The sequence below is a fragment of the Electrona antarctica genome, assembly GCF_951216825.1.
Source record: "Electrona antarctica genome assembly, chromosome: 24".
In the NCBI taxonomy this organism is placed as follows: Eukaryota; Metazoa; Chordata; class Actinopteri; order Myctophiformes; family Myctophidae; genus Electrona; species Electrona antarctica.
The window spans coordinates 28,126,388-28,198,476 of NC_136803.1; the positions used below are offsets into that span (position 1 = coordinate 28,126,388).

Sequence of the window (72,089 nt, forward strand, 5' to 3'; positions counted from 1 at the left end):
GACAGCCACAGTTGAAGTGGCATGCATAGTGTACGGTGTGAGGTCCTGTTTTGTACCAGGCATTCAAGGATGAACTTATGTACGTTCATGTTCTTCACCAAAACTTGAAAATACAGTACTGTATTGAAGATCCCTGAAAGATACCTGCAAATGTAGGATGCTGGCACTATACTGTAACCTGCATGTTCTGAAAATGAGCTCTGCAGAAAAAGAATACAGTACAGAGTACAGAACAGAAAAACAGCAGCGCTGTGAAAATGAAGTGTTGACTTCCAACCATGAGATCTATCTCTGTCTGAGCTACTGTACAGTAATCTGCCTTATATAAGCAGTCGGTAACGCAACACTCCAGCTGCATTTTTTATGATTCAAAGTGCTGTTGCAGCATACTGTGCTCTGTAGTTCTATTACTAGAACAAGGTGTTATCACCATAACCTGAAAATATAACTTTTTTTTGTTCCCTAGTACTCCATGCAGTCTTCTCTTCCTAAAATTCATAAAACATTTACAGATAAGCCCTCAGGCAGACCTATTATCACAGCTATATTGGACCATTATTAACAGAAATAATCTGGGCTAATTTGCTTTCTTCCTGAATAGAGATGCTAGGGTTTAAGCATCCCTTCCAGCCCATAGTGCACTGCACTTTTGCACTGCCAGTTTATCGCATTGGGAAATATTAATAATGTGATTATGTAACACTTTGCTTAATGTTCACTCATGCCATTTTTTTTAACTTCCTTTTGTGGTGCCACACGCTGCAGAAGGGCAGTTAGAGAGGTTCTTTGCAGAACCTACGGAACATAATGGGGAGATAAGAGTCACATAATTACTGTGGAATTACTAGAGTGTGCAGATGTTTCTCCTTTCTTAAGGTGCATTCAGACTTCAAGTCTGAATGCACCGCCACCTTTATGTTCTTCTGCCCAGCACTTTAGTACCATGTATCATTTATCATCGGAAATGCTTGCTTTCACAATTTATTTCCTATACAATGTGGGATGTTCACAGTGCTGCAACGAAGCACTGAAGAATATATGAAACGAGTTCAATCAGTTGTGCAATAGGCTACAGTATGTGAAACCTGCAGGTTCAATGTTCATCCATGACCTTTCTTTGTGAGTTGGCAGTTCTTATTGTACCATACAGTACAGTCGGAAGAATGTAAAGGACCACAATGACATCAATACATGTACATTTGTATTCATGTTGGCCACATATCATACATAAATGTAGAAAATGTTTCTATAAATTGTTTTAATTTTGTTTACATCCTCTCCAAGAGCTGTAAAATGTTAGTGAATGAATGAACTAGTGGCTAAACCTCAAATGCAGCTCAGCTGTGATGCAAGTTTTACTGTATGTCTTATGGAGTGTTTTTCTTAATATTTTCAATGGCAGTTAATGGGGATCCTTACAGTAAGTAAATATAAAAAACAAATCTTATAAGGGATCTTATAAGGGAGACAGATGTTTAGACCACCTAAGGGGCCCTATTATGCGTTAAGACCTGGAGGCGTGGTCAATGCTGTTTGGCCACTCAGAATAGCCAAATGGCATTGATCACGCCTCCAGGTCTTAAGTTAAGTAATAAGACCTGGTACTTAAGACATGCATAATACTGCCCCTTATCTCATGTGATTGACTTATTAAAACATGTCTCTTTAACATGTAAAAGGCAGAGAGCTCACTAGTGTTTAGAGGTGTAACATGAAAGGCTTTTGGTACTGTTTTAGAATGCCTGCAAAGAAGATCTGAGCCTTTCTGATAAGTAGACAGTGTGTCTATTAATAGTTTTAAAAATCAATGACAGAATCTAAAAGATCAATGCTATCCACTTAAGCACACTGACTGGAGTCCCCCAGGCCTCTAGGCTGCTGTTGTTGCCCGAGACTACATTTATTTTCCAAAAATAGCCAATTTACAAGCTCACATGTCACAAGCTCACAATTGCTATTTTCAGTGAATGTTTGCCGCCCCCCTGGAATAGAAACACTAGGGTGCAAACGTGTCTAAAAGACACAGGGAGCCTGCAGTGTAATGCACGCAGGACTGCATGGAGCTATATTCCCCTTTCGTAGTTCCACAATTAGTTTCTACAATGTTTTCAAAGCTCAAGTGGGTCCTCAAATAGCCGGTGGTGTAGAATACAGCCACATTTAGCCCTCTGGGAAGAAGAAGCAGCGCTGTTTTTAAGAGTGTGGAGGGTTGAGGTCAGACAGAGGTTAGGAAAATGAGTCTCTGGAGCGATTATATCATCATGGGTGACTTGACGGGCCAATTCTACTGCACCCCTTTGGCAGAGCAGCGCAGGACAATGCAGGAGGAAGCCACAGTGTGTGGTCTTGGTCTGAAGATTGCAGTTCCCATTATGTTGCAGTAGCTTTAAGTGTATCTGTGTGTAGCGGTGGGAACTTCGACCTGCGCTGTGTGTTGTGTGATAGTCTGACAGTATACTCGCCCAAGTCTCGCCCAAACAGGATCAGCAGCAGCCATTTATTCACACACACACACAGGCGCTGGCGATAAATGGATTAATGACACAATGTCAGGACCAGCATTAGAATCACAACGTGTTCAGATACTAAAAATGTCTTCTACATCCTGACAGTTTTCTGAAAAAGCTATGTTTCTATGTCGGTCTTTTTTCAAAAATAGCAGACCTACAAGCTCGTAGCGCGCCACTCGGTGGCGCGCTATGAGCTTGTAGATCTGCTATTTTTCAATAGCTAAAGCATAACATAATGCTAACACCAAAAGGGGTTCCCGCCCAAAATGGGTTAATCAAGAGGTAGACTGGGAAGTATTCTATAAATAACACAATGAACAAAATGTACCTCATGGCGATAATTGAATGAATGACACAATGTCAGGACCAGCGCAGCTTCACATTAATTAGAATCACAACTAAAACATATACCCAAGGTTGAGAATACCGTAACACAAAACTACGGAACTAGTTACATGTGCATACTGTACATTAAATGTCAGCACAGGCAAGACTGAAAAAAAGTACATGGTTTTCGTGTTTCATGTTACATACATACCTGATAGTGATGCACTGCACTGGATTGTTGTATTATCCTTTTAGTGCAGTGGTTCCAAAAGTGGGGTCCGGGGACCCCCAGGGGTACTTGAGGGAGTTCCAGGGGGGACCCAGCTAGATGATAATTTGGAACCAAATGGACCCTTATGGGTCTGTAACTCAGAGAGTGTACAAATGGAACCAAATGGACCCGTTAGGGTCCATTTGGTTCCATTTGTACACTCTCTGAGTGTATGCTAAATTAGCATTGATTTTATAATATAAATTGGGGGTCCCAGAGATAGAAATGCTATTAAATGGGAGTCCGTAGACTAATGCATGTCAAACTGGGGGTCCTTGAAATTAAACGGGTTGAAAATCACTGCTAGAGACATAAAAATATTCTCTTATGGAGGGGTCCCTGGCATATCTTTTCAAATGGGGGTCCGTGGGCTAATTAGTGTCAATTTGGGGGTCCTTCACATGAAAAAGTTTGGGAACCACTGTTTTAGTGTGTTGTACACTCAGGGCTCCATTTTCGTTACCACTAAACCCCTTATACCTAAACTTCTTTGCCTTTTTTACTATTTTGAAAAACATTTTTGAATAGTTCAACTAGCCAATCTACATTGACACGTTGTGAGCTTGTAGACTGGCCATTTTAACTATTCAAAAATGTTTTGCAAAATAGTAAAAAAAGGCAAAGAAGTTTAGGGATAAGGGGTTTAGCGGTGACGAAAATGGAGCCCCATGTGTACATTAAGGGGTTCCTCCGTGAATGGGTGAATGTAAAGGCTTTGGATAAACGCAACATAAATGCACCATTTACCATTTGGATACAATATACAGTAGATGGATAGATGTACACTGTACACTCAAGACTATATATGGCCACCTGCTTTTCATTGTGCATTTGTTGGTCAAAGTTGATCCCATGCCAAAGTGACAAAGCATGCACTCGCCCAGCAGTCTACCGGCGCCCAGGCGGATGTGTGCACGCGCCGATCTGCCCCAGCAGCGCGACCTTGACATCATCAGGGATCTCCACATATGTGCATACTGTATTATGTAGACGGCAGGGGCCCTTCCCCATATTTGGGAATGTCAATATATGGCCATATCACGCCTCCATATAATGGTCACACCTCGTAACTTCATGCATCCATATATGGTCACGTCTCGTGACATCATGTGACATCATGGAGACCCTTCTTCTTAAATTTTTATCCCTCGATTTTGTAACCCATTTTTTCACCCCTGTGCCAATTATCTAATGTGATCCTGGGCTCTCTGCACACCCTCCGCCAACCTAGTCCCCATATATGGGGGACATGGGGAGAGCAACGGACTTGAACTCATGCTTCCTTCCTGCCTGAGTGTCCAAGTTGCTCCTTTACACCTGACAGGGGGAGTTTCCCTGGTTGGACGTAGCGCCTCCATCAGGCGCCCCGGCTGGCCAGGGGGAGGCAGTTTGTTTAGAGACCAGGATTACTGCATGTTTTTGTGAGGGTACCTACCCTAGGGGACACGGGGAGAACATGCAAACTCCGCACAGAAAGGCCCTTTCGCCAACCCCGCCTCGGGTATGGGCGCAGATGACGCGGAGGAGGAAACACGCCACCAGCACCCACAGCGCCCCGAGCGGGAATCGAACCCAGGACCTTCTAGCTGTGAGGCGACAGCACTACCAACTGTGCCACCGTGCCCCATGGAGACCCTTCTTGTGCATTTTTTTGGTCAAAGACACTGACCTCATCGAACCCTGGATAACCATGCATGGAGAAGACTGGACCATCACCTAGATCTGCCGACCACCAACTCTACATCTGACCTCAAACCCTTATATCTCCATATATGGAGCTGAACTGCTCTGACATTCCATATGTTGATCCGACCTCATCAAACCCTGTACACTCAAGACACGCTCCATATATGGCCAGTACTCAATTCATTCCATATGTTGATCTGACCCCCCCCCCCCCCATGCCAAACCCAGGTGGATGCGTGCACGCGACCTTGCCCTTTTAGGGCGTCTTACTGGTAATAGAGGGTATGCGTGTGACATCATCATCAAACCAGGAAGTTATGCAGGAACGCCTACTGAGTGGCAAAAACTACTTTCTGGCCTTGACAGCCCATACATCCACACAGAAAAGTCTTATCTGATTGCATTAAACAATGTTAAACTCACTTTGCCTGTTGCTTTGCCACTCGATTTGCCACTCGATGTGCCATTCACTTTAAGCATGCGCATACTCTCTATAGAGTAGACTGTTACGCAGTGAACTCTGAGTGTAAAGGTCCCCACATACCGAACGCGTTTTTCGGATTTTTAGTGGCGTTTTTCCATCGGTTTTCCGAAAAATGCGCCCAGTGTGCAACCACCTTTTAATGTATTATTTCTCACAGCTAAATTAACCCATTTGGGCGGGAACCCCTTTTGGTGTTTCAAGCATTATGTTACACTTTAGCTATTGAAAAATAGCAGATCTACGAGCTTGTAGATCTGCTATTTTTGAAAAATCGTGAAAATGTGGCCCAAATGTTTGAATATATTCTTTCAGAGCGAACGTTTTCTTTCTTTGCTTCTGGAGGGGGGTCCCTGGAACAACATATTTTCAGATGGGGGTCCCTGGAACAACATATTTTCAGATGGGGCTCGGCGGCCAATTGCATATAATTCTGGGGGTCCTTGACATGAAATAGTTTGAGAACCACTGACATAGAAACATAGGTTTTTCAGAAAACTGTCATGATTTAGAAGACATTTTTTGAATCTGGTCCCAGATCTAAATGGGTTAAAGCCGTGTAGCAGTAGTCTGGGGTCCCTTTAAGACCAGAGCTGGAAAATCACTGCCCGGTTGCATCATTATTGAGGACTACACTTTCGGACACACCTCCTCGCCATAAAATTCCCTTGCATCGTCCAAGACACCTAATAAGATGCCCTCGTGGTTCAGAACAAATGTTGTGACTGTGAATCAGTAAAATGTGGCCATGAATAGCAGCATTTTATAGACCTTTCAGCGTGCTCGCTTGGTGGTGTGGCACGTCACAGGGCCTGAGCACAGGGAAACCGCCGCCAGATGTTTACGACCGTCTCGGCACTCGCATCGATTGCTGTTCATCAGTATAGCATCGCCAGGGGCATAGTAGCAATTATCTCCACTGCCAGACGATGAATATGTTACATACATGACTAAGTGATTTCTCTTTGGCCTTGTCTGTATGTAGACTGATTGTCCAAACAGAAAGAGAGTTGTCCACACACTGGACCATGCTAGAGTGGTTGGGCCTAAGCCAGACAATCATAAATCCTCTTATCACTTTTCGTATTCTTAAATTTCCTAAATATCTATCGCGTAAACTGTCTCTCTTCTTTTTGAGTGGTGTAAACCACTCCTACAACTGGCTTTGTTAGTCTGTCTGTGCTCAAAAAATGAGCACGGTTGCTACGGTCACCCAGTTCACCCGGGTGTGATTTAATTACATCAGACATTACGTCAGACCACAGCTGATCAGGCTATATAAGACCTTACACCACTCAGTTCACACGGGTGTGATTTTTTTCTCTTGCTTTTGGCTTGTACAGTAGATGTGCCATTTTCATGTAGAATGAAAACATGAGAGGGCCGATGATAGACCCTTGGGGGAGAAGGTATATTGTTTAAGTGGTTAACCACTTAAACCCTAGGCCAGATGCTTGCCTCATGTCGATTTGTCTATGTAGGATTTGATGTATTGCCATGTGTTGTTCTTGCTTACTGTAAATGGATTAAGAGTACATTGTAAATTGTAATATATAATATTCATGACCGCATAATCCAGTGTGGACGGACTCTATTTTCTGTTTTTATAAATGTTCTTCTGTTCTTCTGTCCAGCACGCTAGTTTTTTATTCCTAGGATAGCTCAGGTTTAGGAGCGCTCGTTTTACCAATCTTTTACTACCGCGGATTATTTTATATTTTTTGTATTAAGGTTGGTGAGGGGTACGTTAATAGTTTTTGGATTAAGGTTGGTGAGGGGTGCGTTGCTCCCCTGCTTGCGGTTATGTTTAGGTTAGAGTTAGAGATATGGTTAGTACTAGTCATAGAGTACTAGTAGGCATAAACACTTGTGTGCGGTCCAAAACACAGCCCAGTGCTTCCTACTCCACTGACAACCAATCACAGCGCTCCAAATTCCCTCCCATCATAGGAATAAAAAACTCGCGTCCAGCACACCTAGGGTGCACTCACACGTATGAGGGGGAGGGGTGCAGTCGAATGTGCCCCTCCCCCTCACACAACACAATGTTGTGTCAAACCATGTGACCTCCATTGGAAATGCATTGGGCGGCCATGATACTACACAGCATTGATCCAACGAGCACGAGAATTGCATTAAAGGTGTGAGCTCAGCCCTAGACTTGCCCTGATGAAGACTCTGTTTGAGTCGAAACACGTTGGCTCATTTTAACTTCTCTAAATAAAGCACATTTATTTTTATCCACCCTCTCCTCATTTTCGGATCGCCGCCTTTTCTTTAGTACACCTATTTTTAGCATCGAGATGTGTACAGTTATAACCCGTTATAAACTGATTGTCTCCTCTCTGCTATAATCTCCAACAACACTGTTCACCTTTACATTTCCATTCCTATGGGTTTTGGTTTTACCTTTTGACACTTGTCAAAATCAGTCAGGCGTAATTAACCCATTTTGGGCGGGAACGCCTTTTGGTGTTAGCATTATGTTATGCTTTAGCTATTGAAAAATAGCAGATCTACAAGCTCATAGCGCGCCACCGAGTGGCGCGCTACGAGCTTGTAGGTCTGCTATTTTTGAAAAATCGAAGAACGACTGACATAGAAACATAGCTTTTTGAGAAAACTGTCATTTTCAAACAGACATTTTTAGAATCTGATCTCAGGTCAAAATGGTTTTAAAGTATGTATGTGGCCTGTCTCTGGCTGCCACCAACAACTCCGTAGCGCTGCTACGACTGACAAAATCTTTCTGTTTGACATCGCAACCTTGCAGGTCACACACGTGAGGAGATCTAAGTGGCTGACATTCTGCTGATGCTTGGATCAGCAGAATGGTACTTTTACTTAAGTACTGTACTTAAGTACAATACAGGTATTTGTACTTTACTTGAGTATTTCCAATTTCCAGTACTTTTACTTCTACTCCACTACATCTTAGAGCCAAAATGTGTACTCCACTACAATTATTTGAAAACTTTAGTTACTAGTTACTTTGGCGATTTTATTTTTGATTAGAAAACATACATTAACCACTTCAACCCTATACATTTTGGCCATTTGAAAATAGCCGATCTACAAGCTCACAATGCGTCGCAACGCGACGCATTGTGAGCTTGTAGATCTGCTATTTTCAATAGATTTTGTACACATTTTGAACTTGTGAAATGGCACATGCTGCACAATGAGTACTTTTACTTTTAGTACTTTAGGTACATTTTGATGCCGATACTTTTGTACTTTTACTCAAGTACATTTTCAATTCCGTACTTTTACTTGTAACAAAGTAGTTTTAAATTGCAGTATTGGTACTTTTACTTAAGTAAAACAATTGAGTACTTTTTCCACCACTGATGCCGCGTGGAAAGATCACCGTCCTTGTCTGTTGAGCTGGCTGCTATGTTGACACAGAAAACAATTGAGTATTAAGACGGTACACAGTGTCCTGGTTAATATGGTTACTGTATAGCCACTCTCCGCCTCCCCGGCCTGTTCTGTTTTCAGTGACAGCTTGATGGGAAGAAGAGCATGGATGGCAAGGGTTATAGGTGAGGTCAACTTTATTCATGAAGCGCCTTTTGAAACTACCTAAGGCCTCACTCAGACCTTTACCCGCATTGCTGTATGCTTGTTGGATGAATGTTGTGTAGTGTCATGGCCGCCCCAATGCATTTCCAATGGGAGTCACATGGTTTGACACAACATATGTGTTGTATGAGGGGGAGGGGCGCAGTCGAAACACAGCCGAAAGCCATACAACAGCTTGTAGTCCAAAATGTGGACTACAAACCATGTGACTTCCATTGGAAATGCATTGGGGCGGCCATGACACTACACAACATTCATCCAACAAGCATACAGCAATGCAGTAAAGGTCTGAGTGAGGCCTTGGGCTGAAAATAGACAAGATAGACTGTACTACCGTTTCACGTCGGACCATGGTTTCCATTAGGCCGGCATGCACATGGCCATTTGACAGCAGAGTGACAGCTCCATTCTGCAGTTGGAGCTCAGGCTGTCATTACAGTGATTATGTTTCAATAAGCCCCTTGTTGGACGTATAGCGGACTCCCCGATGGCCCGACGACGCGTCCCAACAATGGAGGCACATTTCACACACACACACACACACACACACACACAGCGGACTCCCCGATGGCCTGACGACGCGTCCCAACAATGGAGGCACATTTCCAAGCAACAAAAGCACAAGGTATACATGACTTGCAGATATGTTGCAGATATCAGACCAGGGAGAGCGGAACTGTGTGTGTGTCTTGGTCTTCTCAAGAATGAACGTAAAAAAGGCAATCATAAAAACACTGTCCAAAAATGTCTGTACAGTATGTGTGTGCGTGTCTGTGTGCGTACGTGTATGTGTGTGTGCGTACGTGTATGTGTGTGTGTGTGTGTGTGGGCGAGAATGATATAGGAGACACTGCAGACTTACCGTTTCCTATATTGTGGTATCTTTTCTCTTGGTTTGTGCTGCGTCTGCACATAGGCCTATATGTGAAACTCCTGATATCAGATATTGTGCTTTTGTACAAAATAAATAACACGCACACAAGATTTCCTCACTGTCAGCATTAACCACAGTGTGTCCTGTTGCAGAGACATCCAACCATAAAATGTGGAGTGTTAACATTTCCAGGACTTCAATGTACAGTATGTGATATATTAGATATATATTTAAATATATATCTACATATATATATATATGTAACTGTCTGTTACAGTGCACATGATATGCATGGATTGGTTATACACAAGGGTGTGCTGCACACACACACACACACACACACACACACACACACACACACACACACACACACACACACACACACACACACACACACACACACACACACACACACACACACACACACACACACACACACACACACACACACACACACAGGCGGAGGGTGTGCCAGTAAATCCAAAGTCACCTTCAGAGCCATCACAGGCAGCCAATCTCTTCCTCGGCCGCGGTCCAACATGTAATTGAGTCACCTCGGCAGGAACCGGAGCAGGGAGACGGCCGTGGGTGGCAGGGACAGGAAATGGGACAAGGCCCATATTTTTTTAACCCTTTAACCACTTTGTGTTCCTATTTTGGGCATAGGCTAAAACAGTCAAAAATTATTAATGGAAAAGAATCTGTCAAATAAAAATGTATAAATAAATACTGGTAGTTAGAATTAGCCTGGGTAAACCCCTCCCCCCTCGCCAGATTCGCAGAATGAAATGTTGTCCAGCAGGGGGAGTGGATTTACCCAGGCTAAGTTAGAATAGCCTTAAAGGGCCACTTCACCCCTTTTGCAACCAGTTCTTATTTTAATGATGTTTAGGACACAAGAAACACTTTCCTGGGGTTTGTGTGTGTGTAATATGTGTTTTTCGATATTTGTGTATTTCAAAGTGCCAGTGATGTCATAGACACTGGTCTCACTACTTCCTTCCTGGGCTACATAAAACAGCCCTCCCCCTCTCCACAAGGACGAGCAGTGCAGAAGCAAAGCATTATGGTCATTGTAGGAATTCAGTAATCCAGTCAACCCCTATAGTCAAACACACACATACTACATAATGTTTCTGGACATATAGGGGTGCAAACTTCAAATTGTGCTACCGTTATCTACTACAAATACTATTAACATTGCCTGACTGCAGTTTCTTTAAAGGGTAAGACCACTTTTTTTTAGGTTTGAGTTGTGCAAGTTACCTTGCCATGATGTAACTCCACATGTGGACAAGAAATTAAAAAATATGTTCCAGTGATCAGAATTGATAATTCAAAATATGCTCCTCATTGATTTACATTGTATGCTAAAACACTCTCAAAGTCACTCTTTTAGTACGTAAACAAACACAAACAAAGTTGATTCAGACAATATGGAGCTTCACCAAAATTCATGTGGTTTTATTTTTTCATAAAAATGTTAACGTCCTGTTGATTTTACTATTTGAAGATCTGGATCCCGATCCACGGATCCAGTCCGGGTTTTCTTCCCAATAAAATGGACAAATCAACAGGAAGTTAACATTTTTATGAAAAAATAAAACCACATGAATTTTGGTGAAGCTCCATATTGTCTGAATCAACTTTGTTTACGTACTAAAAGAGTGACTTTGAGAGTGTTTTAGCGTACAATGTAAATCAATGAGGAGCATATTTTGAATTATCAATTTCTAATCACTGGAGCAGTTATTTTGTATTTCTTGTCCACATTTGGAGTTACATCATGGCAAAGTAACTACACAACCCAAACCTCAGCAAAAGTGGTCTTACCCTTTAAAGGTATATTCAGTGATTTCACTTAATTCAAATATCACTTATTTTTTCTTATTTTTTGGATAATCCTCCTTACTATAAAGTGTGCTGACCATATAAGGAGTTCCTCCCTGTCCCCAGTGAGCCCCTGGGGTCAAAAAACCCTAGTTTCGGTTTGGGCTTTGGGTGGCAAAGCCTTCATCCAATCAGGATGAGAGGGGCCTTCCTCCAATCATGATCGAGTGGGGCGGGCCTTGGTGCACGTGCTGTTGGTCTGTTGTACTTCCCTCACTGTAGAGCGTGTGCATGTGCACATCTTGTTACCGGGTGGACCAGGTATTTTTCCAAATCACCCAAATCACTGAATGCTCCTTTAAGTCTGATTTATACTTCACACCCAAATAGCAAGCTCACAACACAATACGAGTGTGGAGTGATGTGTTGTGACTGTGAGCTTGTGGACTGCAGGCTATTTTCATTGCACGTCGTCAGTAAATTACCTCTCCACGTTAGGCTTTTTAGATCTTTATGATACAGACCGCAGACTAGTTCACACCTACAGTATACACTGCAAAATGCTCAGTGTTCATTTAAATTACCTCTCCATGTTAGGCTTTTTCGATCTTTATGATACAGGATTGAGAAAAAGTACAGTATGGACTGGAGCATTACACCAATGAGAATAATAAAGACTGCTCCGTGTCGGGTGTAAAGGAGCAACTTGGACACTCAGGCATGAAGGAAGCATGAGTTCAAGTCCGTTGCTCTCCCCATGTCCCCCATATATGGGGACTAGGTTGGTGGAGGGTGTGTAGAGCCCAGGATCACATTAGATAATTGAGATAATTAGATAATTTCACAGGGGTGAAAAATGGGTTACAAAATCGTGGGATAAAGATTATTAAAAAAAAAAGTAGACTGCTCCGTGAATAATTATGATTATAATTATACTCTGATGACAGACATTGAAGGTGATGCAGGAACACACAGTGAGGCGGAATATATAGTGGAGTGCGTATGTATATTATGTCCTGATCGATCTAATTGATCGATTATGTCCTGATGAAGATCTTATTGATCTGTTCCCTATAAACTCTAACTCTGGAGCCTTAATCAGCACTTAATCTCAATCTTAATCTCAATCTTAACCCTGACCTTAACCTAACTCAAACCTTAACCCTAAAACAGCAGATCACTTTCCGTTATTCCCTTTTCCTCTTTCTATCAGTGAGTGAGCAAATTCTCTTCTTCGAAGTCACAATGGTGACAGTACATACATGCACACGCAAAAATGTGCATGCAATGTCGCACTCCACATAGATTTAGACGCACTCATGCACATCTGACACACACACACACACACACACACACACACACACACGTATGGATGTGTTGGCACCCAGCAGGTGGTAACGGCAATGAGCACATAAGGTCAGTGGGAGACCATGCTCTGCTCCTCTCACACTCTCTCTCTCTCTCACACTCACACTCACACTCACACACACACACACACACACACACACACACACACACACACACACACACACACACACACACACACACACACACACACACACACACACACACACACACACACACACTTTATCACCGCAGGTGATTAATGGGCGACTGTGAGAAAAGCTCCAGAATAAGCAGCAGGGTAGCTATCTGGTCCAAGACAGACCGCAGACTAGTTCACACCTACAGGATACACTGCAAAATGCTCAGTGTTCATTTAACCCATTCTGACCTGAGATCAGATTCTAAAAATGTCTTCTACATCCTGACAGTTTTCTGAAAAAGCTATGTTTCTATGTCAGTGGTTCTTCGATTTTTCAAAAATAGCAGACCTACAAGCTCGTAGCGCGTCACTCGGTGGCGCGCTATGAGCTTGTAGATCTGCTATTTTTCAATAGCTAAAGCATAACATATAAATGCTAACACCAAAAGGGGATCTCGCCCAAAATGGGTTAACTCAGAGAGTCTACGTGTGTGTGGTAAATGGTGCATTTATATAGCACCTTTATCCAAGGCGCTTTACAGAGATTGTACATTACATTCACCCATTCACACACACATTCACACACTGGTGGCGACGGAAACCATGCAAGGCACCAACCAGCACATCAGGAGCATTGCTAATAGGGGTTCAGTGTCTTGCTCAAGGACACTTCGACACAGACTCTGGGGGAGCCCGGGTTCGAGCTGGCAACCTTGCGGTTACCATCCGGCCACTCTGCCCCTGAGCCACTGCCACCGCCACACACACCGCTGTATGTGTGTGTGTGTGCGTCTAAATCTATGTTGAGTGCGACAATCATTTACGCAAATCCTTTGTGTAAATGATTGTCGCACTCAACATTATTTATTATATTATTACAGTAGTATAGCAGACAGTAGTTTGCAGCAGTATACACATTTGCGGCAAATGTGTATACTGCTGCAAAACTGAAAGTGTGTCTCATATCAAGGTGAATATGGTGACTGTGAAGGTATTACATAATACAGCTGTGCGTGCGTGTTCGTGACATGTGTGAGCAGGGGGGGTTTTTGTGTGAAAGATAAGAATACCTCTGCGACTGACTGTACTGTGCTCTGTTGCCTTGGAAACCAGAACATGGTGGTGTTCGCCCCCCCCCCCCCCCCCCCCCCCCCGCCCCGCCGCCACCAATACCATCATTCACTGATGCAGGAGAACTCAAGATTTGGTGCGTCATGATGATGTCATGTTGATTTCACTTCCTTGTCTCACTGCAGCACAAAACTTTATGGGATCACTCCCGATGACAAGAGAAGACTCCGTCACTGTCTCTCTCTCTCTCTGACAAGAGAAGACTCCGTGACTGTCTCTCTCTCTCTCTGACAAGAGAAGACTCCGTCTCTCTCTCTCTCTCTGACAAGAGAAGACTCCGTCTCTCCCTCTCTCTCTCTCCCCCCATCACTCAGCTGCACCTGCTGTGATTCCCAACCATTTGAATCTCAAGGATGTACAGAAAAGCACAGACCCACACAGACCCCCCATTTGATAGGATTTTAATATTTGGTGGTAGTGGGAACTACCAGTAGTCTACGCTGTAAAATCCTCGACGTTAATTTAACTCGGTGCACCCAACCAAAAGGACGTGAGGGCATTTCCTTTTTTTCCCTCTCACATATGTGCCGAAGCATTTTTAAATCGAGGCTTTGTCTGAGCAGCTGTCATTAATGTTTCAAAGGGTGGGTGTCTATTTATTCCAAATGAGCCGATGATGTGGTTGTTTATTGATTGAGAGCTGGCTCTACTCCAGGCTTTAGAAAAGGCACAGCAAATGGCATTTCATGTGACGGCTAAGGAAAGAATTAGACTCTAGCACCTCCCATGGCACAAAATAATAGGTACAAGCATTGGCTTGGTTGTGAAAGGAAATGGTGCTTCAGCACCACCCGGTGGTAAAAGGTAGGAACAAGCACCATTGGTTTGGTTGTGTTGTTACCCCCAGACACAAAATGTAATCATGTAACATTCACATCATATTAATTACACAAATATATCATTATTATATTGTATTATATAACATTTAAAATATAACTAGAATTTGTGGGTAGATTCCACTAAAAAGAGTGAAGTTCAAGTTGAAGATAATATAAGCTCCTAAATTGCTCACCTGCACAAATAACAACTATCCACTGTTTGTATGGGAAGCTGCCGGCACCACTATCACACCTGGAGCAGTTTAGTTTATGTCAGGGGTGGGCAATTATTTTTCCCAAGGGGCCAAATGAGAAACAGAAAATATTGTGGAGGGCCCTGACCAAAAGGCTGAACTAAATTCTGAGTAATATTTATTTTATTTCTATAAAAAAAAAAGCAGTAAACGTGGCATTGTTTTGACAAGCTGGTAAGAGTATATGTTATTAGGCAGTGAAAAATTGAGGTTGCCTTTCGAAAATCTAATTTATTCGATCAAATTTTCCAAAACGATGGAAAAGAGTTTGTCAATCACACGCAATTCACGGCAGGAAAGTTGTGTGTGCGTGAATAAACATGATTCAAAATAAAAGCAAAGCTGTTTTAGTCCACGCATATTGGACGGGTAAAATTAGAAAGTACGTTTTATTTTCTAATTTCCAAGTAACGGGCCGGGTCCTTTCACTGGCCGGTCCTTTCACGGGTCGCATTTGGCCCCCAGGCCGTATAATGCCCAGGTCTGGCTTATGTCATGGGAGATGATATAGTTTAATTGTACATGTAAGATGACACAAATGTACTGTAGTGTACACTACAGTAGTAAGTTAGTAACATGTGCCATTCATTTATCATCTAATTCATGCTTTTATGTTCAATCTTCATTTTCCCTTTATAAATAAACTTGTTCTGAAATTCACAGAAAAGTATAAATCGATGATAACCGCCTTAATCATCCCTTTAAACCTGAACATTAGAAGACAATTATTATGTCTGTTTGTTGGAATAAATAGACAAAAGAATATCCAAATATTTATTTGAAAATCAACGGCAGCCTACCCCCTGACTGCGTCTAATACAACAACACAAGGGAAGAAATGTGTGTATCTTACATCTGTTAAAACCGGCAACACACACAAAACAATACTGTACTACTTTGTATCCTTGAACCCTACAGTTATTATTATAAAGCTATAGTATGATATCCCCAAAAAAGTGAATTGATCCTTTACCATGACCCTTTACCATTTTATATGGTCATACAAATATTGTATTCAATTGTATTTTCACGACTGATACAGTACGTAACTACATACTGTATGTGGCTGCATCGTTTGCCAACAATAGCCAATACAATATGTGGGAAGGGTCACAGTGGCGTGATTATGAATCCCACCACTAGCTCTAGGATCTGATTGGCTCCTGTGCAGGCATAGTTTTACTGAGGTTAGGTTTAGGCATAGTTTTACTAAGGTTAGGGTTAAGGTTAGGTTTAGGTATAGCTTTACTTAAAGGAGAATTCTATGCTAGAAGGCTTTCTTACCTTTATTTGTAGTTGTTACGTCCCCAACAAAGAGGTCCAGGTGTTATTTTGTGCAAAAGTGCATTATTGGCTATTTCCCCTAATATAAGCCCTCAATGGGGGTTGGGGTTTTGTGCTAATTCGCTTATTTCCATCAAAATAAATAGTAAAGTGTGCCGCTCGGGATACTATTTACATTATGAAGAGAGGATATATACAACAAATATAGATTTTTGAGCGATGGAAATAAGCTAATTAGCATAACACCCCATAGCCACATTCAATTCAATGCAATTCATTGAGGGCTTATGGTAGGGGAAATAGCCAATAATGCGCTTTTGCACAAAATAAACCCTGGACCTCTTTGGTGGGGACGTAACAACTACAAATAAAGGTAAGAAAGCCTTTTAGTATGGAATTCTCTTTTAAGGTTATGTTTAGGTATAGTTTTACTTAAGTTATGTTCAGCGTTAGGCATGCATAGGTTAGGTTTAGGCATAGTTGCAAAAACGAGAACTGTCAATCACAGTGACTACTGGCCAATCACAGCAGGGTTTGCCTAGAGCTGCGGTGGGATCGATAATAAACGGTCATAGGACAGGTATAAATTGGTCTTTTGTATGTATGCATATACGCAAATATGCACTATACAGTTATACCTGCATGCACATACAGACAGCCCATGCTCAGAGTGTGTGACTGGGGTCCTGTGCAGTGTGCACTGCGTCATGCTGTACAGAAGTGCTGGTGGATATCAGCCATGCTCACATGGTGATGACAGCGTCTTCAGTCCGTCTCGACACTGGCCTCGTTCTTTAATCCATATTGGTACCTACAGATAGAAAGGGATCACGTTTAGCCCCTGTTGTTAGTCATGCACGCAGTTTATGACGGTTAACCCCTTCAGGCCTGACGTCGAAATTTAAAAAAAAAGTTTTCTAAATCATGACAATTTTCGGAAAGATTTGAGGCACATTTTAACGATTTTTCAAAAATAGCAGACCTACAAGTTCATAGCGCGCCACTCGGTGGCGCGCTATGAGCTTGTAGATCTGCTATTTTTCAATAGCTAAATTATAACATAATGTTTAAAACACCAAAAGGGGTTCCCGCCCAAAATGGGTTAATGGTTAATGTGGTTAAACGCTAACGTGACATGGATGCGTTCCAGGTCTCAATGGATTAATACAAGTTCAACCAATCGAGCCCCAGCATCCCTATTCTGGGGGGTGGGGGGGGGGGACGTTCGACGAAAATAGCAGATCTACAAGTTCACAACGTTGTTTGTAGAACAGCTGTGTTTGGCAAAGATGTTCGGTGTAGACTAGAGTGAAAAATGGGTACTGTTTTTTATTTTAAGTAGGGTTTAAAGGAGAATTCCATGCTAGAAGGCTTTCTGACCTTTATTTGTAGTTGTTACGTCCCCACCAAAGAGGTCCAGGTGTTATTTTGTGCAAAAACGCATTATTGGCTATTTCCCCTACCATAAGCCCTCGATGAATTGCATTGAATTGCATTGAATTGAATTGGGCATTGGGGTGTTGTGCTAATTCGCTTATTTCCATCACTTAAAAATCATTTTTTTTGTATATATCCTCTCTTCGTAATGTAAATAGTATCCCAAGCAGCACACTTTACTACTTATTTTGATAGAAATAAGCGAATTAGCACAAAAACCCAACCCCCATTGAGGGCTTATATTAGGGGAAATAGCCAATAATGCACTTTTGCACAAAATAACACCTGGACCTCTTTGGTGGGGACGTAACAAACTACAAATAAAGGTAAGAAAGCCTTCTAGCATGGAATTCTCCTTTAAGTGGTTAAATAAATTAGTTGGGGTTCAAGAATGCCGTGGATAAGGTTTTACATAGATTATACAAAAAAAGAATGTACGAGTCCCAAGAACAGAAGATACAGATTTGAGTTTCCCTGCAGCTGATGAAAAGGGTGACTTTTAGAATGTCTTCTACAAACCATATAAAATATATCTGATCATTTCAGCAAAATGTTCATATTCATTCCAAGCTGAAGTTAGTAAAGAGCTCGAATGCAAATCTCAGTCTACATCAGTTCTGCTCAATCGAGACATTGTCCAACCAGGAACAACTCTGCAGGGGTCTCTGGGCTCCATTTTCGTCACCGCTAAACCCCTTATCTCTAAATGTCTTTGCCTTTTTTTTTACTATATTGAAAAACATTTTTGAATAGTTCAACTAGCCAATCTACATTGACACATTGTGAGCTTGTAGACTGGCCATTTTAACATAGATTCCTGAATCCTGAGTCACGTCAGACACAGTCTGAGGTTAATTTAAAACAATGAAAACAATGTGGTTATGCTTAGAGAAAATATAAATGAATAAAATTGGTTATAGAGTGACTAGTCCTAGCTTTAAAATAGTGCATCTTTACATACGGTGAACATAAAAAACAGCCCAGGTTATAAAGTAGCCAGACTCTCATTTGTATTCCGACAGCACTGAGGCGACCTTGACCTCACACTTTCCATAGTGTCACAACGTCAAGGGATCATGGGAAACCCTTGACCTTTTATCAGTAACAGAACCAGGGAATCTCGTATGCCAAGAGAATCGACATTGCTCAATTTGCACAAGAGGAGATGTGGCGTGATCGTGATGTAGTGTGGTGTCTTTGTTCATTGTGCTCCTCTCATAAATATGTTTTACTGTTAACTTTCACTTTATATTGCGGCTTGATGAAGCTCTCTAGAGGCCAAATTGCTCATGCAGGCGACTAAAGGTTGTAATTGAATTGAGAGTGCCGGGGAGGATCAAAAACTGGGGTAACACATTACTGCACGTATACACATGGTGAAATATTGCTTTAGTAATAACAATTGTTTTTTTCACGTCGCACATTAGTTAAGACAAAAACTGAATTAAGCTTAAAGGACAACTTTAGTTTTTTTCAACCAAAGTTCATGTTTTAGGTTGTTATTAGAGAAAGTAAAAGATGAGTTTTGATTTTTTTCATTTGCTGCTTTCTTTCGTTTTAGGGATTTTAGCTGTTTTGGACAGGGGGGCGGGGGCATTCGAGCATGGGGCTAAATATGTATTTCTTTACAAAATATTATGGCGATTTATTTTTGTATTATTTACTATAGCCCTACTAGACCCCAAGAAATTACATCTGGCCACAAAAGATCACGAGATCTACTGAATGTGTCAAACTGACATTGAGCCTATGACACACAGTGTGGCTTCCCCCCAGTAGGCCTCCTTCACATTCAGTAGATCCTGTGATCTTCTGTGGCCAGATGTAATTTCCTGGGGTCTAGTAGGACTATAGTAAATAATAAAAAAATAAATCGCCATAATATTTTGTAAAAAAATACATATTTAGCCCCATGCTCGAATGCCCCCGCCCCCGTCAAAAACAGCTAAAATCCCTAAAACGAAAGAAAGCAGCAAATGAAAAACAATTAACACTCATCTTTTACTTTCTCTAATAACAACCTAAAACATGAACCTTGGTTGAAAAAAAATAAAGTTGTCCTTTAACATGTCAAAAAAACCCACACAAGATCTGCACTGCAGAACACTTGACTTCTCACCTCATTTAAGATGGAACACGTGAGAGAATGACAAGCCTTGTGCCAACGATAAACCAAAACAAACACGACATGACGACAGATAAAGAGCTGTCATTGACCTCTTTTAAACCATAACTGCCATGTACTTATGGTCAAGTGTTTCCCAAGACTTTTGTTAGAGACAATAGTATTAACTGACATATGGAGTTAACATGATGGTGATTTTAGTTTTTTGAGTGAGACTTCCACACCGTTAGTGTATTAATGTATTATTAATATTAATAGTTTTAATTAGTTGTTTTTTTGTATGTAATACTTACTCTCTCTAATGCAGATGTGTCGTTGTTTGTTTTTGTTATAGATCTTTTTTATGTATAACAATTATGTAGAAGATATTATAGGGTTATTATAGGGTTAATAACAATGATAAGTAATAATATTAATAAGTATTATAGGGAAATTATAGCGTTATTTCACCAGAAAACATAGGTATATTCTCACCCCCAATATTACAAACCACATTCCGCAAATGTATTTTTCAATTCAAATCAACAATCAGATTCTATATTCACCTCCAGATTCTAATGAGCTGTGTGGCACCTGCGATACCAAGGAACATGTTAACTGCAAACAAATTCCATACTCTGGGAGTGATGACCAGACAATATCGAGACCAAATGGCACCTATACGAAATGACAGGTTAAAAAGGGTAGGAAAAAGAGGAAAAAGGAGAAAATGGAATTATGAAATAAAAATACAATAAAGTTATCTGTCACAAAATGTTACACATGCACATCGATATGACTCAGAGCAGGCGCGTAGCGTGGATTAAATGATTGACTGGGCAAATTACCCCCCCACCCCCGCGGGCGGATCACCGGCCGATAGGTGTGAATGGTTTTGCAAATGTGCTAATGGGGGGCCATTTAAAACAAAGGCGGCTTGCTACTAACAGATATTTTTTTGCATGCATAAGGGATGCCAAAGTAGGCTATCTTTTGTTGTTTTTCTTGTTTTTTCGCCCACTCTCTTCGAAGTTAGACTGGGCAAGCTCTAAACTGACTAGGCCCGCGTGGCCCAATGGACCCATGCCGGTGACTCAGAGGAAACAAAATAGTGCTAGATTTCAGAATATGAACAAGCTTCCATATTGAGACACTTATGACACCCATGGGATTTGTACATTACTCGATACAAATTAAACCAAAGGTTATTCTTTTCCAAATGGACATTCATCATGTCACTGAGTCGCTTAATGCTGTGTCTGTAAACAAGCCAAGGTGATGGATGCTGGTAGGAGAGATGGAGGCAGAGCATGCACATACAAACACAAGACATTCCTATGTGTGGAGCAGAGTAGCTCTGCCTCAAGTCCAGAAGCCTAATAATAATAATAATAACGCTCTCCTTTGGCCAAGGGTAGAAGCTGAGCGGTAGACGTTTGGTGGAAGACCGGGTCATCCGGGTTAGAATTTAAGTGGTTACACGAACAGTACATATGTGCGCTCAAACATGCATAGTTGCATACTGTATTATATGCATACTCTCATACATGCTGTACACATCCAAATCCATCTCCTGTCTTCACCAAATAAAAGACTTGCCTCAGTATACGGTAGGTAATATGGGACATGGCACAATCATAAGACAAAACAATAATTCTGATTGCTCTAAAACACTGGTGCCATTGCTTCTTTTTTTTTGATCCCACGATTTTGTAACCCATTTTTCACTCCTGTGTCAATTATCTAATGTGATCCTGGGCTCTACACACCCTCCGCCAACCTAGTCCCCATATATGGGGGACATGGGGAGAGCAACGGACTTGAACTCATGCAGCCTTCCTTCATGCCTGAGTGTCCAAGTTGCTCCTTTACACCTGACAGGGAGGAGTTTCCCTGGTTGGACGTAGCGCGTGGAAGGAACACGTTATTCCCACCAGTTCCTTTCCCCTCCATCAGGCGCCCCGGCTGGCCAGGGGGATTCAGTTTAGAGACCAGGATTACTTTTGACCCCAGGGGCTCACTGGGGACAGGGAGGAACTCCTTATATGGTCAGCACACTTTATAGTAGGGAGGATTATCCAAAAAATAAGAAAAAATAAGTGATATTTGAATTAAGTGAAATCACTGAATATACCTTTAACCAGATGAAACCTAGCATCCCTATTCTGGGCTTATCATAATAGGCACAACATTTGGCACAAATAGGTGAACATTAGGTGAAAATAGCAGATTGGCTATTATTTGCTATTTGACATGCAATGAAGTATACTAAACGGTACGTTCTATAGGGCTGTAACTGCGCTGAAGCACATGCTTCTGCTACATTTGAAAACAAGCCGTTTGATATTGTATGTTGGTGCACCAGTTGACAACAAAACATTATATTCATGGTTTAGGGATTCTCAAACTTTATTTTTTTCCCCCTTTGCACGCACGGCACATGCACGGCACGCGCACACACACACACACACACACACACACAAACACACGCACGCACGCACGCACTTAATTAAAACAATGTTTTAAGTACCTGTTGTCATGAGAACAGCAGACTGAGACGCGCTAAGTTTCTCAGCGGGCCGGGTGAAGTCAGCAGCACCTGCTACAACCAAACCCTAGGGAGAGACAGAGAGATACGCGGTGTGTTTGTTTGTACAATTTACATTGCAGTCATTCAATACACTCACGAATCCTTGTCAACAAATAACAGGTTAGAATGGCCACATAGATATGCAAGTGCAAGAGGAGAGCAACTGGCATCATTGAGGATGCCACCCACCCCTCTCACAGCCTGATCTCCCTTATGCCATCTGGGAAACGGTACAGGAGCATCAGTGCCAGGACGGAAAGGATGCAGAGCAGTTTCTTTCCCCAGGCGATCAGACTCTTGAACTCTAGTATCCCTGGCAGATAGGCCATGAACTGATGACATGAACTCTATGTTCAGTTCTTAATCCATTGAGACCTGGAACGCATCCATGTCACGTTAGCGTTTAACCACATTAACCATTAACCCATTTTGGGGCGGGAACCCCTTTTGGTGTTTTAAACATTGTTATAATTTAGCTATTGAAAAATAGCAGATCTACAAGCTCATAGCGCGCTATGAACTTGTAGATCTGCTATTTTTGAAAAATCGTTAAAATGTGCCTCAAATCTTTCCGAAAATTGTCATGATTTAGAAAACTTTTTTTTTTTTAATTTCGACGTCAGGCCTGAATGGGTTAAATGTTTTTCTTATTCTATTTATCTTTTTATGGACTCCTGTAGTTTTTTAGGATTTATTTATATTCAGAGTATTGTCTCGCACTTGATATATTTATTATTGTATGAGCCTGTGCTGTCTTTTAACTAGGAGAAACGTAATTTCGTTTTTTTCTACTGCTGCAGTTGGAAAGAATGACAAATAAAGCAATCTTGAATCTTGAAGACAAACAATTATAGGTGCTGTAATGATACGTTTGGATTTTTAAAAGTTTGTGTTAAAAAAAAACTAAAGCTCTATTATTGGATACAATTTGTATGCCGACCTAAAATGTATTTTCTGTCTACTAAAGAGCTGGGGAGACAGCTATAGGCCCCTGTTACTGAACAAACACATAGCAGTGAGTGTTATTTACTATGGGAGCTATCCAGCTGAGCAATTATTGTTATCAAACCACGTTTACCGGTAAGTCCTTCAAATTAATTGGATAGCAGGTAAACTAACATCCGTCTAAAACAAAATATACTGTACAACAGAAGATGTACCGGTATGTCCGGTATACAAATAACATAACAAGAAACCAACATACATTTGCATTGCATAACTAGCATCTAACAAAACAAATTGGTGATAAAGAGGTGGTGAGGTAGAGTCTGAAGAGGTGGTTTTTCTGACAAGGTGTAGAAAAGAGAAAACAATTGTCCCTTACCCATTTGACTATAGGAGCCCAGAAGAACACTGTCTTTGGACCTATAGGAACAAAGTAAAAGATCATCATCATAATTTTTTCGACCGCGGTCGGCCGGTCGCGATCATGGATTTCACAATGCCACGCCAGACTTTCCGGTCCATCATTGCCGTCCCCAGTTCCCGCTTACTGATGCATGTGTCCCTAGCGATGACATCAGGGAACGACAGTTTTCTACCTCTGGTCTGCTTTGAGGCAGGACTCCAGGCCTATAAAAGGTATAATAGGTTGAAGGCTGAAAGCGCATTCTTCAAAAGGCATGACTGACACACACATGTAACAGTAATTACACCCCCCGTAAATGTTTACCCTACACAACCCTGAACTACACAGTTAAATCCTTGGCATTAAATTATCCATTTGTAACGCTGAGAATGCAGAAATGGTTACATTTGAACACTCTCAGTGCAGCACGCATGGATTTAACAGTGTACTACAGTCTACAGTATCCTTGTAGCGGTCATCAGAATTAAAAGCTGCCTTCAGAATTAAAAGTATTTCTTTTTATAAATAAGTACATAAGTTAAGAAGTTCATAATGTTTTTTTGTTTTGGTCAATTTCATGTTTCTGCTTTGTTGTCTCCACCAGGCCGAGGGCATGGGGAGAGAGTATGTTTTGCACTCCGTCCGTGTGTGTTTGTCCGTCTGTGTGTGTGTCCGTCCGTCCGTCTGTGAACAGCTAATCTCCGGCACCGTTAACCCGGTCGATGCCAAATTTTGCACACACACACACTCCCTAGATGCCAACGATGAACATCTGCCCCAAATTTTCCAAAACGGCCTGTTATAGCCCCACCAGGAGGCCGACTTTTGTAAAACACATTTGTTGATATTACTCCTCCAGATTCTGTCCAAAAATCCCGCAAATCGTTACACGCTATCTCTATAGTCACGTGCGCAAGACGGATCTGTCCGATATTTCATATTCCATTCTAATTGGCAAACATTGGCTTTCAAAGTTTGCAGGATTGGCCCGTTTTGAACAAAAGGCCTCAATTCATGAACGCAGCGTGCAATTTACGTGAAATCCTTCACGGACTATCCTACTAGGCTGAGGAATATATCCCACCCTTTTCACAATGGCCTGTTATAGCGCCACCAACAGGTGGATTTTTGCAAAACACATTTTTGGAACAAAATGCCTCAAATCATCCAATTGCCATCCAAGGCGTGCGAAGAAATGGCACCCTTTTCGCATTGGCCTATTATAGCGCCACCAGGGGGCCACAACCTGACCTGCCCTGGTGGAGACCTGTGCCCCTAGCAGTGGCGTGCACAGATAGACACTAGGGGCTCTAGAGCACCCCCTGCCCTTTTCCCTCTGGACAAATTTGGAAAAAAAAGCAAAAAAAGCTTCTAATTATTTTCCTTTTTTTACAGTGTACAGTATGTGGACCATGGTGACATTGATCAATTCTTGATAAAAAGCTTCCAATATATTATTTAGGCCCCAAAATCTATAAATCTCACACTATTTAGGCAACCGGCCGGTTCCACGCGCTGCACAAGGTGCCCTTTTTTCACTTGAGCACCTGCCCCTCTAAATGTCTGTGCACGCCACTGGCCCCTAGGGGGACTTTATCTAGTTTTACTGTGTATTGAGGTGATTTACCGGTATGTTGCTAACTTCTGAATGAGCAAGGGTGGTTTTGGTTCACTGTTAATTAGCAGAGCTGGGCAGAGGCAGTTCATTCTGAACAGAGAGCTCCAGCGTGCAAAGTGCATTGCTGCTGCCTTATCTAAAGTCTGTCAAGATATGCTGTTTAAGAGTCAAGATATCAGTTGAGAGTCAAGAGATACTGATATTCCTCCCAAAGTGGATGCGGCCAATGAGGTATACAATGTTAAGTTTGTTTTGTTTGTTGTAACTTGTTTGTTCATGATTATTGTTCTCTATGAGAATGTTTGTACTAAATGTATATCTGTATGTTTATTCAGTTCTCACATCATTAAATGTCTGTACTACAAAAAGAACACCTTGTGATCGTATCTATTACCGGAAGGGACTACGTTCAATCCTAATAACCTTGAGCAAGGTGCTGACCACACAACTGTTCCATTTGAGCTGCCAACAGTTGTGTTATAGCAATGAGCAGCTCCCGTGTCATGAGTGTGTACTATGCCGGAAAAGCCTGTCCTACAACATGTCAGTCAACAAAAACAGCAGCCTTTTCAGGTAATTCAAAATGAGTTACAGTAGGTATTTTGGTGATGTGACCGACACCATCGTATGACAAAGCTTATAGGCTCCCTTCCAACCCCAGTTCTCTCTGACAACTGTTCAACAAAGTTGGAATGAGAGTGGCCTCATTCTTCATTGGTCTCACTCACAGACTCAAACTCCCATACAACTTATAATGTATTTGGCCCCAAGACCCCCATCTGAAGATATGTTGTGCCAGGGACCCCCAAAAGATTTGTGTTGGTAAAGTGTTTAAAAGAATGTTCAAAACTGTAGCAAGTTTACAATCTCAACGCATTGCGATGCATCGCGCTAAGAACTTCTAAAGATCTGCTATTTTCATTCAAACAGCCCATCATGTATGTAGGGTTAAAATATAGTTACCGTAAATTGATCTTTGCTCACATGGGGTTTCAACAGGTGGTTCCTGACCATGCATTTAGTAATGTAGGATTTGTTGATTTTTATTTTATTTCCACTAGTTGAGAAACCGTGAACTGAATGACCTGGTGACCTATGATGAGTCCATCCATGTAGTCCTTTTACTGACAAGTTGGAGGTCAAGAGATTCAACAGAAAAAGGGAGTTAGAATCTCAAGAGTGCACCATATTGTCTGGTTGAGTCATTAACTCATCATCATTAACTGAGTCATCATTATTATTAGGAAATTATTAGTAGTCAATTGTTGAGAAACAGTGGGATGCATAGCAAGTAACTTACAAAAGCACTAATAAGTCAGGGTGGTGGTCCCTCGTTCACAATCAGTTGAAAACCCCTGCTCTATTAAATTTAGGCCTGACGTCGAAATAAAAAAAACGTTCGCTCTGAAAGAATATATATATTCAAAGATTTGTGCCGCATTTTCACAATTTTTCAAAAATAGCAGACCTACAAGCTCGTAGCGCGCCACTCGGTGGCACGCTATGAGCTTGTAGATCTGCTATTTTTCAATAGCTAAAGCATAACATAATGCTTAGTTAAAACACCAAAAGGGGTTCCCGCCCAGAATGGGTCAACTCATTTTGCTGGGGACCCTTTGGAACCCTCTCAAGGACCCCTGGGGGGGTCCCCGGACCCCACTTTGAAAACAACTGCCTTAAGTTATCTTGGCCCAGGGCCATTTCACTATAGCCCAAGATTCAAGGGGTTTTATTTGTCACATGATCGTCACATGTGTACATGAAAGTATGTGCAGCGAATTGCCGCCGTGGCAGAGAATCCAGCAGACTGTGCCAATAATGTCCAACATACATATATTGCATATATAACATACATATTAAAAACAAGATAAAGTTATATGACAAGGGTATTAAGCAGTAATAAGTAATAAGGTGTGTAGAACATTAAAAATAATAACCATATGGGTGTGCAAAAAAGGGAAACAGCACCAATATACATGTATATATTAATGTAAGAAATGACACAAATATGGAATTGCAACTTCTTTGGGCTACTGAGGACATATAACTATTTTATATATAAATAAATATATACACCGGTATATATAAATAAATGGATGAATGCATATATAGCAAGTAGCAACCAGAATATTCATGCAGCAATAAGGAGCATGACAAAAGCTAAAGCAATTTGGAGCTAGGTTACAAGCCAAATGACATATGATTCTTTGCAAGAGATGTGGGAAGAGTTTAGCCCACAAAATATAGTCTATGCTTGTGGGTGAATGAGAATTACATGCAGAAATTGCTGTATGTTTAGAAACTATGGTGTAAACCTTTGAGATTAAGCCTTTCCCAGACATGGGTATGTCCAAAATTGTGTCAATTAATGAATTGGGGAAAGCATTTGGGAAGGATGTGTCATTATTCTTTTACGAAATTTTTAACCTGGAAGTATCGGAAAAGATGAGAGTTTGGGAGGTTAAACGTTACACACAATTCACTGAAACTACAAAATATGTTGTCTGTATAAAGATCCCTTAGCTTAACAAGGCCTGCTCTTTGCCACAGAGAAAAGGCTGCATCAAATATGGGTGGAGGGTGGTTGTTATGAATAGGACTATGGTTAGACATTCCTCCGAGTCCAAGGGAAACTCTGAATTGAGACCAAATTCTTAGAGAGGAGACAACAATTGGATTGGGAACATGAATTAGGTAGCATTTTAGATGATGAAGTCTGGAGGAGGCTATAACGAGACCGAATGATAGCACATCATGCGCTAGGCTGAACTTAATACAATTTAAAGTTGTCCACCGGATTTATTTCACAAATTTCAAAACCTTCTAAAATATACCCAAACATCACATATTCCTGTAACAGATGTCATATTATGTCCAAAGCGAATATGACATGTCCCCGCTTACAAGGTTATTGGACGGCTATCTTTAAACACCTTGCCGAAGCCTGGAACATAGAGTTGTCACAATGTGCAGTGAAGCCAGTGATGGCATTGTTTGGGGTTGTACCAGGTCACCAACCTACTGGTAGGGGTATAAAACAAAATCTTGCTTTTATCACTGTATTAACAAGAAGAAGGATTCTATTGGAGTGGAAATCAGCACTGCCCCTAAAGCATCTGTATGGCTTAAAGACCTCATGATGTATCTAAATTTGGAGACAATTTCAATTAAATTTGAGGGAAACACCAGGACAATTTGACCAAGTATGGGGCCCTATGATTAAGTTAACGCTAAAACCGTCTTGACCCTTTAGTGTGGTTTGGGCCATTGAATTCCATGCGTTGAATCACTAGGGTCAACATGCAACAAGACATATCACACCGCAGGGACAACGCTAAAACCGTCTTGACCCTTTGGTGTGGTTAGGGCTTAATACAACGTTAAAAAGGTATACTATATGTTCCGTGAGGAAGTGCCAGGAGGGATAGCGAGATCATACATCATAATTATTATTTGATTTGTTTTCTTTGTTTATTTTTGGTTGTAATTGTATGTATTTTTTTGTCGTATGGTGCATGTTGTATGTTGGACCAAGGGTGTGGGGGGAGTTGTATGGGCACAAAGGTTTTTTTGTATTATTTTTTTTACTTTTGAAATCCTATACTGTATTGGGATATAGCCTATTGTACTTGTTTGTACTTCACTTTGTATTGTCAAAAGCAATAAATTACACGTTGTCAAAAGCAATAAATTGCACGTTAAGCAGTTGAGCTGGAAGGTCATTGTTCAGACTAGAGCTCAGCTGGTAGCCTGAACAGAGGCAAATTCAAAGTCCACAGAACTGTGTTGGTTTCTTGTCAATGTAAAATCACATACTGAACACATTCAAACCTGGCCTTAGTTGCCTCTCTATTTTGGGCATGCATTTAAATAGGCTAAAAAGATATTTTAAAAATAAACAAATAAATACAAAAAGTAATCAAGAATAGCATATCCACAAACTCACAATCAGCTATTCCTGAACCATGCACTTTATTAGGCATAGGATCTACATCTACATATTTAATTTCAATGCAATGACTCACACAATTTCCCCTCTGCAAAACGAGCAGCATGTCATAGCTTTCATTCATTTCTTTCCACCATTCATAACTGTCTATCAACAAAGAACAATGCTTTTGAATTGGAAGTCACCTCCAGAGCAGCCAGTAGCACTAGCTAACCTGTTTAATACCAAAACACAGACATAGCAGGCAGGCTGCTATAAACAGTGAACAAGACAAGACATGAATCAAGACAAGAAGCATTTATGTCTCTCTAGTCTATGTATGACATGAATTACGAGTGCATTACATGACACTGGTAAAACACTATTTAATTAATAACTGGAAAACGTCAGTGCACCGATGATCTTTACTCTGTATAAAGTAAATGATCAGCTCTGCAAGCTGATAAAAAAACGGACCCGGTTTGGGCTGATTACTAACCTGCTGGGTGGTTGTAAAAAGGTCTCATTTTTGCAGGCAATAAAACCTCAATTCCGTCCAATATCCTGTGGTATTTGGCTCTGGCCCCTAACAAAGCCATTGTGTGTCGTTTCTCGTAGGCCTATATGTAATAATAATAACAAGTTTATATGAAATGGAATGGAATATGTGCATCAAGACAAGTGTCTGTGAGTGACTCTCTCGTCGTCGGTCAAACTGAGCGAATAGCGATATCCCAGATCAGAAACAATCCCCTATCATCTCATTATATTTTTATGGGTGTCACCTGAGAGGGGAGCACTACTGCTAGCCCCGCCCTCGATCGCTGTGATTGGCTGTACGACGGTAGAACGTGGAACGACTGTCCGGTCCCACCTTCACAGCGTTGAAGGGAAGGATCAAAGGAAGGACACATCATGCACACGTGGGAATGAATGACTGAATGAACAGTAAACACTAAACACAACGATGGTGACATCTCTCTGTTGGACGCGTGATGCTCTCTCTCTCTCTCTCTCTCTCTCTCTCTCTCTCTCTCACACACACACACACACACACACACACACTCTCTCTCTCTCTCTCTCTCTCTCTCTCTCTATCTCTCTCTGTGTCTTTATTCTTTAAGGTGTATACAAATAGATTTCGTGTTGAATTTAATAGTTAGCCTAGTGGTAAATCTTAATAAACAAATACATAAATAAATATCACTGTTAAAAAGAAAAAGGCTACGTATTTCTATATTGAAATTATTATTCTTTTTTACTTTTTTACTTTTTTATATGTGAAAAAGACAACAGGACACAATAAGTGACATGAATGACAAACGGCGAGGAAATAACAAACAAAAAAACACATACATTTCCAAAATCATACATCATATAGGCAATATTTAAATTCTGAACCTGCGCCTGCGCTCCCTAAACCCAGCCAGCAGACAGCCCCCCCGCCCACCCCAACCCCACCCCCAGCCAGACGGCTGTCATACGGCTAGTGACAACTTCAGAACTCATGCGAGCTACAACAACAACTGTACAGACTCGTCTTGAACTGTCACACTGAACTTCGAGTAAAGGCACGGTTCGTTTACTACAGGACGATCGTGATTTGAAAGAACCAAAGTAACACAAAATGCATGCAGGCGCGACAATACTAACAATACAGTACTACTTATTATAACTTAGGTTATAAACAGGCGACAGCCAAGGATCGAGGGGACTTTCCTTTGACAACATGCCCCGCTCCAGCGGTCTAATTTGGGACATCAGGAAGCGCTCCATCGGTTCCAGCGACACAAACTTCACCAGGAGCAACTTTTTAAGTAAGAACTAATACATTAAAATTAGATGGGTTTTTTTTATCCTTCAAAATATATATTGATGTTGTTCATTATTGGATGTTGAACTTGAATAGGTTTTCCACCGAGTTGATTGTGCAATGGTCATCTCATCTATCTTTGCCTGTTCATGGTCAACACGTTGCTTCATCGTTGTTTATTTATGTTTGAGCTGAACCCTAAAAAGCTGGTCCACATATGAAAACAATAGGCCTACGCCACATTATACATTTAATATATACAGTAGCCTACAAGTGGAAAACTAAGAAAACATAAAGATATACTTTATAGTATAGGCAGCAGGCTACTTTATAGTACACGTTGAAATAAAATGAAACAAATTAAATACAATTATAGAAATTTTAAGCAATGTTTTGTGTATTATTTATTCTTATTGTAGGCTATGTAAATCTGTATTTATTTATGAATCCCTTTTTCAGGAAGCAAAGACTTTATACAGCGTCTCAAACTTCAATCTACATTAGATGTGCATGAAGGCTCTGTAAGTATATCAAAACTGAAGTTGAGCGAGAGACAAGTCCAGTCACTTATAATAATAAAATGAATCCATGAATCAATCAATCATTCAATTAATTAATTAGTTCGTATTTCTCTCTCTAAATGCTTTTTTATATATTTTTTTAAATGTTACAATAAAGTTCATTTCAACTTTTAATTGTATTCTATTCATTTAGTCATGATGATTCTAATTGTGTGATAATAAAACACTCTTGGCACTTGTAACTCTCTCCACAAATAATGGCATTAACCTTTAAACCAGAAAGCAGACACTGTGGTAGAGGTTTGGCGTGTGTTATTCTGTAGTTAATACCTTGCCATGATGTAACACCAAAGGTGGGCGAGATATAAGTCACTCTATTAGTGCATAAAAAACAAACAAAGTTGATTCTGCCAATGATATACCATCACAAAACCTGGTTCTGCATTTAATTATTAATGAATTTATTAAAAAAAACGTCAACAACATATTGTTGATTTTACTGTTTGAAGATCCGGATCCATAGCTAAATGAAGAGGAAGTTGACCAGATTTTGTGATATATTGTTGTTATTGTTGTTAATTGTTATAATTATAAGAATAAAACATACCTTAACCACCTTAACCTTTGGCTATTTGAATATTGCCATTGTGGGCTTGTAGATCTGCTATTTTGAAAAGATAGATTTTAATACATAACATGTTATACATCAGGGGTGCCCAAAAGGTAGATCGTGATCTACCAGTAGATCAGAAAGGCTTTGCAGGTAGATCGCATGACATGGCCCTAAAAATATATATAATTAAAAAAGGAAAAAGGCATCTGCCACTTGAATTAAGGCGACTTCATTGATTAACATCAAATCGGGCCTGTCAGCTCAAACCCACAATGCAATACTTTGTTTTCAAGAGTGTTGCGCACAAACGTCAGATGCATTACAAAGTTAGACAAAACAAAACAGTACCAATTCCATTTCCGCCCTCTATTTCCCATTCCAAGTGCGTTTGTCTTATGTAACACCAGCGCCGCTATTCCAAAGCCCCTTCAGGTACATTTTTAACTATTTTCAGCAATGATATAATGTTTTTTGGGTGGGTAGACCTTGTCGCACTGGTCATTTTGAAAGTAGCTCTCAAGTCAAAAAAGTGCGGGCACCCCTGTTATACATGATACCTTGTGAAACAGGACATTCTTCATAATGATTACTTTTACTTTTGGTACTCAATGCCATAACTTTGCACGAGTACATTTTGATTACCGGTTTCTACATTGCAGTATTGATACTGCGATATCTGTTGGAGATGCATGCAATCCTCTGGTATAGCCTCCCTCTGAAAATAACTCGTTTTCCCTGTGGTGGCAGGTCAACTCACTATGCTGGAGCGAAACAGGAGAATACATCTTGTCAGGATCAGACGATGGCAACCTGGTCGTCACGAACCCATACAGCGAAATAGTAAGTATATGTACTGTATACATTTCTGTATCTACCTACCAACCTTAACAGCTGTTCAGTTTTCTGTTACGTACTGTATAGAGAGATTGTTTTTTATTTATCTACAAAGTTCTGGCATTCATGTGAACATTCCTTAGGCTTTGTCGAAGCCTGCAGTGAAATGATGAAGGCATCAGTCTAGCATTCACACACAGTGCTAAGTTCATGTTATCATTCCTCAGGTGAAGGCTGTAGTGACCTCAAGGCATCAGTCTAGCATTCACACACAGTGCTAAGTTCATGTTATCATTCCTCAGGTGAAGGCTGTAGTGACCTCAAGGCATCAGTCTAGCATTCACAGTGCTGCTATGTTCATGTTATCATTCCTCAGGTGAAGGCCGTTGTCACCTCAAGGCATCAGTCTAGCATTCACAGTGCTAAGTTCATGTTATCATTCCTCAGGTGAAGGCTGTAGTGACCTCAAGGCATCAGTCTAGCATTCACAGTGCTGCTATGTTCATGTTATCATTCCTCAGGTGAAGGCTGTAGTGACCTCAAGGCATCAGTCTAGCATTCACAGTGCTGCTAAATTCATGTTATCATTCATTCCTCAGGTGAAGGCCGTAGTCACCTCAAGGCATCAGTCTAGCATTCACAGTGCTAAGTTCATGCCCCAAACCGGGGATCACGTGGTGGTCTCCGCAGCGGCGGACGGCAAGATCTTCTATACCAACATCACCAAGGGACCCAGCGCTGCCACGCAGTACCAATATCACTGTCACAACGGAGCTGCATACAAGGTGTGTGTGTGTGTGCGTGTGTGTGTGTGTGTGTGTGTGTGTGTGTGTGTGTGTGTGTGTGTGTGTGTGTGTGTGTGTGTGCGCGCGCGTGTGTAAATATACCGGTATTTAAGAATAAACTTTTCTGCTGTAGAGTGGGTGTTTGGCTGTGAATGAACAAATTACTTTATTTTTTAAAGTATATGTGGGGTGAAGGTTGTTTAAAATAGTGTAATGCAGGATACAATTCATCATCTTCATCTTTTTAAACACCGTTGTGATAACTGATAGATGGACAGATGGATGGTTGATTGATTGATAGCTTGATTGATTGATTGATTGATTGATTGATTGATTGATTGAATGATTGATTGACTGACTGAAAATGTTTTTGAGAAGTTCCTTTTAAATGTTGTTCGTATGACATCGAAGGACATGAAATCACCATAATGATGTAAAGCTCAAAAGCTTATTTCTGTAATGGCGCTTTGGGGGAAATGTGGGTTTCCTTTTAGATAGTGACGGTACCCAACGATCCGCACTCCTTCCTTTCCTGTGGAGAGGACGGCGCCATACGCTGGTTCGACGTGCGCAACTCGCCCAGCTGCTTAGAAAGCAACTGCAAACAGGTACAGAACTTTTTTTTAAATGTTTTTTGTGGCTTTTGCCTTTATTTTATATATTTTATGGAGGGACAGACAGTAGTCTGATAGGAAATGGGGAGAGAGATGGGGGGGAAGACATGCAGTAAAGGCCATTGGGATCGGGAGTTGAACCCGTGGCACACTGCCAGACTGGATTACCAGCCAAGGTGCCTAGACCACTGCCTAGATTCCCTGAAGAAGGTCGAAACGTCGAAACGTTGGTTTCTTTTCAATAAATATACAGCATCATGGTTACGTGTGTGCGGCCTTTTCTCATTTTTGCCTAGACCACTGAGCCATGGCCCAGGCCAGCAGGTACAGAACTGGTGTCGTGTTCTTGGGGAGAAGAGGTGGATGGATGCCATTTAGGTCAGGGTTCACCCTGCCTCTGGTGGGACACATGCGTTTTGTTTTGAAAGGGGCGGGGGGGGGGGGGGGGGGGGAGCCTGGGTCCAGCCCAGCAGAAAAAGTGGCACAGGAGTGAGAGTGAACCTTGTATTTCGTTAAATCAATAGGAGGGCAGAGGGGCATCGCTCCAAATCAGTGTTCTCCGCTGTGTGGCGGACCTTCAAAACATGACCGATTTCCGTCGGTTTCCACTAGCGCTAGTTAGATCCCGCCCCTCTATGCCCAGAAAAGCAACAGGGCTTTTTCAGGCTACAGTTCACCCAGTTTAACCCTGGCATCCCTATTTTCGGCGCGTCATCTTGTCAACGTGCATGTTGCAATTTTAAATAGGGTTTAAGTGGTTAAGCCAGGTTGCAAATGTTACATGACACTCGCAGGACTTTCGCTGAATAGTTACCTACATTTTCCACTCACAAATTGTTTTCCACTCCAGCCCCTACCTACCTACTGCACATTGTGGACTGAAGCGTTGTTGTTGTGTTGTTGTTGTTGTGGCGCTATTCTCAGGACATTCTCATCGACTGTCGGAGAGCAGTGACGTCCATGGCTATCAACCCTCTTGACCCGTTCTACCTCGCCGCGGGCTGCTCGGACAACTCGGTGCGCATCTACGACAGACGCATGCTGGGGACGATAGCCACAGGTAAAAGAAAGTGACGACGTCGTCGGGATGCAAACACACACATCAATCACTTCAACTCCTGCCACATTTAAATTTGAATGGTTCCCAATGTAGACAATAGAAATAGGAGTGTGTCTTTCTGGCTGACATACCATCTTGTCCCCCCCCCCCACACACACACACACACATACAGGATGCCATTCGGGAAGTGGAGTGTCGGGCATGTGCGTGCGCTTCGTGCCGCCGCACCTCCTGAACAACAAGGCGAACCGCGTCACCTCGCTGTGCTACAGCGCGGACGGGCGGGAGATTCTGGCCAGCTTCGCCTGCGACTACCTCTACCTGTTCAACCCGCAGGACGACGCCGCCCGCGAGATCAAGGGGCCCTCCCAGGACACTAAGCGTGAGGTAGGGCATTAAGCATTGCCCTACATTATGATGAATTCCTGTACTGTTCTTTGTCTATATAGAAGTGTCTATTTGTACGTCTCTAAATGTTTTGATGAATTGAACATGGTGGACCCTGTTGTAAACAAGTGTAATGCTTAATTGGGTCGTCCACTCACAGTTAACAGCCTTTGTATTGAGTTTGTGCTTGAAATGTACAAACTGTACAACTAGTGGATTTACTAGTCGACTAGTAAACTAGTCGACTAGTAAATCCACTAGTCGACCTTGCTGGTACTAGTTGACTAGTTTACTAGTTGACTAGTAAATCCACTAGTCGACCTTGCTGGTACTAGTTGACTAGTTTTTCCCGATTTTGTAGGCCTCAAGATCAGGTAGATCATAGTTATAGTCACCAATGTACACAGTTTTTAAATGTACAAATATATTTCCCCCCCCAAAAAAAAGTAAACTAGGCAACTAGTCAACTAGCAAAAATGACTAGAAGTGAATGCCCTAGCGTGAGGTGGGAAGTGGAATCAGAATCACAAACACTGCTCTCATTTTGCAAGGGAGCTTCTTCCTACTAGAGGTATTTTTTAGGCAATGTGGCTGCTTAGAACTGTTGCTGTACGGTATAGGACAGTAGGAAGCATACGGTACATCCCACTCAGGTTTCTTGGTGGTGGTTAGTGCTGTACATCCAAGGAAGAGTATAGGCACGAACCCCTGATACTAACCCTAACAACAACCACGCCAAATCCATGTCTAAACGTAACCTACTAACAATGCCTAAGCGTAACTTGATGTCATTAATTTAATCCATGCCTAAAAAAGTAACTCACTAACAGTGCTTTGTGTTGTGTTGTGCCATTGCATGACCTACTAAACATTAGGAAAAACAACAAAAAGTGACTCACTACAAAAGTACCCAAAATGTTACACTGGATTCAGATTACATGTTGTCGTCTTCAAATGATTCTTCTTTACATCCCCACAATACCATAAACGTACACTTTGCATTACTTATCAACACATTAAGACACTCATAACTTCGCTGTCTGTAACTTCAAATCACCTTTAAAACGAATTTCACATAACCTATCAATGATAGAAATGACTGCACTTTACACATACTGACATTAAAACACAACACTGAACTTAATTAACTTAATTAATTATATCCATTGTGAGTGTTTTCTGACCTTGGCTTAACATTTAAGATGAAAAGGTGAACTGTTTAAGAAGAATCAGGATCACAGAATCTTCGGTGAAATGAAGCTTTACGATACGATTGCTTCAGCAGAGTTGACACGGCACAGGGCGGTATTGGATCAACTGAACCACAACAAGACTTAACATGCCCCGTGTAATGGGGTTCCTAACCACCGGGAACACAACGTAACAGGCATCACATTACGACAACATTAGTATGTTCCAGGTCAAAATGACCCAGACTCCACATCATACCTAAATTTAACCCACTAACAGTGGGTTAAACCTTAACCCATTTTGGGCGGGAACCCCTGTTGGTGTTTTAAGCATTATGTTATACTTTAGCTATTGAAAAATAGCAGATCTACAAGCTCACCGAGTGGCGCGCTACGAGCTTGTAGGTCTGCTATTTTTGAAAAATCGTTAAAATGTGGCGCAAATCGTTGAATATATATTTCAGAGCGAACATTTTTAACTAAAATATTTGCTTCTGGGGGGGTCCCTGGAACTACATATTTTGGGATGGGGGTCTGTGGCCCAATAGAGATAATTCTGGGGGTACTTGACATGAAAAAGGTTGAGAACCACTGACATAGAAACATAGGTTTTTCAGAAAGATGTTAGGATTTAGAAGCCTTTTTTTTAATCAAACTCAGTCCAAAATGGGTTAAGTAAATTTAATGAACTAAAACCATGCCTAAACTTTAGTAAACTCGACTATATCATAAACAGAGATAGGATATACAGGTCCAGGGCCACTTCCAGGGATCTCAAATGATTTTGAGGAAAGTCATTATACCTCACAGCATAGGATTGTCCCAGACTGTCTTTATTACTAAATGTGACGACCAACAAGGCCAACAAGGAATTTGCTTTGGCCGTGATGACCCATTTATTTAATGTAAAATTGCTGCATTATTATTACTCTAATTACAAGCCATTGAAATGTACACATTGGTGTATCATGTTTTAACCCATTCTGGGCGGGAACCCCTTTTGGTTTTTTAACTAAGCATTATGTTATACTTTAGCTATTGAAAAATAGCAGATCTACAAGCTCATAGCGCGCTAGGTCTGCTACTTTGATTCTTTAACCCATTTAGACCTGAGGACGATTCTACAAATGCCTTCTAAATCCTGACAGTTTTCTGAAAAACCCATGTTTCTATGTCAGTCGTTCTCAAACATTTTCATGTCAAGCTCCCCCAAAAATATATGTAATTGGCCGCTGACCCCCATCTGAAAATATGTTGTTCCAGGAACCCCTCAGAAGCAAAGATTTGAGTTAAAAAACGTTCGCTGTGAAATAATATATATTCAAAGATAACATAATGCTTTAAAACACCAAAAGGGGTTCCCTCCCAAAATGGGTTAAACTATTTTCTAATGGCTTTCTAAAGTGTCCTTTGTGGGACGGAATGTGCTTCCTCAATCCTAACGCTGTCCTGCTACCAGTAGTCTGCTGTGTTTGTGTGTTTGCGTGCGTGCGTGCGTGCGTGCGTGGAAACCATTGCGCTTTTTATGTCAGCATGCATGTGTGTGTGTGTGTGCATGCTCGAGAGAGAGAGAGAGCAGATGGCTTCCTGTACATCCAGAGAGTGTGTGGTGATTGACAGACCCGAAATAGATTCAGATAACATATTTAAGTGCACGTGTGCCGTGTGCACGCACGCACGCACACACACACACACACACACACACACACACACACACACACACACACACACACACACACACACACACACACACACACACACACACACACACACACACACACACGGAGGCGCACGTGAATGTGCACGTGAATGTCCTACATTTTCAACCTGTGTGATATATTTGAAACCTGCAACTGAGCATGCAAGGAATGGGATCAAATCAGGCGAAGTGTGTGTGTGTGTGTGTGTGTGTGTGTGTGTGTGTGTGTGTGTGTGTGTGTGTGTGTGTGTGTGTGTGTGTGTGTGTGTGTGTGTGTGTGTGTGTGTGTGTGGGGGGTGTTCATGGAGATAGGCTGGGTTATTTATAAACCTGCCTGTTCTGTGACTGATGTGTGTGGGCCTCTCTCTCTCTCTCCGTTCTCCCCTGTCTCCCCTCTCTCCCCTCTCTCTCACTTCTCTCTCTATCTCTCTCTCCCCCTTCCCCCACTTCTCTCCCTATCTCTCTCTCTCTCTCTCTCAGCCCCCTGTCAAACGCCTCCGCCTGAGAGGAGACTGGTCTGACACTGGACCCCTGGCGCGGCCAGAGAGCGAGAGGGGCCGTGACGGTAAGAAACACACACACACGCACGCACGCACGCAGGCACGCACGCACGCACGCACGCACGCACGCACGCACGCTCACACACACACACACACACACACACACACACCTGAGCCTGTCAACATTTACAAAGGATTTCACTACTGAAACACAGTGATCCACTAGACATCCACTAGATGGCGATATTAGCTCCTTGAATGGCCTGAACTTCTCAACATTGTGAAGGGTTCATAATTATGCAGACATGAACAGCTGTATATCACCGGTTATCAATGCATGGTCTGTGGATCCGATACCCAGGTATTCATGAGCATGTTCTAGGGGGGGCCTCAGCTACAAGATTGATAGTTAGTAGCCAAAATGGAGCCTTTTGTGTCTGTAACAACTACAAATGCAACCAAATGGTGCCTTTGGCTCCATTTTGTTCCATTTGTAGGCTACACTCTCAGACCCCTTTTCCACCGGTTGGGAACCGGTTCAGTTCAGAACCAGTATTTAGTCCATGAGCCAGACCTCCAAAAATGTTAATTATGAATTGAGTGGGCAAAACCATACCTATATTAAATTGTCAATATAATTAATTTAATTCCACAGTAGCCTTTCTTTCCTATTTTTTGCATATTTTCCTACATAATGCCAACTTTGCATATTCAAATGTACAATTTCAGAAAATGTGTAATACAATAAATTATTGTCTTAGTGTAAGTAAGTATATCAACTGGAGAGGTTTCATTGTGATAACTATTAACCCATTCTATTAACCCACGGGACCCCCTTTTGGTGTTTTAACTAAGCATTATGTTATACTTTAGCTATTGAAAAATAGCAGATCTACAAGCTCATAGCGCGCCACCGAGTGGCGCGCTACGAGCTTGTAGGTCTGCTATTTTTGAAAAATCGTGAAAATGCGGCACAAATCTTTGAATATATATTCTTTCAGAGCGAACGTTTTTTTTATTTTGACGCCAGGCCTAAATCGTATAGGCCTGTAGGTGAAAATTACAAAATGTGTGATAAATATGAAAAAGCTACTCCTGTGGAAGGGTTATCGTATATGAATGTACTTATATTGATCCTATAAACAATTTAACATATAGGTATGGTTTTGCCCGCTCAATTCATAATAATTAACGTTCCAATTTTGGAGGTCTGGCTCATGCACTAAAAACTGGTTCTGAAGTGGAAAAGGGGCCTCAGCGTTACATTAACGCTAAGAATGTGCCTGTGCATGTACGTGTGTCTATGTGTCTGATATGCTCCGTTCTCTCTGCCAAGATGAAACGTAATGCTTGTACTGTACCGTTCAGGGGAGTCGGACGTGACCCTGCTGCAGCGCATCTCGGACATGATGTCGCGCTGGTTCGAGGAAGCCAGCGAGGCTCAGAGCAGCCGCATGCGCTCTCGAGCACAGGCCAGAGGTAACGGAACTATAAAACTTATCTGTATCTGTTCTCGTACTTCTGTACATGCACGCACATGTGCACGCACACACGCATGCACGCGCGCACGCACATGTGCACGCACACACACACACACACAGAACCAATCACTAAATAAAATTGTTGTTTAGTAGTCGATTGGTCCTTAATTGTGCCTTTTAACCCATTTTGGGCAGGAACCCCTTTTGGTGTTAGCATTATGTTATGCTTTAGCTATTGAAAAATAGCAGACCTACAAGCTACAAGCTTGTAGGTCTGCTATTTTTGAAAAATCGAAGAGCGACTGACTGACTTTTTCAGAAAACTGTCAGGATGTAGAAGACATTTTTAGAATCTGATCTCAGTTCAAAATGGGTTAAAGAACAACTTTTTCTTTTTCACACACACCCCAAAACACTCTCTTCCAGTCAATGTAACTCCCGCTGCAGCTGGAGCCGATCAACCAGCCGATCAGGGACCGTCGGCGGAGGGTCACCCCGACCCCCAGTCCACCGGGTCGGGAGGGAGCCATCAGCCACCGCCGGCAGCGGAGCCAGTGTTGAGCCTCCACTACGGCACCCAGCAGGGCACCACCACGGACAGCAGCATCCAACTGAACTGGTACCGTATACCTCCGCCATGAATGATCCCAGCAAATCAAAAGCAAAGTCCTCATTTTTACCCATTTAGACCTGATGTCGAAATTTAAAAAAATGTTTTCTAAATCATGACAGTTCTCTGTAAAACCTATGTTTCTATGTCAGTGTTGCTGAACCTTTTTCATGTCAAGGACCGCCAGAATTATATGTATTGTGGCCGCGGATCCCCATCTGAAAATATGTAGTTCCAGGGACCACCCCAGAAGCAAAGATTTGAGTTAAAAACGTTCGCTCTGAAAGAACATACAGTATATTCAAAAATTTGAGGCACATTTCCACGATTTTTCAAAAATAGCAGACCTACAAGCTCGTAGCGCGGCACTCGGTGCCGCGCTATGAGCTTGTAGATCTGCTATTTTTCAATAGCTAAAGTATAACGTGATGCTTGAAACACCAAAAGGGGTTCCCGCACAAAATGGGTTAAGACGAACATTAAGACAAAATTACTCTTGCGACCGAAGGCATTTCCCCATCAGTGTGTGTTTTTGTCACGCCTCAATGTATGGTCACACCTCGTGACATCATGCCTCCATATATGGTCACGCCTTGTGACATCACACCTCCACACATCACACGACACTGACCTCATCTACCGCTAGATAACCATACATGGAGAAGACTGGATCGTCACCTCTGCATATATATGGAGCCAGCCAGCAACTCTACTGTATATATCATCAAACCCTGTACATTCAAGACACACTCCATATATGGCCAGTACATAATTCATTCCATGTGTTGATCTGACCCCACATACCAAAGTCACTCAGGCGGATGCGTGCACGCGACCTCAGGGCGTCTTACTGGTTAGTTTTACTAGACTTATAGGTTTTTAGTACAGTCCAAACTAAGACATGAAACATTGTTTTTGAGTGGTGTAAACCACTCCTACAACTGGCTTTGTTAGTCTGTCTGTCTGTGCTCAAAAAATGAGCATGGTTGCTACGGTCACCCAGTTCACCCGGGTGTGATTTCATTACGTCAGACATTACGTCAGATCACAGCTGATCAGGCTATATAAGACCTTACACCACTCAGTTCACACAGGTGTGATTTTTTTTTAATGAATGAGAAATGCGATACTGTGTTGTATGTATTATAGATACACTACATACTGTACAGTATATATGCGTTTTGTAGTTAGTACGAGAAACAAAGTGTATAAAATACGGACGGCATCAATATTTATCAACTAAAGTAGAAGTAACCCAACAAATTCCATTTTGGTGGGGTGGTGGTCTGATTAGCGTCAGGTGTGCAGAAAAGGAAAAAAACAAAAACATCTCTTTAACCCATTTTGGACGGGAACCCCTTTTGGTGTTTTAACTAAGCATTATGTTATACTTTAGCTATTGAAAAATAGCAGATCTACAAGCTCATAGCGCGCCACCGAGTGGCACGCTACGCGCTTGTAGGTCTGCTATTTTTTTAAAACCGTGAAAATCGTGAAAACAAATCATTGAATATATATTCTTTCAGAGCGAACATTTTTTTTATTTCGACGTCAGGCCTAAATGTGCACCCATAACCCTTGAACTAAAATAAGACCTACTGTATGGAACCAATCACGTTGTTGTTTTGTGTTTTCTTTGGGGGCATTGCAGGACTGGTGGAGAAGCGAGCCCTGCAACACCGTCGGCCGGCTCAGGCGAAGGAACAGCCCCGTCAGGCGGTGTGAGGTCACAGCAGGCGGACAGGGACGATAGAGAGGACGAGGTGGCTCCCACACAGCCTCCGCTGCATTGGGGGGACAGGTGGGCACTTTGTTTTCCTAACATAGTATAGAGCGTTGCAGTCCCCTACGCCCCCTACCAGGGCCCAGGAAATGATTTCCCGTTCATTAGACATTTCAAAAAGTATTTATTTAACCCATTTAGACCTGACCTTTAGACGATTCTACAAATGTCTTCTAAATCCTGACAGTCAAGGACCCAAAAAATTACATGTAATTGGCTGCCGACCCCCATCTGGAAATATGTTGTCCCCAGAAGCAAAGATTTGAGTTAAAACGTTCACTGAAATAATATATATTCAAAGATTTGCACAAAAAAATAGCAGACCTACAAGCTCGTAGCGCGCCACTCGGTGGCGCGCTACGAGCTTGTAGATCTGCTATTTTTCAATAGCTAAATGAAAACATAATGTTTAAAACACCAAAATGGGTTAAAGACCTTTTATGCCTCGTACAAAGCCAACTCGAGTTGTGACAAATCATGACAAATCATGACAACAAAATCTTTCGGGCCGAACAAATAATTATAAAAAATAAGCAAAAGGCAGGTTACAACACTTTTTTTTGTTTTTGTTTTTCTTCTTTGTAATTATTAGTTTGGCCCAAAATGTTGTGTTTGTTGTCATGATTTGTCACAACTCGAGTTGGCTTTGTCCGTGGCGTAAACGTCTTTAAATAAATACTTTTTGAAAAGCCTATGGAGAAAATTCACTTCTGGGTCTCACGTGGTGACGAAAGGGGGCGGGACTGCGACGCTCTATTGACCCAGACGATTGCACACGTCTATTTCAACAGCCTCCCACTTCACATGCTCGCAGTTACACGATTTACCTACCTTGGAGCTGACCGCTAGAACCGCTGACTTCCACTGTTTATGTTCGAGCATCCAGCCGCTCATCGGAGGAGAATTATATTGTTTCACACTACCTAAAAAAAAAATATATATATATACTAGGGCATTAAGCAACTAGTCGACTAGTTTACTAGTCGACTAGTAAATCCACTAGTCGACCTTGTTGGTACTAGTTGACTAGTTGATAAAAAAATAAAATAATAATAATATTTTTTTCCCGATTTTGTAGGCCTCAAGATCAGGTAGATTATAGTTATAGTCACCATGTACACAGTTTTTCAATGTACAAATATTTATATATAAAAATATATATATATATATATTTTTAATTTATTTAATTTTTTACATAATAGGTAGTTAAACATCTAGTCGACTATTCGACTAGTAAACTAGGCAACTAGTAAAAATGACTAGAAGTGAATGCCCTATACTGGCTACCTTCTGCACACAAGCCCTGATTACGATTACAATAGATTCTATCAAATGGAGAACACCCCACAAAACAAAACATCCTCTAAGCAACATAGTGTTGCACTTCAGTGCCAGAATGCTTGATATCTCAGTAGGCGCCAGTTCTATCAAAAGAGAATCATATTACTTCTCTCATTTGCTTGTTTCTTCCTGTAGGTTTAATCTCAGAGGATTAGTTATAGGGGAACGAGTGCTAAGGTAATTGTTTGGCCCCATGCTGCTAACTCCAGTCACTAACAGTGTTAAAACCCTGTAAGACCCGGATACATTTCTACTTGCAAAAAATAGATTTCAACCTTACTACTACTTTGTACTACTAGGACTTATGTTAAAAAAATATGTTAAAAAAAAAAAAAAAAAAGTTTAATGAACATTTTATGCAAATTTATAATAATTATTAAAATAATAATAATAAATTAATAATTTACATTCGGTGGATATCTTTCACAATAATACATAATACATGTTCTAGACATTCTAATGATCACACAAATATATGTATTACATGCATTTTAGTTACTTTTATCAGGGTTAAAGATTAAAGGTCATAGGTCAATTTTGATTTTGAAGTTGTGTAAATTTGTGCCTCTGTGGGGGGTATTTATATGCAAATATCATGACCAATGGCATTGCAAGACTAAACAATGAACATCAATGATGATGTTTAGGTGAAAAAAGAATAGGAAAAAAAAAAAAGAATTAAGTGATTAATTAAAATAAAAATGTTACCGAGAAGCATCGTTGGGTCTTACAGGTTAACCGGTTTGGAAACACGTGTGTCATTAACAACGTCATTGGGTTTGCGATGACCTTGGACAAGCATGATCGTTAAAAGTGATTCTCAACAGTTATTTTGATCTTCATCAACGTTTATGTAGTGTATTTGGATTTGTGTGTTGGATTCCAATTGTTTGACAAAAACAGGAATTAAAAAGAAAAAACGTAGCACATCCAAAAATTAAACAAGCGGTGGACAAAGTACTCACATTTCCATTTCTTTATTGGCACACACCAAAAAGGAACGCTTACGCGTTTCGGCTATGCAGCCTTCATCAGAGCTCTGAGGAAATGTGAGTACTTTGTCCACCGCTTGTTTAATTTTTGGATGTGCTTTTTGGAATTTTTTAAATTCCTGTTTTTTGATGTATACTGGATTTGGGTCTGGCACTCCACTGAAAACCATTGCTGATGCGTAACCTCTTTTTCTCATTTTGTTTGACAAAAACGTTTGACAATGAGAACTGGAGGAAGCGAATAACGTATTGGTTGGTTGGTTGGTTCTGGTCAAGGCGCTCTGCTGCGGCGCGCATTCAGGAGATCTTCCGGAGTCGCAAAGAGAGACGCGAGCTGGAAGAGAGCGAGTCACGGCAAGTCAGGAAGCCTGGGATCCAAAATGTCTACAAAGGCCACCGCAACTCCAGGACCATGGTAAGGGGAACAACTACTTAAGTACAATTTTGAGGTATTTGTACTTTACTTGAGTATTTCCAATTTCCAATACTTTTACTTCTACTCCACTACACCAAAATGTGTTACTTTTACTCCACTACAATTATTTGAAAACTTTAGTTACTATAGTTACTTTGGCGATTTTAATTTTGATTAGAAAACATACATTAACCACTTCAACCCTATTACATTTTGGCTGTTTGAAAATAGCCGATCTACAAGCTCACAATGCGTCGCAACGCGACGCATTGTGAGCTTGTAGATCGGCTATTTTCAATAGATTTTGTACACATTTTGAACTTGTGAAATGGCACATGCTGCACAATGAGTACTTTTACTTTTAGTGCTTTAAGTACATTTTGATGCCGATACTTTTGTACTTTTTACTCAAGTACATTTTCAATTCCATACTTTTACTTGTAACGAAGTAACAAGTAAAAGTATATTGCAGTATATTGCAGTATTGGTACTTTTACTTAAGTAAAACAATTGGGTACTTTTTCCACCACTGATACATATAGCGAGAGAGAGAGAGAGAGAGAGAGAGAGAGAGAGAGAGAGAGAGAGAGTTTGATTGAAATTTGTATTAACAGTTTGCAGAATTACAGTACATTTCAAGCACAAACTCAATACAAAGGCTGTTAACTGTGAGTGGACGACCCAATTAAGCATTACACTTGTTTACAACAGGGTCCACCATGTTCAATTCATCAAAGAGAGAGAGAGTGTGTGTGTGTGTGTGTGTGTGTGTGTGTGTGTGTGTGTGTGTGTGTGTGTGTGTGTGTGTGTGTGTGTGTGTGTGTGTGTGTGTGTGTGTGTGTGTGTGTGTGTGTGTGTGTGTGTGTGTGTGTGTGTGTGTGTGTGTGTGTGTGTGCGTGCGAGCGAGCGAGCGAGAGAGAGAGAGAGAGAGAGATGCTCAATGTTTCAACGATTGTCGTGCTCACTGCTTTGCTTGTCCATTGGTTCTCTGCAGACCAAGGACGCGTGCTTCTGGGGGGACAGGTTTGTGCTGAGCGGCTCCGACTGTGGACACATCTTCATCTGGGACCGGATCACCGCCGAGCACCTGATGGTGCTGGAGGCCGACAACCATGTGGTCAACTGTCTACAACCGCACCCCTATGAACCACGTCAGTGCACCCCTCTCTCACTCTGTCTCTCTCTCTCTCTCTCTCTCCCAACAACCATAAGCCTTCTCTCTCTCTCTCTCTCTCTCTCTCTCACTCTGTCTGTCTCTCTCTCTCTCTCTCTCTCCCAACAACCATAAGCCTTCTCTCTCTCTCTCTCTCTCACTCTGTCTCTCTCTGTCTTTCCTCACAGACAAAATGCCCCTTCAATTATTATGACCGTAGGGGGGAAACAGTATTCCACTGTTTGCCTGTCTGTTTTCCGTTTTGTGTTTCTTTGTGAGGACTACGGATGAAAATTAGCAACTGTGCTATATCCGGTGTATTTACGTCCATGTGACATCCATTAATATGCATTGTCCTGTCCAAATAAACAAATAAAGTAACAAAAGTAACAAGCAGGCATAATGGAAAGTCTTTCTTTTTAACTGTGTGTTTTTGTTATTTTTTTTTAGTTCTGGCTACATCGGGGATAGATTACAACATCAAGATTTGGTCTCCCATGGAAGAGCGTCCGTCCTTTAACAGGAAGCTGGCTGAAGAGGTCAAATACTTGTTTTGTTTATCATCTTAAATGTCTACAATGGCATAATTTAATCCGTTTGCTCAACAATAAAGCAATTTCTAACTCTGTGTGTGTGTGTGTGTGTGTGTGTGTGTGTGTGTGTGTGTGTGTGTGTGTGTGTGTGTGTGTGTGTGTGTGTGTGTGCGCGTGTGCGTGCGTGTGTGATACGCTGTCGTCAATTACAGGTAATTAGCCGTAATGAGCTGATGTTGGAGGAAACCAGGAACACCATTACTGTCCCAGCATCCTTCATGCTGCGCATGTTGGCCTCTCTCAACCAATCCTTCAGGCCAGGTATGAGAGTCTCTGGCGCCCTCTGGTGGTACACTTGTGTTTGAGCGTCCCGTGTGGGGTATAGTCTCGCATAGCCAGACGATGGATATATCTATCCAAGTTCAATGTAATCCCAAAACTGGGTGGAAGAAACAATTCGGAGAATTCAACAAACATTGCAGAATCAATCTTTACGGTGGTCCTTCACCTTGGGATGATGGATATGGATTTTCTCAAAGTATATGCGTAGATTTCTTATAGGGACCATTCTCGCCGCTGTTCTCAGAAGAGGCCTCGAAACCAGTAACCACACACCTTTCTCTAGTCTAGCCCATTTTGACCTGAGATCAGATTCTAAAAATGTCTTCTACATCCTGACAGTTTTCTGAAAAAGCTATGTTTCTATGTCAGTCGTTCTTCGATTTTTCAAAAATAGCAGACCTACAAGGTCGTAGCGCGCCACTCGGTGGCGCGCTATGAGCTTGTAGATCTGCTATTTTTCAATAGCTAAAGCATAACATAATGCTAACACCAAAAGGGGTTCCCGCCCAAACTGGGCTAGTCAAACAATCACACGCACAGATTAGGAAAAGGTCGATGACATATTGGGAACAGCTGTAGGGATGAACCGCATGTTTCAATGCGGTAAGGCGAACATCATTAGCTTCTCTGAAACCAAACTTGATGAGTCAACCAAAGACCCAGAAGTTGAAATAGAGAACTATTCTTTGATCAGAAACGACAGAAACAGGCATGGTGGCGGCGTGTGTATGTATATTCACAAAGACACTGAATATGTTACTCGTACTGACTTACAGCATGATGAAATTGAAACTGTGTGGGTTGAATTAATTTTCAAAAAGGCTAAATCAGTATTAGTGGGCACCGTCTACAGACCGCCTGACCAACATGGGTTCTATGATATACTTGAGGGGTGCTTAGCTGAGGAGGAATGTGTAGAGAAAATCCTGATTGGCGACTACAATACAGACATGCAACGTAAGGAAGCACCTGTGTTTAAGTCATTCAGTAAGTTCTGTGATCTACATAGTGTCAGTCAGCTAATTACCCAACCCACTAGAGTGTGTGATTCTACTCAAACTGTCATTGATCTCATTCTGTCCTCGGACAAATCCAGAATCTCCAAGAAAGGGGTTATTGTATGTGGGCTTAGTGATCATTTTATGATATTCTGTACCCGCAAAATACAAAAACTTAAGACCGGCTGCCACAAAACAGTCATATCTAGGGACCTCAAAACCTACTCTAGTGAGGTCTTTAACCAAGTATTGGAGAGTCTGGATTGGTCCGATGAGCTTAAAAGCACACTTGTCGAAGAAGCTTGGCTTGGCTTCAAAACCAAATTTACATCAGTACTGAACAACATGGCTCCTTTGAGAACCACCAGGGGCAAAACCCGCTCGGAACCATGGATGAATTCGGACATACTGGCTGCAATGAAAGCCAGAGACAAAAAATGCTCTGAAGTTCTAAAATGCAAGTCAAAGCTAGCCAAGCGCTTCGACAGTGTTCGCCAAGCTCGTTTGAACAACCTTAATACACAACGAATCAAACTACGAAACAGTGTAACTGCCATGACCAAATCAGCTAAAAGTAACTTCATTAATGATAAAGCTCAGGAAAACAAAAACAATCCTCATGAGCTCTGGAAGCTACTAAACAATCAACTAAGCTATGGTCAGAAACTAAAAACCAGATTTTCGAACATAAACATCAAATCTGACAACACTCTCATCACTGACAACCTTGATGTGGCCAACTACTTGAATATCTTCTTTACAAACATAGCAACAACTCTGGTTAACAAACTGCCCTCCCACTCTGGGCTCTTTGGTGTAGAGCACATTACAACCTTCTACAAAAACCTAGGTGTTTGTAAAGACGATTTTAAACTAGTTATGGTAACAACTGATGAGATAATTAAGAAACTGAGTGCCCTCCAACCCCACAAGGCCACAGGCCATGACAACATTCCCTCCAAATTTCTCAGAGACTCAGCCATCTCTATAGCTCCAATCATCACCCACATAGTAAACCTCTCCATCAAACAGGGACAGGTCCCCCAAGATTTCAAACTGGCCAAAGTAACCCCCTTGCACAAGAAAGGGAGTAAATTAGACCCCGGCAACTACCGCCCTATTTCTATTCTTAGTTCCATCTCGAAAGTGATGGAAAAAATAGTCTATGAACAGGTTGAAAAGTATCTTGCCACTAACAAATTATTGTACGAGTTCCAATCTTCAGAACATCCCACTCCACTGACACATGCCTTCTCTATTTAAGCGACCACATCAAACAAGAGGTGGACGCTGGCAAATACTGCGGCATGGTCATGCTGGACCTCCAAAAGGCTTTTGACACCGTGAACCACTCCATACTGGTTAACAAGCTAAAAGCAATTGGTTTCGATAGCACATCAGTGAGCTGGATGCAATCCTACCTGGAGGGGAGAGAACAGATGGTGGAAGTGAACGGAACACTGTCCCCCCCCCTCCCAGTGAGCTGTGGCGTTCCACAAGGAAGCATACTAGGGCCTCTACTGTTCCTAATATATGTAAACGACATGACTTCAGCCTGTGACTGCAACTTGTTCCTGTTCGCAGATGACTCAGCACTGCTGGTCTCGGACAGGGACAAACTGCAGGTTGAAAATGCCCTCAGCTCTGAACTCGGTAGAATCTGCACCTGGCTCGCTGATAACAAACTATCTTTACACCTGGGAAAAACTGAATCCATTCTCTTTGGCTCTATTAGTAATCTCAGCAAGGCAAATGGCTTCTTGGTTAGAGTGGGTGACAATGTTATCACACGTAAAGATGAAATTACCTACCTAGGTTCCATCCTGGAGGCTAATCTTTCCGGTGATAAAATGGCCACCAACGTAATCAAAAAAGTCAACCATAGAACAAGATTCCTCTACAGGATCTCCTCACTGGTCAACAAAAACACCTTGAAGACCTTAACAGGAGCCCTTGTACAGGGTTTCTTTGACTATGCATGCACCTCCTGGTACCACAGCACCTCAAAGGCCCTTAAAACCAGGCTCCAGACTTCCCAAAACAAACTGGTCAGGCTCCTACTTGATCTAGCCCCCCGAACCCACCTCACCCCTGCCCACTTCGACAGGCTGGAATGGCTTAGGGTCGACGACAGAGTACAGCAACTTGCAATGGGTCTGGTCCACAAGATTCGATACACCACCAAGATACCCATGTACCTGTCTAGATACTTCCTTAATGTTAACGAAGTCCACACCCACAACACCAGAGGGAGTGCAACGAACCATGTACAACCCAGATTCGGCACAAACAAGGGACTAAATTATTTTCGCTCCTATGCCACCAAAATGTGGAACGCCCTACCAACTGTCATTAAGACATGCGAATCCCTTGACTCCTTCAAAACCGCTCTCAAAGGGCACCTACGGATGGCTGCAATTCGAAACTGGCCCCCGTAAAATCTGAATCCCCCCCCCGCCCCCCCCCCCCTTTTTTCCCCTCACTGTATATATTTCTTTTCCCTTTTTACCTCCTTTTTGATGAATTCCTGTTCTGTCTATAGAAGTGTCTATTTGTACGTCTCTAAATGTTTTGATGATTTGAACATGGTGGACCCTGTTGGAAACAAGTGTAATGCTTAATTGGGTCGTCCACTCACAGTTAACAGCCTTTGTATTGAGTTTGTGCTTGAAATGTACTGTAATTCTGCAAACTGTTAATAAATTCTTCAATCAATCAATCAATCAAACTGTGATCAAACTTTCTCTTCCAGATCAGTCGGAGGTGGATCCCCCCGAAGGCTCCGGAGCAGAGAACGAGGATGACCACCGGTAGCTTCTATGGGGGTCATCCCTATGTTCTCCAGGTTCTATGTTCCCCACTTACGTTAGGTTGCGTTTCTGGTTGAAGGACTTCAGTGTTTTGTACTATACAATTGTATGTACAGAACAAAGAATGTTTGTTGTTGCTATCTTTGTTGAAGAGTCTGAGTAATTATGTTTTAGTGTATTTTATGCCAGTGTTAATTAGATAGTTTAAGTAGCCTAGGCAGGCCTAAAGTTCAATGGATTGTTCAAAGACTGAGCTTAAATCAGAATTTGCTAATAAAAGTAAGACTAAGTTGCTAAAATACTTTGTGTTACCAGAATTACTAGGTTAGGTTTCTGTTTTAGGTTTATTCTAAGTGGGGAACAAAGAACCTTTTTTGCATGGTGGGGAACATAGAACCTGGGGAACATAGGTACGCTCCCCTTCTATGTACTGTATATCCTTGTTGTCAGGCTAGAACTCCATATTTCAATATTTTTCATGATCTCCCCCATAAAGTAATGCCCCACTACTGGCCTACTGCGTCATACTACGGTGGCTCACAAAAGTACCAAAAATAGCAGTGTGTGTGTGTGTGTGTATCAAAAGTTTTAAAATTGATCTGCTATTTTTACCATTTAACTTTTTTTTTTATTGAACAAATGAAAAGTATTAATTTGTGACTACACTTGAACCATTTAGAACACAGCTTCGTTTTTTCTATTTTCCAAAAAGTAACAGTTTCAGACTGTTTTCAGACATAATTTCTCACCAAAGATTTATTTTGTGTCAAGGACCTTTCTTTACCTTACACTTTGTACTTTGTTGTGTTATTTTCGTGCAATTAATTTGTCGCAAAATATATATATTTGAGCTGGTGTTAGGGCCGATTCATACTCCTATTTTAGAGCCGAATAAAAGTCGGTTCGGCTCTGTAGAGCCTACAATGTGACGTCATTTGAGGTTCGGGGGGGCGGGTACCGTCCTAATGTCGGCTCTTCGGTGCTACTGAAAATTTCTGACGAGCCGAAATCATTTCGGCTCTACAGCGCCGAAACAGCGGTAAAATAGGAGTATGAATCGGCCCTTACTTAGTTTCATGAATACATCCACACAGTCAGAACATGAATACACTGTGATGAATTGACACTTCGCATTTGGAACACGGTCTATTTTTCATAGTGAATACAAGTATGAAGGAGACATCGGCTGCCTATACTTTATGAATAGTTTGATGCGAGAATATTTGCAGATGCATTTTCTCATCGTTTACCCGTTGCGCTCCCAGTTTGTAACAACCTCACTGTTACTGTAGCTCTGCACAAAGTGAATATTTTATACCTATTTATACTTTTTTTGTACAATATGTACAATATTATGTATTTATGTGTGTTTCTGTATCGTTTATATCATAATGTGTCATGATTTTGTGTTTGTGTGTATAATATAGTTGTGAGAACTCAAAAGGCCAAAGATAATAGCTTGTTTAGTTACTGTGTGAGTCAAGAGTGGAATTTGAGAGACATTAAATGTGTGTGAAAATATAGGCAATATTTTGTCTAAGGTCACAAGAAATGTTTGTATTTCTTTTATGTTTTTTCACAAATACACAAATTAAAATACTTAAACGGTTTGAGTCATCATCTGTGCAAGTGTAACATGGTTATGGAGGCCCAGGGCGGAGTTCTCCGTCCAAGTTCAAGGTCATGGTCAAATGCCCAACACGGAGATTGATAAACAGGACTGGTCAGTACAACAGTATCAGACTGTGGTTGTACTGGTCAGTACAACAGTATCAGACTGTGGTTGTACTGGTCAGTACAACAGTATCAGACTGTGGTTGTACTGGTCAGTACAACAGTATCAGAAAATGAGCACTTGTGCTCAGCTACTACCCTGGGTAAATACAGGACAAAACATTACCGTGCTGCGTGCTGCGCGTGTGCGTGTGTGTGTGCGTGTGTGTGTGTGTGTGTGTGTGTGTGTGTGTGCGTGTGTGTGCCAAAGCCAGGCGAATAAAACCCTGTTATCTGGTCAGCAATGTGCAAAGAGTAGCCTGACCCAGAACAAACCAATACTTTCACTTTCAGCTTGTATTCATTGCATTGGATCCGTTTCTGAGAAATGGGCTGACTGTTGTGAAGGTGTGTGTGTGTGTGTGTGTGTGTGTGTGTGTGTGTGTGTGTGTGTGTGTGTGTGTGTGTGTGTGTGTGTGTGTGTGTGTGTGTGTGTGTGTGTGTGTGGGTTAAAATAATAGTGTTTGTCAAGTTATTGGAAAATGCAGCTTTGGAGGTTTTTGCTTGTTAAGCGACAGAAAAAGACAAAGGAAAAATTAAGATTCCAATTTGTCATTTTAGAGATACATTGAAGAACTATGAAAAGTGCTCCTCGGTGCACAGGTCTCCGCCAGGTCAGGTAGAATGAAAAATCGGACGGATCCGTCTGGTTTATTTGTCTATAGAGACAATACCTATTTGCGTGATATTTGGACGAATGGGGGAATAATAGAAATACAATGTTTTGCCAAAATCAGCATCCTGGTGGTGACTCTATAATAGGGCAATGTTAAAATGGTGGCATTTGTTCCTCAACGTAGTGTGAATGTGCAAGTTTCACCACAATCGGACTGTATTCATGATTGTTTGTTCAAAATGGGCCACTACTGCAAACTTTAGATGTCAATCTTAGATAGATTTATTGATCGAGAACTTTATTCAGTTTGTAGAATGATAGTAGGCTACAATACAAAAAGTGCTACAAGGATAAAACCAGAAAAAGCACTGGGACTACATCAGGGATTCAGGGACGCGTCCTCCATTATCAATCCATCAGAACATTTAAAGACGTACAAAGCCAATCAGGATGGAAAATGAAAAATCAAACAGACCTGTCTTGATCGCATGACTATAGAGATCATCTGTACAGATTTGCGTAACATTCAGTTCTAGGCTAAACAGAAGGGGGGACAGGTGTATTAATGACATAGTTCAATGTTGAAAATGAGTGGTATTCCCCTTTAAAGCATATTTCACTTTCAAAAAAGCTTTTGGTCATTTTATCCTCTACTGAGGCTTTTGTGACACCCCAGACAGTTTAATTTGATATTAGCTGCCCTGCGTCCCACTGGGAGGAGACCCCGGGGCAGACCAAGGCACAGTTGGAGGGATCACATCGACTCACTGGCCTTGGAACGTCTCGGAATCCCCCAGGAGGAAGTCACTAATGTTGCTCTGGAGAGAGAAGTCTGCAGCACTCTGGTGGAGCTGTTGCCCCCCGCGACCCTACTACGGATAAGCGGTTGAAGATGGATGGATGGATGGATGCCCCACCACCTTCCTATAAAACCCAGTTGAAGATGGATGGATGGATGGATGGATGGATGGATGGATGGATGCCCCACCACCTTCCTATAAAACCCAGTTGAAGATGGATGGATGGATGGATGGATGGATGGATGGATGGATGGATGGATGCCCCACCACCTTCCTATAAAACCCAGTTGAAGATGGATGGATGGATGGATGGATGGATGGATGCCCCACCACCTTCCTATAAAACCCAGTTGAAGATGGATGGATGGATGGATGGATGGATGGATGGATGGATGGATGGATGGATGGATGGATGCCCCACCACCTTCCTATAAAACCCAGTTGAAGATGGATGGATGGATGGATGGATGGATGCCCCACCACCTTCCTATAAAACCCAGTTGAAGATGGATGGATGGATGGATGGATGGATGGATGGATGGATGGATGCCCCACCACCTTCCTATAAAACCCAGTTGAAGATGGATGGATGGATGGATGGATGGATGGATGGATGGATGGATGGATGCCCCACCACCTTCCTATAAAACCCAGTTGAAGATGGATGGATGGATGGATGGATGGATGGATGGATGGATGGATGGATGGATGGATGCCCCACCACCTTCCTATAAAACCCAGTTGAAGATGGATGGATGGATGGATGGATGGATGGATGGATGGATGGATGGATGGATGGATGCCCCACCACCTTCCTATAAAACCCAGTTGAAGATGGATGGATGGATGGATGGATGGATGGATGGATGGATGCCCCACCACCTTCCTATAAAACCCAGTTCCATTTACTGCTCTATATACTCTATACTACCTGTGTTTAAAAATATAATAGGCTAATAATTATTTATTTTAAAAAAACGAAAATGAGCCCAGAAAGATTTTTTTAAACAGCTGTCTGTGTAAGCAGAGTCAAGTGGTCAAGAGTCATGAACTCAGTTTTCTTGTTTTTGCCATCTGTGTTTAATAATCAACAAAATAGGTAGCCTACAGGCAGCTGGTCAGGCTTATAACAACACTTCTGACAGTCAGGGCTACTGCAATAGCCTGGCTAATAAGCCAGACCGAATCAGCCGTTGGCAAAAAAAAATTGCCTGCCGGCGGATTATGGTCTGGAGAGGCTCAATTGTACGCCCATTTCCTACACCAAAGCACTGGTGTGGCATGGAAAGAGACCCAGGCAAAGATTTAAAATATTGCAGCTATACCGACCAGTAAAGTGGGCCTTGCCATGCCAAATATACTCTTTTATAACTGGGCCTATCACGCTCGTTACATCTGGGAATGGCTACAAGCCTATCTACACCAGGGGTTCTCAATGTTTTTGGCCGGGGACCCCCAGAAATGCTTTGGCAATGTCTCGGGACCCCCACCCCGCCCCCTCCCGACCCCCAATATAAATTGACTGCTACAATAACCTTACCATTTTGGGCGGGAACCCCTTTTGGTGTTTTAAGCATTGTTATAATTTAGCTATTGAAAAATAGCAGATCTACAAGCGCGCTACGAGCTTGTAGGTCTGCTATTTTTGAAAAATCGTGAAAATAAAATTTTAAAATAATTTGGGGACCCCCTAAAATAATTTGGCGATCCCCCGAGGGGTCGCAACCCACGGGTTGAGAACCCCTGATCTACACAATAAGAACTGTGTGGACTCGTGGGGCTGCTCACCAAATTCACTATGGGCACTGGTAACCGGTAATAAAGATAAGATTCATAGGGAGATACGAGGCAATCCAATTATCTATAATTCTATCGTGGCGACAGATTACCATACACGTAGGGAGAGGAGACCAAAGGTCATTGCTAATACCAATCTCTAGCAACCATGAATTTGGACCTGGGTGCAGTTCGGCCATCTTTAAGACCTGGCACTCACTAGGGCTTCGTGTATTGGGAGACCTGTTTAGAGATGGTGTTCTGATGTCGTTTCAGCAATTGCAGACACAGTTTAACCTCCCAAGAGAACATTTTTTTGGTTTCCTGCAAATACGGCATTTTATTAACTCACTACAGCTGCCAACACCACTGGGCTCCCTTTACAGTAAAACAGAACATTTCTTATGCAACTGTAGTAAGGTATCACATTTCATTTCATCGTTTTACTCACTGCTGTACTCACTGGACTGGACTCCCAGGAGTTACCATCCCTCCGTAAATGGGAGAGAGATTTTAACAATGAATATATTGAAGATGACTGGCAACTTGCAAGAGGCCATTGACTCAGTTAAAAAGGTTTATACCTGTAACAGACTAAGAGAAACACAATATAAAATTCTTCACAGATTACACATCACACCTGTGTTACTAAACAAAATGGACCGTTCAATATCTCCTTTATGTTCGAAATGTCAAACAGATCTGGGTACCTGCTATCACTACTTTTGGGAATGTAAGTGTATATCCAGGTTCTGGGGCCAAGTGGCACGTGAGTTAAGCGACATTTTCAAGGTGAAAATAAAGAAGGATCCGGGAGCTTTCTTACTGGGACTCCCGTCAAAAGAAATTCATTTGACACCCTTACAATTCAAACTATTTGATAAACTTCTACTTTCAGCCCGGAATGCATTCTGATAAATTGGATTAAGGATAAGCCCCCATCTATACAAATGTGGTATAGAGAGATCTTCGGTGTGCTACCCCATGAAAGACTCTGTGCAATGCAGAGAGGAAACAACGCTTCCTTTCAGGGGGTGTGGGCCCCATTATTAGACTATTTTCCTACTGAAATTTCTCGGATCCTTCTAAAGGCCCAATGCCCCATTGATTGGACAGACCTAGGATAGAAAAAAAAATAAAAAAAACTATGTCTACATGTGAATGGGCTCGAGGCATGTGCAATATTGTGGCTGTCTTGGTTTGCTTTCCTTTTTTGCTTGTTTTTCTTTCTGTTTTGCTTCTTATGGTGTGGATGATGGCATAGATGAACTGGAGGACCCCCCCCCCCCCCCTGTCCCAATGTTTGTTTTGTCTGCCTGTAAAGTATGTATTTTGTAAAGTAAGTAACTGTACGTGAACATTTTTAAAAACCAATACAAATAAAAATATTAAAACAGAACTGGTGTGGCCAATCGCCGGGACACGGTATGCAATAGGGGCCGGCTTTGGTACAGTGACGTTCAATGCTTGAGACCTTTGACTGACAGTAGCTCTAACCAATTGCGTCAAAGAGAAAATGTTTGAACCCGCCCCCCCGGGAAACAAGATCCATACACAGCATCTCCAGACTCAAATACCACACAACAGTGTGATTTGAGTCTGGCTTATTAGCCAGGCTACTACTGCAAGGGTCTATTCAATGAACACTAATTGCATTCATCACAGTCCCCTCACCATCCTGCGACCCTACTTTGGGTCGCAGCCAAGGGGCCAGTGAGGCTATTCAACGTTGAAGCTCTGGGCCCTAGTGGTAGGAGGAGGGACTACAGGCGGACCCGTGGATTCATGACCGGGAAACCCCGTGCAGCTGGGCTTTAACATTGAGCGCTCGGTTGCACTTCCGCATTTGACCACCAAAATGTGGTGGTCAAATGCGGAAGTAGACGTTCTGAGACGGTACTTCCGGCAGTCTTCCGGGTGCTTCAAAACGCCACTGAGCAACTTCCACTGACATGAATAGCTGGGGGGGCGGAGCTTCGCGCCAGTTCAGTCTCTATCCTTTTATATACTCTATGGTCGCAGCCCATATTTGAGAATACTTTGAGAACTAGATCACAAAGCATCAAAATGCACATGAGCTTAACTGTAGATTTGCATTTTTTAAATACTGTTGCACAACAAAAGTATAAAATAGCGCTAATGCAATTTATAATCAGACTAATTAATTTAGTAATTATAAACATCACTGGTATAAAATATTTCAATGGTTAAAAATATAACAAAAAAACAGACAAAAGTCCCTCCCTAACTTGGCTAAATAAAGTTAAGCTCCTAAAGGATGAGTTTGCCAGATGTTTACCAGTGTAAAGATATCTTACCATAATCGCATAATTCGCATGCATAACTAGATTGAAATGAACAGTCAGGAATGATTTATTCATTGATGATGTCACTGGTAGGCAGGTTTGAGACACAGACTGAGTAGACAAAAAATTACAATATTAAAAGGAGCATGAGTATATTATATATAATGAGGACATGTACATGTACATGTACATGTACATGTACATGTACATGTACATGAGTATATATGAAGCTAGTTTGAAAATGGTGGAAGTCTTCCTTACGCCTTTTCAGGGTAAAACCATATGGTATTTAATGGCTTATAGGGAAATAAACAGGTTTGTATTAAAACAGTAATTAGACAATGCATTTTGTTCAAGAAATCAAAGTAAAGTTCAATCGATTATCTTTTATTCATTCTATCAATGCATTTTTCGATTAACTGAATAAACCAAAGAAGTGCAGTTTTGTTTTAATCCATTAAAAACATCAGTGAATCAAAGTGATGAAATTCTAACCCATTATCCACTTTTTAATACATGTACAATATCATCATTATTGTAGCTACAAGTTGTCTTCACTTGTTTAATTCATACTGCGTCATTATACCACTATTACGACCCTCACCTACTTGACCACAAATAGCCAATCTGCAGGATATATTTTTAATGTTTTGAAATAATATCTGCATATATCAGATTAAATTTCAGTTTTGAAATGTCTATTATTTAGCTAATTGCAATGTGTTGCAAGACGTTTGTTTTACATATTTGTGTATTAACTATTAATCTACATTATCATTCATAGGAAATAAAGATCCTAATCCACTTAAACCTTTGAAGGTCTGGCTGACTCACTGTGTTTACTTTATTTCTTCCTCACCATGTTTCACCTCTGTTGACTCTTGCAACAACATCTCTGATTTCATTCAACACGAAATTCTTAAATGCCTCTGGCGTCATGTTCACTTGTCTACAGTCCAACTCTTCTGTCTCTCTCACTTTTATAATCTTTGCCTTTTTAATTGTCTGTTTGTCATTTAAGATGTGCCACTCTGCTGATACTGAATCGCGGCAACTAAAGGCCCAGGGGAAGTGAAAATCATATTTCCTCTCGTGTGTTTGAAGTCTTTGTGCAATATTACCCGTTCTGCCTACTTTGAATAGGTTCTCTTCAAATTGGAAGAAATAGATGTCCTCGCCAAACTCCTCCTCATCCTCATCGATAAATCTATTAAATCTTCTACCTCTTATATTTGTTCTGTTGTCCAGGGCATATCCAACCACTTGGTTTTCTAGGTTTCTCACAACCGTCTTCTGTACTGCTTGTGTTATCTGCTTTGAGCTAAGATTTATCACTTGTTTACCTGGAATTCTGGCAGCTGAGCTGAATGCTCCTCCTGCCGATCCAGCTGCAACATCAGACCCTACAGCTGAGCCGAATGCTCCCCCTGCCGATCCAGCTGCAACGTCAAACCCTACAGCTGAGCTGATTGCTCCCCCTGCTGATCCAGCTGCAACATCACACCCTACGTCCAGAGCCATTTTCACCACCCCGACTAATCTGTCTGTCACACCCTTATTTGGGCCAAGTATTGTGTCTACGTTTTTAATGTATCCAACCCGTTCCCCGGTTGCAACAGACACCACTGCGTCGGTTCCGACCCCCGTCATAACGGCTGCTGCTGCCGCTCCTGCGGGACCGGCTACCACCGCACCACCCATAACCAGCGAGCTTCTGGTGGCCGACAGGTAGGCTTCTGCCGCCCCTTTGCGGTCTCCAGCAAAAGAATGAAGAAGCCCTTTGGCGTGGCCGACCACGGGGATGCTGTTCAAGACGCCCGATGTGCAGCTGTTGGCGGCCTGGATGGCTTCTCTGGCACCTTCGTGATCTCCGAAGACAGCGTGACCAAGTCCTTTAAAGGAGATATGTATAGACAACATTCAGTGTTTGTACACGGAAGTGAGTGATGTTTCCAAACAGATTTAAATCTGGCTCCCCCCCCCCCCCCCACCTCCCATCGAGCCATGTCACTTCAGGTTGTTGTTGCTGCTCAGGTCCTGGCCCTGGGAGGGACGCATGGGATATTTACATTTTGGCTTAAAAGTTGTACAGATCACCTTTAACGTGCCCGACGACCGGGATGCTGTTCACCACATTGTTGAGAAAGTCTCCGAACCCCATATCTCCAACTCTCTCTGGTCAGTCGGTTCCTACGTGTCGTCCAAGCAAAGAAGATAAAGACCACCACCTTGATGGGAGAAAACACAAGTTTAATGCATGGTGTCCAAAAATCATTAATGCCACAAATCATGAACATATATATAGTATCCCAGCAGGCCAAGTAACCCCATGTTTTGAATAATTGACCTCATTGTGACGGAAGAGCAGAACACACCCCCCATGGGTAGGCAACCTGGCCTGGCAGGGAAACACCCCCCCCCATGGGTAGGCAACCTGGCCTAATAAATGCCCTTCTATACAATAAGCTCAAAGTGCGTCACAATGTGTTGCATTGTGAAGTTGTAGATTGGTTATATTCTCTATTTAAAATAATAATAATAATAATAATAATAATAATAATAATAATAATAATAATAAAAGGGTGTTTAATTGCTCTCTCTCTCTAATTATTGTTGTTCAAATTGATTATCAATAATTGTTCATAGTTTGATTTATATTGATTAGTTCGATTAGCCTAAGCTGCACCCAAAGCTTCAATAATTATGACTCAGAGAATGTTCTGCATACCTGAGTTCTAGAGATGGTGAGTGTCCTTCAGCAGCAGAGTGGTGTTATGGTGATGTTTCTACAGGAGATGGTGAGTGTCCTTCAGCAGCAGAGTGGTGTTATGGTGATGTTTCTACAGGAGATGGTGAGTGTCCTTCGGCAGCAGAGTGGTGTTATGGTGAGGTTTCTACAGGAGATGGTGAGTGTCCTTCAGCAGCAGAGTGGTGTTATGGTGAGGTTTCTACAGGAGATGGTGAGTGTCCTTCAGCAGCAGAGTGGTGTTATGGTGATGTTTCTACAGGAGATGGTGAGTGTCCTTCAGCAGCAGAGTGGTGTTATGGTGAGGTTTCTACAGGTGTTGCTGTATATAGGATTATAGCTAGGTAGCAACTCTGACGTCACCTGTTCGGAAGGTTGGGGCTACAGGTACGTTACGTTAAAAGTGTTGTCCTTGCTTGGATAAAGTCCTCCCTCTTCACAGAGCTCCCAACCCACCCGTAGGTCACGTGATTTCAGGGAATCAAGACATTTATTCTACAACTGTTATCGGCTGGATTCTTCTGAGTCGTAAACAGAGTAAATGCGTGACAGCTGCATGTTCTAAAGATAACGGACGGTGCAGGCTTATCTTCAAAATCATGTTCTAAAGATAACAGACTCAAATCAAGACTATAGTAGTACAGCAAATAAACCCCCTGAGTGAATGACACCTGTTAACCCCTGAGTGAATGACACCTGTTAACCCCATTCCCAAAACTCAAACTGCAACTTTTGACATGTTCTTTAAACCAGTGGTTCCAAAACCTTTTCATGTCAAGGACCCCCACGTTGACACTAATTAGCCAGCGGACCCCCACATGGACACTAATTAGCCCCGCGGACCCCCATTTGATGAGATATGCCAGGGACCCCCATAAGAGAAGATGTTTACGGCTCTAGCAGAGATTCTCAACCTGTTTAATTTCAAGGACCCCCAGTTTGACATGCATTAGTCTACGAACCCCCATTTAATGGCATTTCTATCTCTGGGACCCACAATTTATATTGTAAAATCAATATTAATTTAACTCTGAGTGTGTACAAATGGAACCAAATGGACCCGTTATGGTCCAATTGCCCTTGCGACGCGTTGTGAGCTTGTAGATCTGCTATTTTCAGCATGTTTCAGCATGTATTTTCAGCATGTAAGGTAGTCGACGAACATTTGTTGTCTTAGTTTTAGTCGACGAAATCAACACTGCTACCGGCCACTCTGCCCCTGAGCCACTCCTGCCCTCCGGGAGCCTGGGGGTCTGATGATTTTATCCACTTTCTTATGTTACATTAGATATCGTTTGATTAGTTGATGAAGTTGTGTGTGGACATTTTGCGTGCCGGCCCTGACATTATTGTCATTGGAAAAGTCATAGACATACCACGATATTCATTCGTGAAGATGTGGGATACGAGTTCAGGCACCGTACAACTGTGGAATCTTCTCCTATGTGAACCTCTCCCGGCGACCAGTGATTATGGCTGCGGCGGTGGCTCAGGGGTAGAGTGGCTGGATGTTCGAACCCGGGCTCCCCCAGAGTTGGTGTCGAAGTGTCCTTGAGCAAGACACTGAACCCCAAATTGCTCCTGATGTGCAGGTTGGTGCCTTGCAAGGTTTCTGCCGCCATCGGTGTATGAATGTGCGTGTGAATGGGTGAATTGATGTACAATCTATATGTAAAGTGCCTTGGATAAAGGCACTATATAAATGCACCATTTACCATTATCTGGTGGCGGTAGAGCTCCAGGTTTGCCGATCGAAAACCGCAGGGACTCGAGTGCTGCTGATCGGACTGCAATGGCTTTTTGGGTAATTTTGTCGTAGAGTTTCAGCCTGATTTTTATGAAACAAACACTTTGCAGATATTGGACAATTCAGATCACATGATGCCCCTAAAAATATATAATTTAAATTTAAAATGGGCATCTGCCACTTGAAATAAGGTGACTTGACTTGTGACATCAAAAAGGGCCTCTCAGCTCAAACCTACAATGCAAGATCTATGTTTTCAAAAGTGTTGCGCACAAACCTCAGTAGCATTACAAAGTTCTATAGGCCTACTAAAAAACAACCAATTCCATTTTCACCCTTCTATATGTGACATCAACGCCATGCCACTATTCCAAAGGTACATTTTTTTAAAACTATTTTCAGCAAGATAGCATTTTATTTTATTTTATACTAGGGCCCAGTGCTTCAACGTTGAATAGCCTCACTGGCCTCTTGATTGTTAGCTGCTACACAGACATGCACACCAGCTTCCGGTGCGCCGGTAAAAGTGGTCCGTGCGCTACAAATGATGGGCACCCTGGATGAAATGGATTAAATAGTTCCGGGCCTCTAAGGCAGGGGTTCTCAACGTTTTTGGCCGGGGACCCCCGAAAATGCTTTGGCAATGTCTCGGGACCCCCGCCCCGCCCCCTCCCGACCCCCAATATAAATTGACTGCTACAATAACCTTAAACCATTTTGAGCGGGAACCCCTTTTGGTGTTTTAAGCATTGTTATAATTTAGCTATTGAAAAATAGCAGATCTACAAGCTCATAGCGCGCCACCGAGTGGCGCGCTACGAGCTTGTAGGTCTGCTATTTTTGAAAAATCGTGAAAATAAAATTTAAAAAAAAAAATATATATTTTTTTTTTAAATAATTTGGGGACCCCCTAAAATAATTTGGCGACCCCCCGAGGGGTCGCGACCCACGGGTTGAGAACCCCTGCTCTAAGGTGTTATAGTGCTTCCACTTTATTGTATTGTGAGTGTTCTGTCACTTTAAGAGTTTGAGTGGTTGCCTTTAAGGGAATGACGCAATCTAGCACACTTCCTATTTCATAATGTGCTATGAAAGCGGTAGGTTGTGTTTATTTTGCTCTGCAGATTATTTTATTATTTTAATTTGCAATTGTGCATTATATTAATATATATGTACCCAGAGTTGTTTATAGGATACAGACTGTGTTTTCATTGTACTGCATCTGTTCTGTTTACAGACAATATTAATGTTGAACACACTGAAGAACAGAGCAGTGATTGCCACGTTGTCTGTTTTGTCAGAATAAATCCAGTCACTGCTGTCTGCTGAGATCCTGGTGATCCTGGTACGTCCAAGTTCACACAACACAACGCAAAGATCACGTCTGTTACACAAGCACCATAAGTGGAAAATAAATTGAAATGGATGGATTGATGCAATAACAAAAGGCAGAAGACAAAAAACATTCACACCCAAGACCCCTCATCACCCAAAGCACTCATCAGCAAAGCCACGGCCATCATCTGATCGCCAGACATGCTTCAGATGTGGAAAGTCCCCAGGTCATGCCAAAGCACAGGGTAACAGGTACCCACTACTCTACCTAGCTGTAAATAACAAACATAATTCATGTTTGTGATTATTTAAAAGGTATTATCATATTAATTTATCATTGTTAAGTTCACTCTGTATATCCACGGGCATAATAGCATGATGATGCCATTACAAAACATGGGCTACATGGAAGAAATGTGATTAATACAACGAAATTAACTGCTAGAAGGTCCTAAATTAACTTAATTAAGCAGTCACCGTCTCTGTGACATCTGTATTCTTTCTAAATTTTACAGAGTATAGAGATCGACTACTATGCAATCAAATAAATCTGTATACAAGATAATTTCAGATTTCAGAGATGGAGGGAAATACTAAATTAACTGTTAACTACATTTAATAAAATCATGGGGGCGAGTTGGTAAAGGGGCGAGCAGTCTCGTATTCAAAGCACAGTTCCCAGCCAGAGAGGTCACATGTCACACATGTGGAAAGAGAGGCCATTACAGTAAAGTATGTACTATCTACCAAAACAGTACATGTTGCAGAGACAGAATGTAATGATGACGCTCCCTTGTTCCTATAGGCTCAGTAGATGCAGGCTGTTTTGGCTGTAAGAAACCATAAAGTCACGTTTAAGATCGACACAGGAGCCGATGTCTCAGTTATCCCAGCCCAGATCTACTATGCCATTACAGAGAGCGACACACAGTTAGCCCAACCTGACAGGACCACTGTTTGGCCCAGGTCGCATGCCTCTATCTGTTTTAGGCAGATACAGAGAGTCACTATATGCAAAGGAGAGCAGGTGATACAGGTAGATGTTTATGTTGTCAATTACTTAAATGTAGCCTTGTTAAGCAGACCAGCAAGTGTTAAGCTTAAACTAGTCTACAGAGCAGACAGCATAGACAAGTCTGAAGTCTGAAGAGTCCTATACCCAGAATTGTGTCAGGGTTTAGGAATGATGCACAAATTGCACATTCCCTACACTATTTTTTTTTTATGATTTGTACTTTATTAAATTTCTTTTGTATATGAAACTGACAGACATAGACAAAACACAACAAAATAAATGCATAACAAAACAAACACATAACAAAACAAAACAAAACAATATAACAGAGATGCACAGAAATATCCCGCAGTCCACCCCAGCCCCAATTCCAGACATATTTCTTCAGTGTATTTTCTAAAGTTGCAGCCCGTTCAGAGCTCACTCAGAGCCAGAAACTAATCAGAGTCCTGATACGTGCATATGGTAAAAGCCCCATTTTAAGTCATAGTCGTCCATCCTATTGAGCAGCCTGTATGACAGTCGCTCGTAAGCGGCCAATAGTCCCATCGATGCATCCCAGAGGGATGGAGCAGGTGCAGATGGAGCCTTCCAGTCCTTGACCAACAGCCTCCTACCTGACATAATGGCCGTTTGTATCCATTCAGCTAAAGGAGGAGCAACATGCCTCAATGTGGCAGGATCCCCCAGAATGAACAGACTGGGTGAAAAAGGAATGTGTATGCCCGTTATTCTCTCCAGTCTTTCATGTATAGCAGTCCAATATTCCTGAATTTTGGGACAGCCCCAAAGCATGTGTAAAAGTGTACCGTCTCTATCCTGACACCTCCAGCATTCAGGACCATCAGTCAAGCCGACCCTAAACAATCTTGATGGTGTCCAATATATTCTATTTATAATTTTGAATTGAATCAACCTTGTACGTAGTTCTCTTGACATTTTCCTTCCATTCCTAAAGGCTCATACATAGTCTGGATTTTCGGTGGTTAGGTGACCACCGAACTACAACATGACGTCACGAGCCGCGGTGAAGAGCAAACCCCCGCCACCGCTCCAGCCCTTCTCTCTGTTTTTACTCACCACCGCTCAACGTTATTTCAGCTCCGGTGGTCAGGTCACCACCGGAGCGGTGGTCACCTCACCACCGAAAATCCAGACTATGAATAGGCCTTAAGAATTCTAACCCAATCACCATCTGATATTGTAAGTCCTAAATCCCTTTCCCATGGCAACTTGGATGTGAATTTACACTGGTCAGAGGCATCCAGGAACATGGCATAGTATGTAGAAGCCTCATGACCCAGTCCAAATATTTTAAAAATACTTTCCACTGTGTCAATTTTAGGGGGGGGTGATGTGAGAGAACCAAAGGTTTTTACCAATAGGTGTCTCAGTTGTAAGTACTGCCAGAAGTGATTGTGTGGTAGGCCAAATTCTGTTCTTAATTCTTCAAATGATTTCAAATTGTTTTCTTGGTATAGATCTCCCAAAATCTTTACACCCCGTTGATACCATGGGTCCCAGAGGAAGGGCTTTTTACCTATACAAAGTTTGGGATTTTGCCAGATGCCAGCTGACCAATGGAGAAGGGGATCGAACTTAAACATACGAGCTATTTTCCTCCAAACCCAGTGAATGTGAGACATAATCGGGTGTGATTTGCTAATTGAGTCCAGTTTAGTTGTGAGACATTCAATAGGCGCCAGAGGAGCACAAAGTGCGCTCTCAAGACTAAACCACGGCGGGGCCCTTTCCGGTGGAAGGGTCCATCGTACCATATGCCTCATGGTGAACGCATAGTGGTAGAGCAAGAGATTGGGTATACCCAGACCCCCCTTATCCACTGGCCTCTGCAGTTTTTTTAAGCTCATTCTTGGACGTTTGTTGTTCCATAAGAACTTATTACAAATTTGGTCAAATTGTTTGAAATAATGTAATGGAATCTTAACTGGGAGGGCCTGGAGCAGATAGTTGAGTCTCGGAGCACAGTTCATCTTAATAATGTTCGCCTTACCCCACATAGAAAGAAACAAAGAAGACCATCGTTCTACATCAGTCCGTATTTTGTCCAGGAGCGGTTCGAAGTTAGTTTTTACTAACTCGTCCAATTTAGAAGGGAAGATTATGCCTAAATATTTTAGGCCCTTTTTAGGCCATTCAAATGAGCCCGCCTGAAACAATGATTTAGGACAATATGAAGTGAGTGGTAGGGCCTCAGATTTTGACCAATTTATCTTATAGCCTGATATGGATGAGAACCTATCAATAGTTTTAAATAGAGACGGAAGGGAATGCTCAGGATCTGAGACAAATAAAAGTATGTCGTCCGCGTACAACATTAATTTGTGGCATTTATTGTCAATTGTAATGCCCGGAAACGCCTGATCTTTGCGAATTGCAGCTGCTAGGGGTTCGAGGGCAATGGCGAATAACAGAGGTGAGGCCGGATCTCCCTGCCTAGTCCCCCTTCCCAGTTGGAACGGAGATGATATAATGCCATTGGTCAATACTGATGCAATAGGACGAGTGTAAATGAGTTTAATCCAATCAATGAATTTCCTACTAAAACCAAAACATTCCAGGGTGGAGAACAAGTATTGCCACTCCACCCTATCAAATGCCTTTTCGGCATCAAGAGAAATGGCCGCCAAGGGGGAGGAGTCAGGTGAGTCGTCCTGAGTAGCCCACATAATGTCAACCAGTCGTCTAATATTATCCGACGAGGAGCGTGAGTGTATAAAGCCCACCTGGTCTGAGTGAATCAGCGACGTTATGACTTTATCTAGCCGGTTCGCTAATATTTTAGAGAAAATTTTACTGTCGCATGAGGTCAGACTAATTGGCCTGTAATTCTTACATTCCAAGGGGTCCCGCCCTTCCTTAGGAATAAGTGTGATGACCGCTTCAGTCAGAGAAGGGGGAAGACTACCCGTTTTGAAAGCCTCGTTATATGTTTCTAAAAGTAATGGTGCTAGCTCCTCTGCGTAGGCCTTATAAAACTCTGCAGTGTAACCGTCTAACCCTGGGGCCTTACTTGTGGGTAAAAGTGCTATAACATCTGTTATTTCTCTCACAGTGATGGGTAAATCAAGGCGCTTAACCTGGTCCAAAGAGAGTTTTGGTAAATCAAGGTCAGCCAAAAAAGAAATAATTTCTCCCTGTTCTGCTACCGATTCAGAAGTATAGAGATGGTTATAAAAGCCTCGAAACGCAGAATTAATCCCCTTAGGGTCAGACACAAGGCACCCCTCGCCGTCTCTAATAGCGGGAATCGCACTCATTGCCTCCCTTTGTTTAATATATCTAGCAAGTAATCTCCCAGCCTTATCCCCTTCCTCAAAATATTTCTGCCTAGCCCGGAATAGAGCAAATTCTGCTTTCCGTGTAACGATTAGATTAAAATCATATTTCAGTTTAGTCAAAGTCTTCAAATTCTCAGAAGATGTATGAATTTTGAATTTCTCTTCAGCGATTCCAATTTTGTTTTCGAGCTCCTGTAGCTTCGCAGCATTTTCTTTTTTTTTAAAAGACGCATGTTGAATTATATGACCCCTCAAAAAAGCTTTCAGGGCCTCCCAAGCAATCCCTGCCGATGGTGCTGTTGGTAGGTTGGTTTCAATATACAGAGTTATTTGTGCTCTTAACGACTCTTTAAAGGTCTCATCCATTAGCAGGCTAGAATTGAGTCTCCACCTGGTTGATCTTTCAGGTTTGCGAATTGATGTTATTTTTAAGTAAATTGGACTGTGGTCTGAGATGATTCTGTTGCCAATTTCCGTTGAGAGTACAGATGATACTAATGATTGTGATACAAAGAAGTAATCAATTCTACTAAATGAGCCATGGCGGGGGCTAAAATAAGTGTAGTCTCGTGCTGTTGGGTTCTGTATACGCCAAACATCTATCAGGCCCATCTCCTTGGTCATGTCCTTTAATGCAACCTGTGCCCTGGATGAACGGACCAATGCAGAACTACGATCTAGAACACTATCCATAACTTCATTAATATCCGAACCCAGCAAGATAGGATAATCCCCCATTTCACCTAACATCCTCTCAAGGACACCAAAGAATGAAGGATCATCGACATTCGGAGCATAGACATTTGCTAGAATTACATTATTACCCTGAATCTGACAAAGCATCAACAAAATTCTCCCATCCTCATCCTTACTTTCTTTAAGGCATTTAAATTGCAGGTATTTACTAATTAAAGTCACCACCCCTCTGCTATTACTACTACCACAGGCAGCCCCCAGAAAACCCACCCAATCTTTACAGAGTTTCTTAGCTTCCTGTAACAACAGGTGAGTCTCCTGCATAAATACAATGTCACATTTTTTTGATTTAATGAAGGTCAATACTTTCTTCCTTTTAACAACATCGTTGAGACCCCTGACATTCCAGCCCATGAGCTTCAGCCCCGTTGAGCTACTACCTGTAATGGTATCTGTCGTATAGAGCCAAGGCCAGACTGCAGCTTCTTATCCTGTGCTTAAACATACTATAAAAGACACGAAAAACAAACAACAAACAACAAAAACAAACAAAACCCTGTCTGAAAAACCAGACGGTCCCCAAACCCTTAGCTTGGTCCGTGACTCTCTAACTAACAGCTGCTGGGAACAAAACCCCCCCCCTACACCCTCCCCACCCTCCGCTATCTTAGACCTAACAGACTGGGAAGAGGACAAAAATACCCACAACCCGTCATGAAATATACATTTATAGTAAAGAACTTTTGTTTTGGAAAATGATCATAAACTCCCTAAAGTAGAATTGTTTCAGTCAGACATGGGGGGTTTGTAAATATTAAACAGGAGAAAAAGAGAAAGTAAATGAAAAATCCCAGTAAAAACCAGAGTAGAAACACTTTTGAGGCCCTAACTGCCCCCTTATTACAATTTGGGATTCACATTCCCCCATTCAGTAAAAATAAAATAAATAAAATAAACAACACTAGCATTCAATCCCATCTTATTATCAAAGAACACACCTTAGCCCACAAATAAACCTGTGTACACACCCCCTTCCATACAATCACACGCACACACCCATAATTGATTAAGCCTTCTCTTTGCAGACATGTACATACACTCTTCCCCCACATGGCGGCGCCTCCGTCCAGTCGAACGATAGCCTCGCCACTGTGTCACTCAGTAGTGTCCCACCCCGCAATGAGCATGAATCCGCGCAACACACACACACACACACACACACACACACACACACACACACACACACACACACACACACACACACACACACACACACACACACACACACACACACACACGAATGGAGCATGACATCAGGCCTACCTAATGATATCCTCGTATTAACCCGAGAAATAAAAACATCCGTTCCAAACTGCGGTAACCCCATCCGCAGCCATTACCGTAATTACCATACTAAATGCGCCACGAAATTCCGGCGGCGGATCACATTACTGTGAGTGTTGGATTCATTTGGATAGTATTACCGCAGTCATCCCAAAGCGATACCAAGACAAATCAATGCAATTGAACATTTTCGTAAGCAAAGTTCAGTAGTCCCATTGCTTCGTATTTCCTATGTAAACCAATATATAACTCAACAGTAACCTAGTTACCTTAGTGGTACAAATAAAAACAAAAAGGGACAAATTAAGGCATTAACATGTCTAAGCAGATATAACTAAACTCCGGCTCACACTGCCGTGGCAGGGTAGCCAGAGATTACCCCAGAGAACGAATGAACTCCATGGCTTCTTCGGAATCCTCGTAGCGGCGGGTCCCCTGTGGTGCACGGATGGCGAGGACCGCGGGATATTCCAAAGAGAACCGTATTTGTTTCTCGTGTAGGCATTTCTTGCATTCCTTGAATTTCAAGCGCTTTTCGTTGACCAGCTTGGAATAATCTGCGAACACCATTATTGGGTGGTCATTCCAGGAGACCTT

General features: G+C 41.9%; 2 protein-coding genes across 3 annotated transcripts; one reads left to right on the forward strand and one right to left on the reverse strand.

The window, feature by feature from the left end:
* Positions 1-20,640: 20,640 nt before the first annotated feature.
* LOC306917687 (mitochondrial pyruvate carrier 2-like) lies at positions 20,641-30,291 on the reverse strand (the record flags this gene model as incomplete). The annotated part of the gene is made up of 4 exons (XM_079495984.1): positions 30,062-30,291; positions 23,993-24,033; positions 22,609-22,693; positions 20,641-20,756 (listed from the first exon to the last, which is right to left on the reverse strand). The coding sequence occupies exons 1-4, from the start codon at positions 30,159-30,161 to the stop codon at positions 20,641-20,643; spliced, it is 342 nt and encodes a 113-aa protein (XP_079352110.1). The 5' UTR covers positions 30,162-30,291.
* Positions 30,292-31,061: 770 nt separating this feature from the next.
* On the forward strand, positions 31,062-52,493 carry LOC306917682 (DDB1- and CUL4-associated factor 6-like). 2 transcript variants are annotated; one of them, XM_079495978.1, is made up of 18 exons: positions 31,062-31,379; positions 31,835-31,896; positions 33,257-33,349; positions 33,943-34,128; positions 34,623-34,736; positions 35,667-35,802; positions 35,975-36,189; positions 39,559-39,643; positions 40,947-41,057; positions 41,486-41,678; positions 43,321-43,470; positions 44,929-44,970; positions 46,062-46,200; positions 47,195-47,351; positions 47,804-47,892; positions 48,099-48,207; positions 51,979-52,040; positions 52,457-52,493. In XM_079495978.1, exons 1-17 carry the CDS (start codon positions 31,292-31,294, stop codon positions 52,038-52,040), a joined length of 2,031 nt encoding a protein of 676 aa, XP_079352104.1. In that variant the 5' UTR covers positions 31,062-31,291; the 3' UTR covers positions 52,457-52,493. The 2 variants fall into 2 exon arrangements, with proteins under 2 accessions (XP_079352104.1, XP_079352103.1); XM_079495977.1 differs by lacking the exon at positions 52,457-52,493 and having other exon boundaries at positions 51,979-52,327.
* The last annotated feature ends 19,596 nt before the right edge of the window (positions 52,494-72,089 follow it).

Bases quoted from the DNA above. Each gene is read 5' to 3' on its own strand.
- LOC306917682 (XM_079495978.1), top strand. From the start codon at position 31,292: ATGCCCCGCTCCAGCGGTCTAATTTGGGACATCAGGAAGCGCTCCATC. The intron at 35,803-35,974 runs GTAAAAGAAAGT...ACACACATACAG, and splicing joins GCTGGGGACGATAGCCACAG to GATGCCATTCGGGAAGTGGA. The intron at 46,201-47,194 runs GTAAGGGGAACA...GGTTCTCTGCAG, and splicing joins ACCGCAACTCCAGGACCATG to ACCAAGGACGCGTGCTTCTG.